The 72089-nt window shown below is 43.2% G+C and overlaps 1 protein-coding gene across 1 annotated transcript; it reads right to left on the bottom strand.

Moving 5' to 3' along the window:
• Positions 1 to 18390: 18390 nt before the first annotated feature.
• Positions 18391 to 68910, bottom strand: SMIM13 (small integral membrane protein 13). The gene is made up of 2 exons (XM_029590661.1): positions 68464 to 68910; positions 18391 to 19840 (listed from the first exon to the last, which is right to left on the bottom strand). Exons 1-2 carry the CDS (start codon positions 68537 to 68539, stop codon positions 19653 to 19655), a joined length of 264 nt encoding a protein of 87 aa, XP_029446521.1. The 5' UTR covers positions 68540 to 68910; the 3' UTR covers positions 18391 to 19652.
• Positions 68911 to 72089: the final 3179 nt, after the last annotated feature.

Raw genomic sequence — 72089 nt, 5'->3', positions numbered from 1 at the left:
TGGCAGTCTTCTGCCCCAGCATTTTTTTTTTATATTTCCCCTTGCGTGACACTTCAAAGTGGATTTCATTCAGGTGCTGTCCTCTGGCATCTCCAGATTATTTCTTACTTGGTGAAATATCCAGCTTGTCATACACAGTGATGAAGTTTCTTGCAGGTTTATAGGCTGTTTTACATTCTGCAGTCTGAAAAGTATAAACTCCACTCACACTCAAAAATATCTTAAGTATAACAATATATATTTAAAAATGTTTTATTAAGCATAATACTGGTGCTGCAAGGGTAATTACTAAGCAAGAGCAAAGATCATAATCTTAAAGCAAAGCCCAAGCACTCTTAAAATGGAAACATTATTTAAAGTCTTCTTACACATCCAAATCAACCAATGTTTTGGTCCACTCTAAGAGCTGTAATCAAGGTGGATCAGATCAAAACATGTATCTAATAAAGCTTTAAATAAATTTTTTTGCATTATAAGAATGCTCAGGCTTTTCTAAATTTACATTTTGATATTCCATACATTAACATGCCTTGTTATTTCAGAGAAGGGATTTTTTAAAGAACCAAAGAAAATGGCTACATGCTAAAAGGGGAGAGTCCCCGTTGCAAGAATGTGTGCAGCTGGCAGGAGTGAATCTCTGTCAAGGAAAGACAGCAGAGTGAAGCTGGTTACACTGGGAACACGGACTATGAGCCTTCATTTGCAGTTACCTGTGGAGTTTCCTTCAGTTTTATATCTTGCCCAACATACAGTTTCCGGAATCCTCAAATCATGGGCCCTGACTCCTGCAAATAGATGTCACTCTTAAACAATGACAACAGAAGAATGTGCGGCAATCAATTAAACTGGACAATAGCACTATAAATGAAGCATAAACAATTTAATAAGTGCACACACCAATAGTGCACAAAATTTAAATACTAAACGTAAATACGTAGTTATACAAAGCCCCTTTAACTCCGCCCTTTATGTACTCTTAAATAATGACCATGACTCCCTCCATCTCTTCCTGCTGCTGGAGCTGTGAATGCATCATTCCCAGCTGACTCGAAAGCAGACAAGCTGACTCAGGGATCAAACAAGGGACCAACCACATGGTGGTACACAGTACGGCCACTTGACCTGGCATACCCCCTCCCCTCCTTTTTTTTAATTCAAAATATACTTTATAGAAAATAGAAATAATGGTACAATTGCAATCAATATCACAGCAGTTACGTTTGCAATTATAAAATGTTTGGTTACATAGTTGTTATGCCTGCAAGATTAAATTTAGACTGTACAATTTTTTATAAATAGCTTATTATAAAAAAAAAAGTTCATGCCCTATGTTCCTGCTCCTCGAGCCTGTCAGGAATGGTATAATCACAGGCCACGTTATGAATCTGTTTGTGACAGCCTAGAGGGACACTGCCTCCTTTTGGAGTAAGAGACAGTTCTTGACAAATACGAGGATTTCCTTCAAGAATCCTGGAGGGCTTCCCAAGTGTTCATCTTTGGAAATAGTTCATGCAACATTGACTGTTAGGTTACATGTTTCTGTTAGGGCCGCCGGCCACGGTCTCCTGCAAATGGATGCCCCCTCCTACCGGCATGGCACAGCATCTACGTGGTCTGGCCTACCTGCTGCGGCGGCCAGCTGCTCTTGTGATGCTCCTTCGGGCTCTCTGTTCACCCAGGCCTCTCCGACTCGCTGCCATCCCCGACGTGGGCCCCACCTCCTCTGAGCCTCTCTAGGCCCACATGCGCCTTCCTGTATAAGATTTAAAGGGACCACAGCAGGAAATTGCCATGGCCCCTCCTCTTTACTCTGCCCAGCTTTTCCCTATTTAAGGCAAGGTCTGGTTCCCAGATCGTGCCTTGGCTTCTGCTCTGGCTCCTGGTTCTGTTTCCTCTTTGGAGGATCGCTCCTTCTGCTCCGGTGGCTTCTGGTTTCTAGAGTTCTGTTCCTGTTCCTGATCCCAGAGTCCTGTTCCTGCCCTACACGCCTTCTTCCTGTTCCAGCCCCATCCTTGGTCTCCTTCGGATGGACTTCTTGGCTTCGGACCTTGGACTGGATATCGACGACTCTTGGCTTCTAACCCTGGAGTGGATATCGACAATGCTTGGCTTCTGACCCTGGACTGGATATCAATGACTCTTGGCTTCTGACTCTGGACTGGATACCGACGACTCTCTTCACAGGGGCTCACCTAAGACCAGCCGGCCCCCGAACCCAAGGGCTCAACCTGCGGGGAACGGGGTTGGTATTGGTGAAGCTCCAGCCGGCCCCTGCGTCAGTCCTGCCTCGCCTTCCGACGGTGGGGACCTGCAGAGGTTCGCCTCTGCAGGTAGCACCAACTCCACCTCGGGCAAGGGGTCCACCAGCCTCATCGTAACAGTTTATTTGGGTTACAATCTCTGAATCCATGGCTTGGCTTTGAGTACATCCTGTGTGAAAGGGCACTCCCAGAACAGGTTAACAGCTACCTCCTTTAAGCTGCAACTCCTCAAATAATGTCTGTACTTCCCAAGTCACCTTACATGTATAAATGCACTTATGCTACCCTTAATTGTCATCCAGGTTAGTCTTCTGTAAGTGATATTCTACCCCGCTATGCAGCTTCTAGTAGACTTCTCATTGTTCTGTAATATCTTTAACACAAATCAACTTATAAACTGTTCTGAGTATCCAAAGGCACAGCAAAATGTGTTGCAGTCCAAATTCTTTCACAAATAGTTGCCATTACCAGTAGCTCTAAAGTGGTATCCAGTTGTAGGGCAGTGAAAACTCCTAATTGTCCAAACCCAGTTTCCTATAGGCTGGAAGGAGAAAGGAATCCCGCGTGGTCCAGTTGTTGCTCCTCATAGTAATTCTGATCCATTTATAGACAAAAAGAAAAGCTCTTAAGTATGATGGCAAGGACTCCTGTCCTCCCCTTCAGGTATTCCATGATCCTGCAACCCTAGATACCACAGATCTGGCCCAGATGCATCACCAATGAAATAACACCTCTCAGCCATTATCTGGGCCATGCTCCATTCCATGTTAAGAGGAAGGTCGGAACACCAATTTATTAAAGTAACATCTTTTTCCCTTTTGTGTGTGTGGGTTTGTGCGATACTGCCAGCTTCTGCTATCTCCTCATATAGGTACGGCACATTCAGACCAATGAGGTCCCATAACCTAATGAAGAAATCAGCCATAAAGCTGTTGCTGCCTGGGATCCTGCCTAGCTTAAAGGATTTGGCATCCTGGTGCACCTCTTTCCCATGTGAAGGGCTTGTCCATAGCTTCTATTCCTGTGGAGTCTAAGCTTGGGGTGATTCCTTCCAGAAAGTTGTCAACCTGGTCTGTCTCCAGCTGCTTGTAGGAGATGAGGTCTTCATAGAAAATTTCTCTTGTGCTTCTTGCAAACTGCATGGGGAAATAAAGCAGCTGCTCAGGAAAGGCTGACAGAGAGCCCCTGTATTTTACTGCATGCTTGCACCGAATGGCGAAACATCTGGGAAGGCGGTGGGGGAACAGAAATATTTTGAGAGGCTCCAATGGTTCCACTTCCCCCTTTCTGCATTTCTCCTCTTTTATATTTTATATTTACACCTGCTTGGAAAGTTAATTACTGTGGTACCGGTGAACTAGCAACAAGTTGCACCACAAGGTGGCACTACCGATTTTCTGTTATTTATACTCTGCATTTTAAACATGGCCTACATATTCTATCCATTACTTTATAGGAACATGCCCAAAAGAAAATGACTGGATTCCCACAAACCTTTAACATGGTCATTTCTTTACATCAAAGCATTAAATATGGTACTACAAATCATATTTAGTACACTGCTTCTTCATACGTTACTTTACAATATACCACTTTAAGGCAGGAAAACCAAACTAAGATCTTGCCTTGCACTATTAATTTGAAATTTCTATATAAGCAAATCATGATAGTAGTAGCTTAGTGGTCAGACTTGTGGGCTATGAACCAAGGAAGCCAGGCTTCAAATCCTACTGCTGCTCCTTGTGACCTTAGGCAAGTTCCTTCACCCTCCATTGCCTCAGGTACAAACTTTTAGGACCCTATACACAAAGCATTTTCCCCATAGACACAGAATGGGAGCACTGAGAGGAGAGGATCACCTTGCTGGTGGCTGAAAGAAATCAGTAAGTTTTACTTGGGAAATTTTCTTTTTTAAAAGTAGTGGGGTTAAGTTAACTATTGGGGAATATTATTTGGTATTTGTGCTTTTAATACTTACAGGCCGATACAGTACCGTGCGCTCTGACAGAGTGCACTGTTAGCCTGCTCTTGGATGTGTGTTTTCCCTTACCCCTTATTCAGTAAGGGGAGGAAAACATGCATCCAACCCGCGGCACCTAATAGCGCCCTCAACATGCAGATGCATGCTCTCGTGCTAAACTTTCAAAAGGGAAACTTTGATAAAATGAGAAAAATTGTTAGAAAAAAACTGAAAGGAGCAGCTACAAAGGTAAAAAGTGTGCAAAAGGCGTGGCCATTGTGAAAAAATACCATCCTTGAAGCACAGTCCAGATGTATTCCACACATTGAGGTACATTTTAAAAAAGAGCGCGCGAGTGTGTACTTTTGTTCGGGCACCAGGCGCGAACACGAGTACGCGGGATTTCAATAGATACACGCGTAGCCACGCGTATCCATTAAAATCCGGGGTCGGCGCGCAGCCTGCCTCCATTCCCTCCGAGGCCGCTCCAAAATCGGAGCGGCCTCGGAGGGAACTTTCCTTCGCCCTCTCCCCTCCTTCCTCTCCCTTCCCCTACCTAACCCCCCCCCCCCCCCCCCCGGCCCTATCTAAACCCCCCTACCTTTGTTGGCAGATTTACACCTGCTTGGACCATCACTCGACCTGGGGGCTGGTCCGGAGGCCTCGACCACTCCCCTGGGCTGGCATCACGCCCCCGACACACCTCCCGTCCCCGCCCCGAAATTAGTGCCGCCCACCCGACACGCCCCCTTTGCCAAGCCCCGGGACTTACGCTCGTCCCTGGGCTTGCGCGCACCGCCGAGCCTATGCAAAATAGGCTCGGTGCGCGCAGGGGGGTTTGTGGTAGGTTTTAGGGGGGTACGCGCGTACCCCTCTGAAAATCTACCCCATTAAGAAAAGTGGAAGGAAGGCAAAACAATTACCAGCATGGTTAAAAGGTGAGGTGAAAGAAGCTATTTTAGCCAAAAGATCTTCATTCAAAAATTGGAAGAAGGATCCAATAGAAGAAAATAGGATAATGCATAAGCGTTGGCAAGTTAAATGTAAGACATTAATAAGACAGGCTAAGAGAGAATTTGAAAAGAAGTTGGCTGTAGAAGCAAACACTCACAGTAAAACCTTTTTAAAATATATCAAAAGCATATTTCCTGTGAGGGAGTCAGTTCGACCTTTAGATGATCAAAGGGTTAAAGGGACATTTAGAGAAGATAAGGCCATCGCGGAAAGATTAAACGATTTCTTTGCTTCGGTGTTTACTGAAGAGGATGTTGGGGAGATACTTGTTTATGATTTAGATGGACTGAACCAAATCATGGTGAACCTAGATGTGGTAGGCCTGATTGACAAACTGAAGAGTAGTAAATCACTTGGACTGGATGGTATACACCCTAGGGTTCTGAAGGAACTCAAAAATTAAATTTCAGACCTATTAGTAAAAATTTGTAACCTATCATTAAAATCATCCATTGTACCTGACGATTGGAGGGTGGATAATATAACCACAATATTTAAAAAGGGCTCCAGGGGCGATCCAGGAAACTACAGACCAGTTAGCCTGAGCTCAGTGCCAGGAAAAATAGTGGAAAGTGTTCTAAATTATCAAAATCAGAGAACATATGGAAAGACATGGTTTAATTGAACAAAGTCTTGCCTCACAAATCTGCTTCACGTTTTTGAAGGAGTTAATAAACATGAGGATAAAGGTGAATTGGTAGATGTAGTGTATTTGGATTTTCAGAAGGCATTTGACAAAGTTCCTCATGAGAGGCTTCTAGGAAAAGTAAAAAGTCATGGGATAGGTGGCGATGTCCTTTCATGGATTACAAACTGGCTAAAAGACAGGAAACACAAAGTAGGATTAAATGGACAATTTTCTCAGTGGAAGGGTGTGGGCAGTGGAGTGCCTCAGGGATCTGTTTTGGGAACCGTAATTTTCAATATATTTATAAATGATCTGGAAAGGAATATGATGAGTGAGGTAATCAAATTTGCAGATGATACAAAATAATTCAGAGTAGTTAAATCACAAGTGGATTGTAATAAATTGCAGGAAGACCTTGTGAGACTGGAAAATTGGGCATTCATATGGCAGATGAAATTTAATATGAATAAGTGCAAGGTGATGCATATAGGGAAAAATAACCCATGCTATAGTTACACTTTCCCTGTTCACTCCGCCCCCCCCCCCCCCCCCCACCTTTCCCTCCCTTCCCCTATCTAATCCACCCCCCCAGCCCTACCTAAATCCCCCCTACCTTTTTTCTTTATTTACACCTGCCTCTGGGCAGGCGTAGGTTGCGCAAGCCCCTGGCATGCGTGTGAGTAGAGGTGCATAATTAAGTTGAAAGATATCCTTCGTAGCCCCAATATAAACCTCTAAATAATTAATCTTATCTTTAGACCATCTAAAGGGGAAATTCTGGCGTAGGTTTGTTACCTGGCAGGCAGGGAGCGTTATATTGAGGATCTCAGATTTGTCCCAGTTTATAGAGAATCCTGAAACAGAGCTAAAGTGGGCAATATCCTTAACTCTCTCTGGTAGAGAGTTCACAGGATTCATAACCGTAAACACTGACAATTTTGAAGAGAACTCCTCAACAGAAATGCCAGTGATGGAAGGGTTGTCACGAACCTTCTGTGCCATTGGTTCTATAAATATAGCAAAAAGGTAGTGGGGACAATGGGCAGCCCTGACGGGGCTGGTCTGCAGAAAACTTTGCGGAGTAGCCCCCATTTACTTTTATGCAGGGCTTAGGGGAGTCGTACAATTTGTGGATCCAGGTTAGAAAAAAATTGGCCAAATCACATTTTTTGAAGGACTTTGAATAAGAAGGGCCAGTGTACTATATTGAAGGCCTTTTCAGCGTTCATAGATACTATGAGGAATGGAAGCTGTGGTTGTTTTGCCCACCATATGGAGTCTAGGATTTTACACACATTATCAAAGGCCATACAGCTGGGGATAAACCCTGCTTGATGTGGATGTATAAGTTGTGCTATAAAACAATTAAGTCTGTTAGCTAATATTTTAGCAAGCAACTTTAAATCTATGTTGAGGAGAGATATGGGACGGTATGATCCATAGATCGTGGGGTCTCTTCCCGGTTTGGCAATTACTGAGATGCCAGCAAGATTGGAATTTGGTAATAATGAACTTCGGAGAGCAATCTATTGAACATTTTAGTCACAGATGGAGTTAATTCATGTACAAAGCACTGAAAAAAGCATGTCGAGAAGCCATTGAGGCCTGGAGATTTGTGTAGCTTAAGCTGTTTGATTAACAGTGTAACTTCCTGTTGAAAGATGTCCTTATCAAGGAATAGTGATTGTGATTCAATCAACCCTGGGAGAGATATATCCTCCAGGAACTGGTCTACAGCCTCTGGTGTGATATTGTCATTAGTCATAATTAATTTGGAATAAAAGTGGAGGAAGCGTTGTCAAATGTCATTGTTAGCCGTCAGTGTGGCTCTGTTTTCATCTTTAATCTTAGTTATACAACTATGTAGATGTTTTGCTTTCAATTTGTTAGCTAAGATCCTACCTGCTTTATTATCCCCTTCAAAGTAAACCTGTTTAACCTGTTCCATGTGATGTGCAATTTTAGCAGCCTCTAATTCTATTAAACGTGATCTGGACTTCTCCATTCGGCGCAGGTTAACATATGAAGGGTGTTTCTTATGGAGTCTTTCTGTTGTGAACCCCGGCCACAGGCGGCCATGGCCGGGTCCCCCCTTACCTGCTGCCCCTCTCCGGTTCTCTCTGCAGCATTCTCAGTGCGGCTCAGGGCCATGGCAGGGCCTTCCCGCGGTGTTCTCCCCACGAGGAAGACGCCGCCGACTTCCTCCTCCAGGCTTCGCCCCTTAGGCGCTCGCGCTCAACAGGTCGGAATTTAAAGGGGCCTTGGCAGGAAACTTCGGCCCGGCCCCTGAAGATGACGTCAGACGCCTGGGCTATTTAAGCCCAGCTTGGATCTCTGTTCCCTGCCTTGGCAACAGGTCGACTCGCTGAGTGTCTAGTTGCTGTTCCTGCGTTCTCCAGTTCCTGTGTTCCTGTTCCAGCTCTGCTCCTGACTCCATGTTCCAGCTCCACTCCTGCCTCCATGTTCCTATCTTGCTCCGCTCCCGAGTTCCTGGTCCTGCTCCTGTTCCCACTTCGGCTTGCTTCCCTGGTTTGACTTTGGCTTGGCTTCTGGTTCTCTCTCTTTCTGCTGCCCGTCCTGACCTTTGGCTCGTCCTTCAACTTCGCTAGTCTTCAGCCTGCCCCAACATCTGGCCTGGATCTCCGTCTTGCACCGCTGCCACCTGCCATGACCTCTGAATCGTCTCCGTCTCTCCTACACTTCTGCCTGCCTTGACCCGGACAGTTCTTTGGATTCTTCATTGGCAGGAGACCCTCGCCTAAGTCCTGCCGGACCCGGCACTCAAGGACTCAACCTGCGGGGAACGAGGGCTGGTATAGGTGAAGGTCCCGCCCGGTCTCCTGGTCCAGTACCACCTTCCAGCTATGAGTCCCGCTGTAGGCCTTCCTCCAGCGGATCCATCCAGCACTCTAGCCGGTCCAAGGGTCCACGTTCATAACACTTTCAGACTGGAGCAGATTACGTAGAATGGTGTTTCTTTCTAGGGAGGCCTGCTTTTTAATATAAGAGGCCCTGGCTAATAATTTTCCCTGCATCACTGCTTTCAGGCAGTCCAAGACAAATATTGGAGAAGTTCCCTCAATATCATTGAATTTCGAATATTCTAGAATATCTGTTCGGCATGTTTCAGCATAAGATTCATCATCAAGTAAGCTGTCATTTAGTCTCCAGAAATGCTGGCCAATGTCATAATTGGGAAAAGTTAGTTCTAGCCAAATTGGGGTGTGGTCAGACCGCGTTATTGATTCAATGGTTACTCTCGTTAGCCTGCTTATAAGCTATCTAAAAACAAAAAATCTAGCCTAGAGTAGGTATTGTGTGGTTTTGAGAAAAATGTATAATTTATAGCTTTGGAATAGTAGAATTCCCAAGTATCAATTAAATTGCAGCGGAATAGAAATCTCTTAAATTGGGCATTGTCCTTTCTGGAGACAGAACCACCACCCGCTGAGTGGTCAAGAGTTGGATTTAAAGTAAGATTGCAATCCCCCACCACAATGAGTTGATCTTCAGCATGTGTCAAAATAAATTCCCCAAGGGAAGAGAAAAATGAACCTTGATGCATATTGGAAGCATAAAGGCTTATCAGCGTATATTTTTCCCCACCAGTAGAAATGATCAATAGCAAGAACCTCCCTCTCAGTGGCAGGTTATCAAACCAAAAGTGAAATCCTTGTTAAAAAGAATCCCATCCCCGGTGTATTTTGCCGATCTTGAACAAGTTACCCAGAATTGGGCGGGGTATAAGTCAGAGTGCATCAAGTGTTCAACTCTTACTTTCAAACGGGTCTCCTGAACCATCGCTATTGCTATATTGGATCTATGAAGGTCAGCTAAATGAAGCTTCCGCTTTTTGGGGGGGAATAAAAACTTTTGACATTTAGTGAAAAAAGTTTAAAGGAAGCCATGGCCTTCCGGAAAAATAATGCACTGACAAGTTGGGATAGAACGTTCAGAAATTATAAAAAATAACAAAAACATCATGCAATTCCTAAGCTCACATGCCCCAGTATTCCATGTTTCCCCTGCTGAGGTAATCAATTTATGGTTGATCGCCTTATTACCTAAAACACCATATCCTAACCCCTCAAACCCCCTCCCCCTCCTCTTTGGGACCTTTTGAAGAATAAGATCCAATCTGGAGCCCAGGAGGAAATGAACATCAATGATTAGTGGACAACCACCTCGCAAGGCTATCCTCCAGCTAGTTCATACACAACTTTCTTGTCCGGGTTGTGTCTTTCACTTTAAGCAAGTCTCTATTTATAAGGAGATACAGAGAATGAAACTGCAATAACTCAAGTGTGAGCAAGATGAAAATCAGGCAAAGTTTCAATGAATAAAGTCAACGGACCCAGAAATCATGTCTTGTCAACATCAGGGGCTGAGGTATCCGAATTTCTACATAGCCTTCTGCCCCCCCTTCCCCACTCTTTGTCACCAGGGTATCTCCTCTTTCTGCTGAGATGAGGGAGGTAATCAACGTTGGGCTTCTTGAACTGTAAAGTTGGCTTCTTTGAGAATCGCAGAAGCCTCTCCCAAAGACTGGGCTTGGTGTGATGTTCTGTTGATTGTGAATCTAATCCCAAAAGGGTGTAGCCATCTGTAGCGGATGTTTTCATTTTGGAGGGCCAATGTTATGGGCCGCATATCTTGTCTTTTCTTGAGGGTAGTTGGCGAGATGTCCACAAAGATTTGTATATCATGACCCTCCAGCTGTATCGCTGTATGTTTCCTGGCTAGGGAGAGGATGCGGTCTTTTAATGCATACCCATGAAAAAATGAGATAATATTGTGTGCCCTGTTCACAAGTTTTGGCTCTAAAGCCCGGTGGGCTCGTTCAATCTTGATACGGTCCAGAGGTAGTGCTGCAGTAGGTTCATCGCCGTTTTACCCATTCAGACTAGCACTGCATATCTGAGTCACAACCACAACGCAGTCAGTGTTCTCCGGTGTATCGGGTACTCCCCTGAAATGCAAATTTACTCTGCAATTCTTGTTTTTGAAATCTTCCAGCTTTGATGCTAATTGGGTTATTTCTGAAAGCATCTCTTTATTATCTTTTTGCAAATTTTGGAGCTTTTCAGCCTGTATCTCTGTTATGGTCTCGCGATGGAATTCATTGCCAGAGGATGTGAAGAAAGATGTTAGTGTAGTTAGGTTTAAAAAAGGTTTAGACATGTTCCTGGAAGAAAAGTCCATAAATCATTATTAAGACAGACTTGGGGAAATCCACTGCTTATCCCTGGGATAAGCAGCTTGGAATCTATCTACCCCAACCAGGTACTTGTGACCTGGATTGGCCACTGTGGAAACAAGATACTGGTCTTGATGGACCTTTGGTCTGACTCAGTATGGCAAATCTTATGTTTGTATGTAATACAGCATTTTAAAATTCTGAGGGGTCTCCGCATAAAGAATCACTTAATTCTAATGTATATAGCAAATGATACATCCTTTCCTCTTCCTATATTGTGCATCCCCTACTGTCTGGTGAAAAGCACTTGTTCACGGTGCTCTCACCAGAAAAGTACTGAAATGAATCTAACAAGTAGGTTTTTTGGGGGGTTTTTTAGTGTAATTTAAAAGATTTCACTATTTATGGTTCCAGTTAATGAATAAAATATGTCCTTTGCTTATTCTGAGCTGTCAAAACAAAAACGGTGAGCTTGCCCTGTCTCTCAAATATAAATGGAAACATGCTGTGATCTTCTTTTGGAACGACGGTATATAGAACACCTAAATAAAATAAATATATACATAAAATTACACTATTGTGAGCCATACTATTTAGTTGTAATGGAACAAATGCTAAACTGAAAACAATGGTTGACCTAGTTAGTGTGTCACAATGCTCTCGGGGACACATCGTACAAGGTACTTCAGCAGCCAGCACATAACCATTTTTTCCTGATGAAATTCTATGGTCACAGGCATAGCCCCTCAAGCCATGCACAATGATTTCTGCACCCTCAGATATTCCCCTGAACAAATCATTTGCTGCCCTCTAAAATTACATTTTCAGGGCACAATCACTTCTATTTTGAACCCTGCAAATTACATATTCTAGGACAGGGGTTCCCGATATTTCAGGGAATGTGGACCCCTTTTCAGCTTCAAAAAAGTTTAACAGACTCCCATACACTTTTCTTTGATTTTTGCACTCCAGAATCATTCATAATACATAAAGCTTTGATCTAAACTGAATACATAGGGAGGGCAATTTCCAAAGGGATTTAAAAATTGCTCTCATAATTGAAGGTTGAGGCCTTGCCACCTTCCAGTCAGCTGCAATGGGATAAAGGAAGCAGGTTCCAAAAAGTTCCAGGTTGGCAACGTGGAGTGCCCTGATGGAAAATCAGCACTGCTACCTGCAGACCTGCAATCTCATCTTCAAAGGGAAACTGCCTGTGAAGTGTCCTTTTGAAAACTCAGGCCTGTGGGTACTTTGTACATGGCTTGAAGCAGGTGCAAAGTATATGCACAAGGATTTCAAAATTAAATCTCTACATGTGCTTTCTTTCCCCCAACCTAACCCTGCTCCTTTTTTCTCTCTGCTGGTAAAACAGAAAAAAAAATGTCTGCATGCTATTCACAGCGTAGCTACTTTTACCCTCAGTGGCAGGGTAATTTTCAAAGGGCCTTATTTCATTGGTTAATAAGTGTTTACCCACATAAAATGTTTTGAAATTTACCTTCCCTGAAAATTGCCCCCTTTTAGTCTGCTTTTCTTTTTTATTTTATTTTCTTTTATGATTCTTACAAACATACAGAAAATGATAATCACTAAATAATTGTGATTTTAGAAAAAGCAAAACAATAGCCTGATTTTTAAAGGGAAAAAGGCTTATGAAATCTTCATCTTTCTTTCTGTGTCTCCCTAAATAACTTTTGTCTTTAATGTCATGTCCACACCTGGCTGTCTCATCCTCCCCTCCTCCATGATCCCTCCATCCCTCCTGGACCATGATGATCCTCTATCCCTCCCTTCTACCTCTGTCCAGTACAATTCCAGGGGATCTTGTCCTCCTCTCCCCTGTAGGCTGCCATCTGCTCTCATTCCCCTTAACCAGGTCAATCATGGATTCCCTTCTCCCTCTTTAATTCTCTTCTTTCTTCTCCCCTCTGTCTTTGCCCTCATAATGTCAACCCCAGTCCCATTTCCTCCCTTTGAGCCATTCTACTCACTTTTTTGGTGCAGCTCTCCTCTCCTCTCTGAGAGGCCGGTGGCATGGCACATGGCAGTAGTGGGCAATGTTTCAGTGTGAACAGCAGCTGCAAAGGTTCTACCAATTGCAATTGGCCCCTCTCTTCCCACATCCTCACAAAATGCAGCGGCAGGGATTGTGATTCTTGAGGGCTGCAATTGGTTCCTCTCTTCCACACATCTACTAAACATGCGACAGTGTGGTTTGAGGCTTCTAATGGATGCAAACAACTCTTTGTCTCTTCTCCCGGTCTGCAGCTGCAGTTTTCGGGGCCCTAATAGACCCCATTCTCACACTCCTAGCCTGTGGCGGCAGCTTAACTCATCACAGGGAGCAACAGCCTGCACATTTTCTCCCTAGCTAAACTTTCTGGCATCCCTTCTGGCCAACCCCCAGGTTGGGAACCACTGCTCTAGGACTCAAAGCAAGTAATGCTGCAACCTGCAACACCCAAAATGATCATTAGAGATTTAGCCCCAACAAAACACATCTACAGCAGTTTCGTTATGTCAGGTTTATTATGATGTGCAGTTGGTTGAAAATAAAAAAACAAAAAACAAAAAACAAAACAGTTAAACATGATCCATACAAACCACAGAAGCATCACATACAGTATCTTCAAAAGGTTATTAACACTGACACAGGCCAAGGGACAAGTCTCGGACATTCCTCATCTGGAGTTTAACAATGGTTCACAGACGCTTCTACAGATCTACTGTAAAAATGCACTGTAGACAGGTCCTATGTCGCACAGTAAATGGATATAGCCCCACTGCAGAATGAAGGATCAGCAACAAATCACCTTCATGTGCAAACTTTAAACATCAAAAAGGCAAAATGCTCGAGTGTCCTCTTAACCAAATTAAGCAACAGTCATATCTGGAAAAAAAAAAAAATCTCTTAAGAGTATTGCTGGCCTTTATTTCCAAAATATTGGTTAAACCATAAATTATAAAAGTATATTTTTTAAACATTTCTAACAGAGAATGTATGACAAGCTACACTCAAACCCTTCGAGGATTACCGCTGGTTTCTTGACCTTTATTTAAAACCATCTCCTCTCAAAACAAATAAAATCTGCTTACTGATAAGTAACAAAAGAATTAAAACGGCTCAGGGTACATTCAGTTAAAATAAAAAGATAAAAAGTAGGTGTTGTTTTTATGAAAAAAATTAAATACCAATTTTAAAAAAAAATGGCTGTAGATGTTCCTAATTTATGTTTATTAAAAATTATTTTTTTTAGCATTTCAACTGGAAACTAATTCCACTATTAATGATGCAATTCCAAACTGCAAAACAAAAGGCAAAGTAATGGTGGCAGAAAGAAATGGGAGGCTGTAGAACCTCCCAGCAATTCCAAGCAAGAACCCACCCGCTTACTGGGCACAGAAACAGGCTTCAAGCATGGCGAGGGAGGGACGGTGGGCCGGCAACTGGACACATCCAGATATTCCTTTTTATGTTCGTATTGCTTTTATTGAATCCGCAGTTCAAACAAGCACACGATTTCAAAATGTTCCAGTCCATTTCAAGCCCTCACTGGTATTTCCTTCAGCGTCCTCCCCTGAAAGAGCGGTGAGGGGATTGAACTGCTAGAATTAAATATCTGGATCAGTTTCTAGCCCATTGGCATTCTGGATCCACAAACTGGTTTTTCTGCTGTTTTGATGGGGTTTAGCCATTCTGTGTGCTGATAGTCGGGCAGCGTGCCAAAGAAACCGGTTTTTTGGGAGGGGGGGAGGGATGGAAGAACTGTTGATAACCGAACAGCTGCTTTCACTTTTCATACTGTGTAAGCGCCAGATCCCACTCACTTTTAGACACAGCCAAGCCCCACTACAGTTTCTGTCAAACATTAGTGAGGGGGAAAAAAAATGTGGATTTTTCCACTTGAGCATTAGAAAATGAATCCTCCTCGTTACGCTCCTGGTTTTAGTGAAAATTGTCATCATGCTATTTCCACACAGGACGGGATGCAATTCTGTCATTTCTAGTTAATAACTACTTAGTAAAAGGTTACTCATAATACTATTCTATCATGGTACTTACAGCTAAAGCAGAGCAGCCCTGAATGTGCAGTATGGCTGATGTCATTATTTTATTTTGGTGGGAGGGAGAAGACGAGTGCTCAGGTCAGCATGAGAAAAAGTTAAAATAAAATCTGCACTCACGGACAGCAGCAATTCAACAGAATGTCTCATTAGGAAAACAAACAACATGCAGAAGTATAATGCAAGGAAGGTGTATTTCGTTGACGTCGCTTACACGCTCCACTTTCCCTGCTCCTATGAAATGACACAACAGGGGCCCTCTCCCACTACTACTGAAATTGAGTAGGTACATTCGGCACCCCAGTACCCCGGTCTTCTACCAAATTTCAGCACACTCTGTCCATGAAGACCGCGCCTGATACAGGTGTAGAGACGGATGGACTGTGCGTTGACAATCGGTGCTTTTGTTTAGTGGGGAAACGTACTTAGAACAAACAAAAGTAAGAAATAATTCTCATCAGAAATTAGAAACTTATTCCCAGAGATGGGTTTTCCCCCTAGCTGTCTAGGCTTCCAAAAGGCCTCATAGCTTTTACACAAGAATGGTTAGGGGGTGCTGACAAAAAAAAACCCAGCAGCACGCTCATCATGATAAACTTCCCTTGCCTGGTGAAGCTAAGTTCTTCACTCGCTCTGGAGAAAATTAATCTTAAAATCTGGAAAAAAAAACAAAACATCAAGAGCCTGAATGAAACTTAGCAAATTAGTTTTACTTTATCAGGTCTTTATGCAAGAACCACCGAGGTCCTGGGTAAAAGACACATATTTTGCAGTGCGTAAGTTGGCTTAGCATTCTGGAAAGCCTGAAGATGAAAAGATTTGTTTTCAAAAGTAACTAAAATAAAATGCTTGTGCAACTTTCCACACTACAGGCTTCTCGAGTGTCTGCATGGTATTTTTTTTTTTTTTTTAAGTGCACAATTTCTGAATCAAAAGAAGAGTTGGCATGCCGAGGGGAAAGGGGGTGTTTTAGAGATATCCATGCACAATGGAAGAGGGTTTGTGTATTTACCTAAATTCACCAAAATTATCTGCAAAGTGAGAAAAAGTGAAAAACAAGCAACATGTACATACCCATCTTTCAGGGACTGAAAAAATATTAAAAGTGCTCATGATATTGAAGAGGTAAAGCAACTTCACCCCCCTTCAAAAATTGCTTTAGGACCTAAACATTCCGTTTGCCCCAGTATTTTGCTACATGCACACTTGTGCATGTAGCATGTTATTTCTCCACTGCATATTTAATGCAGTGGAGAAATAACTTTCCAAATTGCTGCCCACATTGAGATGTGTGTAACAAGGCCATCCACATGCATGTAATCTGTCAGATGGAACATAGGTTTACAGACCTTCACAGAGAGGGGACTCAAAACCAATTAACTGCCTGGAAACCTGGTACTGCTCCACAACTGATTCAGAAAAATGCCATTAAAACGATTCACGTCTAGGTCCATATTCAGATCTGACAAACTGAACGCTAGTGTCTTCTTGCTGAACTGAGCCCCATAATCAGCAAAAGGGAACATATCTTCACTTTGACCCCAATAGGCTTTGTTAAATTAAGTATGCATCTATAATTCTACGCTCTCAAAATAGATTTCAATTCATTGGCCAACCTGTGGATGTGCGATTCTATCTATGCACTTGTGTGGTATTTTTTTACTGCTTCTTGAAACCCACCCTGGGCGTATGCTAAATCAACTGTTATTTTGTGTTTTGTAATGTGCAGTTACAGAGTCCAATACTGTAGAACGATCACAGTTATAAATCCTACACGAAAAGGTCTTCTACTATTATGTAAAATCTGTAAGACCAGGCTCATTAGGCTAAACTATACTTAAGCCTTTAGATGCCTAAATTTTAATCAGACACAACTGCAAGATAAGTATCACTTTAAATGCACAAAAGATATATGAAAAGTATTTGACTAGTCATTATTTGGACCTATGATTACAATTTAGGCATCTAAAGGCTTAAGTATTGTTTAGCCTAATAAGCCGGTTATGATGGTCCTACAGATTTAACATATTAGTAGAAAATCTTTTTTCATGAAGGATTCATTTGTTTTTTGTTTCAATATTTTATTAGTCGATATCTTGTCTTGTACTTAAAAGTCTGAGTGCAGAGTGTATTTTTTCACCATTTTTTGTGCTGCTCATTTCCTGTTCGTAGTTATCACGCACATGGAACAGAAGGTAGTCTTTAGAGCAAAGCACCTTTCTGCAGGTCTGATCTCCTGCAAAAACCGTAAACAAAAGAAAAGTATTATGCACATTTGAATGGTGCTCTGTAATCTTATATAGCTAAAAGGAATTGACAATTAAAAAAATTAAAGACTCTGCACTGAAATCTATGGGGTAGGTTTTAAAAGGGTTACGCTCATAACTCTTTAAAACCCTTTCTGCGTGCGCCGAGCCTATTTTGCATAGGCTTGGCAGCGCGCACAAGCCCCGGGACGCGCGTAAGTCCCAGGGCTTTCCAGGGGGGGGGGTGTTGGGGCTGGCCGAGGCCTCCGAAATGGGTCCCAGGCCGGGGAATTGCGCGCCAGCAGCCTGCTGGCAGATGTAACTTTTAAAACACAGGTGGGGGGGGGGTTTAGATAGGGCCGGGGGGGTAGGTTAGGTAGGGGAAGGTGTGGGGGGAGGGGGGGGGGTGGAAGGAAAGTTCCCTCCGAGGCCGCTACGATTTCGGAGCGGTCTCAGAGGGAACGGGCAGCGCGCGCTGAGCTCGGCGTGCGCAAGTTGCACAAATGTGCACCCCCTTGCGCGCGCCAACCCCGGATTTTATAAGATACGTGCGGATCTTATAAAATCCGGCGTACTTTTGTTTGCACCTGATTTTTAAGAGCTTAAATTCTGAATGACATTGAGGATTTAGTTTTGGACAGCAGGAAAAACTAGTGTGTGTGTGTGTACGCATGTGCGTACTCATGTGTCTACGCATGTGTACATGAGTGTGGTTTTTGTTTTGGCATTGCTTTCCAAAGAGAAATCAGCACTTGAAACTTGCTCTAACACCTTGAAATTTCACCACCTTTCTGCCAGGCCCATGCAAAGTGCATTTAAAAATTTGCTTATAGAAATCTAAGATGTCTCTTTTTTCCATCCTAGGGAAGACAGGGTGATATAGTACATGTGCTGATAAAATTCTGCCCTGTGATACCAAACCATGCTCCAGAAACAAGCCGATAAAACAAAAACAGAGGAAAAGGGTCAGTTGTACTTAAAAACAAACCTCTAGGAATTACATCAGCTCTTTTACAGTGTTTTTCAGTCATTAGTGTCAACTTTTAGAACCTAAAACTGTTATTTTTTTTTTTTTTTTTAACAGACCTTACAGATAAAAAAAACCCCCAAAAAACCCAAATAAATCTTTGACAGTAAGGACAGTAAAATAAATTGAAACTGTTGAAGTTCACAAACAGCTACTTCATAGTGAACGAGCGGCCAGCTAATGTTTCTTTTGCTGGAGTCACTAGCGTTCCTGCAAAGGAGCTCTGTCCACAAGCTCAATGCTGCTAGCTCGAAGGGTTAGCTTCAAGACCTGTATCTGTACAGAACCTGTCTTTGGAGTTAACAACAATAATAAGGCTGAAGGGGACGTCTTCCATCCCAAACCAAACCAGAGAACAGGCCAAACCATTCTTCATAAACATGCAGATGCAGCATTGGCTGTCATGTCATCTTCTGCCGGGTGATACAAAAAAAAAATCCTTTTTAATCCGTTTGAAGCGGTGGTTTTCTGAACAGAGTCATGTACAATTGAACAGGTTTGCTTCGAACTGTAGGAGTGCACTGAGGGTGCGATGTGCACTTAAGAACACAGCTCAGCCACCAGAGAACCCAGAACCCCTAGAAACAAATAATGCAGCTCCAAACTGGAATCTGAACAACTTTCAGTGCAGTGTAAGATCTTTTCTTCAAAATTCACTTTTTCAGGCTCACAGGTTGCCCTCTTCCCACAACTAGCAGTGAGCGAATAGGGAAATGCATATCCATGGGCGAGCAGAGGGAGGAAGCAAAAACAAAGCTGATTAACTTAGATCAGACAAGAGCAAGAGCCTAGCACATTTAGGGAAGCCATTCTGCCCTATCCAGGCAAGCTCATTAAAAACAAGAGATAGGATCTAATAGGCTTCACAGACTATATTTTTATAACCATTATCGAGATTCAAACATTTTAATAAGTGCTGCAAGAATAAAAGTTAGCTACTTCAAGAGAGATTGGGAATAGTTTTATCTTCCAACAGGCTCCAAAGGGCACAAGATGGTGCACATATGATGATGTTGGAGAGCACGCACATCTTCTCTATGCTTATGGTGTGCTTGTTCCTCATTCCTCTCCTTTCTGGTTCTGCACTGTGGATTCACGCCTTCTCTAAGCCTCCGACTATGGAGCATGCATTTAAAAAATCCCAATGTACAAATTCACAACCCATCCTTCCCCTTCCTCCTAGGGCAGCATTTCACTGAAACGAAGAATGCCGGTTCCTGCGGTGCGGGGCTCCTGCTGAGTAATGCCAGGGTTTTAGGTTGCCTCTTCGGCGGGGGCCTTTCGCTGTCGTGCAGATTTGACTCTGGACTTCTGAGGAGTGGAAGGCGCTTCTGGCTCAGCCTCAGACTCGGAAAGCTCATCGTGCAAGGGGCTGGCGTCTCCTACCAGCTCTCTCAGGAACTTGAACTTGGACAAAAACAGCTGCCACACCACATACCAACCTAAAGAGAGGGGGGGAAACAAAACAAGGAGTGCTTGGTTATTCCATTAAGCAGCAACTTGGGTATTCCAAAGTAACACTACCTAGGCAAAATGGCATATTTATTTATTTATGAACTTTTAATATACCGACATTCGTAGAACACATCACGCCGGTTTACAATTAACAAAAAGAAGGAAAATTACATTGAACGGGGAGAGGGGAGCAGGTGAGAAAAGGGGAAGAAGAGGAGGGCAGGGAGCGAGTAAAGAGAAAGGAAGAGATAAAGAGAGAGTGGAGAGAAACCAGAATAACTTTCTAACATCACATCAAACATAATATAACTGGATTAGCGGTACAAATATATATACAAAATGCAAGGTGAGTTCTGAAAGGCAGAAAGGGGCACTGGCTAGGTTTAGTTAGCATCAGGGTAGGCCTGCTTAAAGAGCCATGTCTTGATACCTTTTTTGAAATTATTTAAGGAAGGTTCAAGACGGAGATCAGAGGGAAGGGAGTTCCAGAGGGAAGGGCCAGCAATGGTGAAGGCTCTTTCTCTGGTATGTTCAAAGCTTACTAGCGCTCCTGAAATGAGACTCAATCGTGCTCTTCAAACATTTTTAACAGCACCCCAGCCTCTAGACGTGCTCCCTCTTGGGGATGGGAGTGGGGGGTGGAGAGTAAGAGGTAATCTGTTCCCAGGTGGTACCAATCTAACATGGTTTTTACCAGCACTACATGAATGTTAAAAAACCAAAAAAAAAATACCCAAATGTTTTACAGTATTTGTTTAAATAAAAAAGGGGGAATAGATCAGAGTTCTTTCAAAGATTTTGAATTAAAAACTCTTGGCTGCTGGCCTGGCTGCTTTACTTTTCTGAGTATGTGGAGTCATGGCTGTAGTAGCAACAGACCCTGGAATTCGAACCAGACTGCTGAGGGGTAAAGCTTCTGCATCCTGCCTACTCTGTCACAGAAGTGTGTGGTGTGAACAGCAGCTCCGTTCTCCAAGAATGACTCCCTAGGCTTTTACTATTTAAGTTTCCTGGCCTTCATGCCCCTTAGCAAATGAGCGCATAGATGATTATAGTTCTATCGCCCAACAGTGCCCTGGGTCACTGTAGGCTGAGCAGGAGGCATCCTCAATATCCTCTATACAGATTGTCAGGAAAACCTCACCAAATGTACTGTCTTAATTCTGAAGGGATCTAGACAAGTTGGAGGCAGTCCAGAGAAAGGCTACCAAAACTTTAATTTAATAATTTATACTCCATCTTTACAGCATGACCTGACCAAGGTGGTGTACGTATCAAACAAAACAAACACAATCATCAAACAGATCAAAATATACATAAATAGCAAAAAAAAAAAGTCAACCAAAAAAACAAGGATATAATTATACATACCATCACAATAATTAAAAACTCTGGAATTATGAAAAATAAGAGAAATAAAATCCTCCAAAATGTGCAGATTGCTCACTATGCCAAACAGAATATGTCTTTCTTAGATGCCCTATCCCTCTTTTTTTCTTGAGAAAAAGTTCAACAAATGGAGGGCTATATCTGAGATGAGATTAAGGTAGAGTTTCAGTTAACCACTCTATGATGAAGCTGGCTAAGTTTGGGTGAATTTTCAAAACACAAACTAGTTGGCTAGTTTGTGGTTGAAAATTATCCTAAAAGTAGATGGTTTTCTTACTGTTAGGATCCCAAGTTAGAAGCATAACTATAGAGAAGAGACTAAGGGCCTCATTTTCCAATATCGCATTGGATACCAAAAGGGGTGTACCTTATGCTAATAAGCATGTGTATTGCGAATTGCACTATCAGCTATGCAAAAGGCTGTTGCGCTATTAGCCCAATTTGGGCTACATTGCCAGTATATTGCAGTTCACGATGTCTCCCGACAGGCCTGTTTCAGTATGATGCAGGCTCAGGAGAGAGAGTGAGAGCGAGACTTACCATAGTGCCTTCTCCCTAGACAGGTATTTGTATCCCTATGGGAGGCCCACCTAGTAACTCGAGGTGAGGGTTAAGTATTAGTATAGGGGGTTAGGGGCCACTTTCACAATCAACATGAGACGTACGAACAGAACAGTGGTCTCTTGTGAAGATTTGATGACCTACGGAGTGAGGAAACTCACTCCAAGATGAGATTTGTGCAATGTTCTCTCCACCTAGCTTGATGGGCTCTCTACCTGGGTAACAACAAGCTAGGTGGAGAGAACATTGCACAAATCTCATCTTGGAGTGAGTTTCCTCACTCCGTAGGTCACCAAATCTTCACAAGAGACCACTGTTCTGTTTGTACATCTCACGTTGATTGTGAAAGTGGCCCCTTACCCCCTACACTAATACTTAACCCTCACCTCGAGTTACTAGGTGGGCCTCCCATAGGGATACAAATAACTGTCTAGGGAGGAGGCACTATGGTAAGAGTCTGTCTGTCTGTCTGTCTGTCTGTCTGTCTGTCTGTCTGTCTGTCTGTCTGTCTGTCTGTCTGTCTGTCTGTCTGTCTGTCTGTCTGTCTGTCTCTCTCTCTCTCTCTCTCACAGCATCATACTGAAACAGGCCTGTCAGGAGACATCATGAACCACAATAAACCTGTAACGCAAATGAAAGAGGTATAGTTATTGGCCACGTTAGGAGCCACGCTAACAGTGTGGCTGTTTTGCGGCACACGATAAATCCTCCCTACTTTACATTTACTCCACCCCCTGAATACAAAATTAAAAATTTGCATTCACAAATCATGCTAACAGCAGTTAACGCGATTTGCGGAATTATCACATCCGGTAACTCCTTGGAAAATGAGGCCCTAAGTTTAGGAGCCTATGTATAGATAGGAGGCTAACTCAGGGGCCTAAAGGATCCTAAATTGTCAGCGTTTGCCAGCTCCGACACAGCTACAGTAGTCGAGCTCCAGCTCCAGACTGCTACACCAGCTCAACTGTTTTTTGCCAGGCTTCAGCTCCACAGCCATGGGGGAAAATAATTAAAAAAAATAATAATAATAATAGTGGTACTGTAATAATTTTTTTTTAAACTGATGTTAATGGATAATAAATATTCCAAGGTAATTAGACATTTGAGTGAAAAAAAGATGATATTTAAAAGCTGTTTTATTAAATCTGACTTGATTTATTTATATATCTAACAAATCAGCAACTATGGCATAATGAATAGGGTTGAGGAAGTTATTAATTTCTCTTTTCAACAATTAATTGGCACAGAAACTACATTTGTGATTGCATATTAAAACATACTTCCTAAACAAAATTTCCATTTACATTGTCCCTCATTAAGCTGTTCCACCTCCACCCCCCGATATCTCCGTTCATTGCATGTTCCAGGATATGTTACGATTTATCCCAGAAAAAAAAAAAAGAAAAAAAAGAGGAAAGCATCGGAAAGATTACATTAATAGAAATGTTCTTTCCCAAATAGTTGGAATAAGGTTTGTTCGTTTTACTCTTATGAGATGAATTACATACTGCATTGTGTTATTGTCAGTAAATTTTATCAATACTTTAAGGAAGCAGAAGAATGAAGCAGCTCCAGAACCTCAGCTCCAACTCCAAGCTCTGGAGCCCTGGAATCCTTCTGATTCTAGGTCTTCTCTGGCTCCGGCAATCCTAGCTCCAGCTCCGGAACATGGCTTTAAAAAAAAAAAAAGACCTGCTGTGTTCTGGCTTCAGTCTTGGAGCTGCCTCCCATCTCCGGAGCCCCAGCCCTTCCTAGCTCAGGGTTCGGTAGCTGTCATTGCTAGGCAGCTAAAAATCTTCAACCTGCCCCAGGAAAGCCTCTAGATTCAGCCATTTTTGGGAATGTCAAAATTTAACGCTGTAAGGGAGAAAATTTCCCCCCGCAGGATATAACTGCCCAAGTCCCTTGGCCCCTGATGGATTTAAATATGTACGCCCTAGAAAGGAGAGACATGGGGATAAGATATAGATATTCAAATAGTTTAGTTTAATAACATTTCTAAACCATTACATCAGACATGCCTTCACAACGGCTTACAAATAAAATTTTGAAATCCAATAATTTATAAAATAGGAACAGCTAAAAACCACAAAGAGAAAATAAATAAATTAACTGTTACAATAAAAGTCAAAATAAAACTATTAACATCATAATAATTAAAATAAAATTATAAACTAAATAAAAACTAAATGAAATCCTGGCAGTCTAAAGAAGTCTCATACTCATCGAAAGCACATTTAAATAGCCAAGTCTTCAAATCAGATTTGAATTGCTTTCTCTCTACTGAAAGTCTTAAATATATTGGTAAAGAGTTCCAAACCTTTGAGCCTGCAATAGAAATGGCATGTTCTCTTACATTGCTGAGTCTTGCTGATCTGATTGTTGGAAAGGACAATAGCCCTTTATTTGCAGATCGTAAATCTCTCTGCGGTACATGAATAGCTCAAAAGTATATATAAGGTACAAAATGCAAACTCTTTGCAGAAGAAAGAATGCCCTATGATAAGCAGTCACAAAAAGCAGCATCAGAAAATACTTTTTCAGGGAATGGCCTCACAAGGGAGGTAATAGAGTCAAAACAAAGTGAACTGGGATAAGCATAGAGGCGCTCTAGTTGCAAAAAAGTGAGGGGAAAGCTAGAGATCACTGGGGTCTATGGCATTGCACCAGGACTGAAATTGGGCACCGACAGCCCTAATGCAGGGGCCAACTCTGGTCCTTGAGAGCCACAAACAGGCCAGATTTTCGGGATATCCACAATGAACATGCATGAGATAGATTTGCATGCACTCCCTCCACTATATGCAGATAGATCTCATGCATAATATCCTGAAAACCAGACCTGTATGTGGCTCTCGAGGACCGGAGTTGGCCACCCCTGGCCTAATGGTTCTAGCTGAACCGTCCACTGGTAAAATTAAGCGTCGGCTGTCAAACCCGCTGACAGCCGCCGCTTCTGCCAATAAGGAGGCGCTAGGGACGCGCTAGTGTCCCTAGCACCTCCTTTTACCGCGGGCCCTCATTTGCACAGAGAATCGCGCACCCAGGCCACTCTCGGAGTGCTGGCTCTCCCGCGCATTTTACTGAATCGGCCCTAATGGAAACTTCATGCCTTCTCAAATAATGTCCAAAATCCGATAGTTACGTTTATGAGGTGAACACTGATATCAAAGTATTTTTTCTATCTCATAGCTAAACAACTGTTTACTGTCTGCAGTATTATGCCTATTTACTTTTTTTGTATAATTAGGCTAGGCTTGTGTCTAGCTTTGCTTATGCTTGAGTTCAGGTGCTGACTTGTGGGACTCTAATGGAAATGTGAAGATGGCTGTGTGGAATATGGATGGGTGGTTAGGTTTTTTTTTGTAACCTGCCTTGAATAAGGGTTCCTCCTAGAAAAGAGGGCTCTACATTTTAAATTAAATTAAAATTAATTAATTCTTGGGTCCAACTGTAATTCACTTTCAGTTTTTTCTTGTGATTACTTTTTAGATTCAGAGCAGTTTACTGCAGCTAAAGCACAGGCTTCCTGTCGTCGCTCATGGGTCGATTCTGCAGAAGGGCTAGGAAATTCTGGGACACACTTGCATATTACTGCATAAGGCATGAGCTAAATCTAAAAGAAAATGCAAAACCAAAAAAAAATCATCAACAAAAAAAATGAGGCTTAAAAAGTTTCTCTAAAAAAAGTCATTACTCCAAACCTTTTAATCCAAAGGGATAATTACCTTATTCTTTATTTCCTTCTTTCCATTCTCCATTCCAGTTGAGTCTTTAGTTTAGTCAATCCTTTCTCACACTTCCTTTCCTCTCCCTTATCCCTCCTCTCAAATGACTACTCCAGTCTCTTTTACCTCCCCCTCCAGTTTCTCACGCTCGCCTCCTAACCATTTCACGCTCCCCCCCTTATTCTATTCCCCATCTTCTTCCTCCACCACCCCCCTCCAAGAGGGCACAATTATGATCCGGTACCTGTGTGGCTCAGTAACAACAGGGCCAGGGGAGAGATGATAGTGAGGAGATGGGAGGGAGGAGGTGGTGGTAGCACCAACGATGTCGGCAGGAAGAGGAAGCAGCAGGGGCCAGAATGCCAAGATTCTGCTGCAAAAGGAGTCGCTGATGATCCAAGTGCTGACATCAAAGGCCCAAAAAAGAACCTTTTCAACTTGAAATGTAAACAACCGAAACAAATGATAGAGGCCAATATTCAAATGGGTTTGGCAGGTTAGGTTCAGGACCCAGCTTGGAGAAATCCCGGGTTTTAAATGTCCTACCATGCGCCAAACGCAAAGTTTCAGCCAGGAAAGTTATTTGTGTATGCGAGCACCAGAAGTCTGAGAAACAGGATTGGAGGGTTAGAACGTATCACACTTGTTATTAAAGTTATAGAGATAACAGGCATCTCGGAGACCTGATGGTAAGAGGATAACCGGGGTACACGTTATGACAGAGCAGATCAAACTGGTGGAGGGACGTTAAAGCAGGGCAAAACGTCCTGCAGGAAAGAAACTGCCCTCTGGAATCTCTATGGATAAAACTTCCAAGTGCGACGGGGTGTGCCCGCTTGGCCGGGATGAGGAAACAGACTGCAAAATGCTAACAAAGATTAAATAGGCAACAAAATAATAATGGGAGATATCAATTAAGCCTGTCTTGCTTGGGCAAATGTCACATCAGGAAATGCTAGGGACGTAAAGTTGTTAGATGCCATAAAGGATTGTGTCATGCAGCAGCTGGTCATGGTACTGAGGTGTGGGGTGGGGTGAGGAGAAGAACTTAATCATGTTTACACTACACGCATTCAAGGGGTAGGCATGATTATGTTGCTCCCTTATAGTGTCTGTGTTTATTTTCAGGGTTTTTTTTTATTTACAGGTTTTCTCATTGTCTAGTTAAGTTAAGTGTTATGATTACATATGTTTGCATTGCTCCTTGCCTTGGATAAAGGATAAGGCAAGTATAAATCTTTTTACAAAAATAAATTAAAATAAGCTATTTTAGATTCAATTCTCAGTGGAACACAGGTCATGGTGCAAGGGGTAAAGGTGGTGGATCCACTTGGCAACAGTGATCATAATGCAATTGAATTTGACATAATCATTGGAGGGTGGATACTAAGTAAAACAACTGTGGTAGCAATTAACTTTAAAAAGGGAGAGTAGAATAAAATGAGGAAATTAGTTGGAAAAAAATAAACCAGTGGTTGACAAGGATAAAAGTTTGCATGAGTATAGACACGGTTTAAAAATATCATCAAATCAGACTTGGCCTAACACATGTCAAAAATGTGATTGGATGGAGGAGCCAAGATGGCCGATAGCTAGGTGACCGGCATGAACGCTCGCTCCCTCTTGCTACGGAGAGCTCGATCAGGTCGATGAGAACTGCAACTTGGTAGAGCCCTATCTTTTGAATTACTGAGAAATTTCCTGGTTGGGATGGAAGAGAAAGCCCAGGATAGCGTCTATCGCCGCGACTCCTTCTGGGCTGTCTCCATTGGGCCCGATGGATGTCCACGTCGTCCGCAGTAGCCCTAAATCGGGGAACCAGCCACTGGAGAGAGGGGGAGGGGAATTTGAGCTCCCCTCTCTCCCAGGCTCATTGTCGCCTTTGAGCCCAGTACGAGGAACGCCTCCTGGAAATCCGGCAGCTGCAAGGACATCCCCAGTAGCTGCTGAGATGCCAACGAACCGACGAGTGATGGCAGTGAGCTCAGTGGGGAGTAGCGGGGCGTCTGAGGCGGTTGCAGATCCATTGAACTCCTCAGGACAAGCCAACAGGAGGATTTTGCGAAACGGAGAAGGGGAGAGTCGAGAGAGAGGAGACCGGGAATTACCCCTGCCTGAATTAACAATCCCAGTGCTGCCTCCAGTTCAAAGACCTGAAGAGGTATCTCTTTAACAATATGGGACACTATTGCTGAATTTCGAGGTTCTATAGTTCAGCAGTTGATGCCTATAGTTAATAAATATAATGAACTTGAACAAAAAGTGTCGGTTTTGGGAAATACCACAACGGATATGAATCAACAGATATCTACTATTAGAGTGCAAACAAATTCCATGCAACAGTCTCAACAAATGTTGATTAAAGATAATGCTAATTTAGCATTAAAAGTAGAAAATCTAGAAAATGCCATCAGGAATAAAAATTTAAGAATTATAAATTTTCTTAAGGTGCTATTGACCACTCCGAGGGATGTGTTTAAAAGATACTTGATAGAAATATTGAAAGTACCAGAAAATGCTATTCCCCGAACATCAAAAATATTTTATTTACCACCATATAAAAAGGAGTCGGATGCACAAAGGGAAGGAATGGAGATATTACAATCGGTTGAAGTGCCATCAATGGATTTAACAGCGCTTATTGAAACATCGGATTCTGAAATGGTAGTTCCTGATACATTAATAGTGTCATTGGTTCTTGAACCTGATAGAGACTGGCTACTGAAATTGTTTTTCAGACACAGATTAGAAACGTTTATGCAGTTTAAGATTAATATGTTTCCAAATGTTTCGCGTCAAACGCAAAAAAGACGTAAAGAGTTCTTACTGATGAAGTCTCAAGTGCAACAGATTAGGGGAGCATTTTTTCTTAAATTTCTCTGCAAGTGTTTGGTGAAATACCAAAACAATTCATTTATTTTTTTTTGATCCCCCTCAGTTGTCGATTTCTGATTGGAAAAATCCCATGTGTTAACCCTCCCGACAACCCCTAGCCATAAAATACTCGCAATAAGTACCTTAATAGTATTATAGCTACTGCATCCTAATTGTCATATAGCCTTTCTTCTTAAATTTTGTTGTAATTTTGTTGTAACTTTCTTTGGATTGAGTTCTTGACTCCTCTCACCATTGAGGACTAGAATTGGATGATGATAAATGATAAATGGCATAGAACGACTCTCCTATGATGAGAGGCTATGCAGATTAGGGCACTTCAGCTTTAGATAAGATGACCAAGAAGGAATACAAGTTTATAAAACCATGAGTGCGGTAGAATGGGTAAATAACATTAAAACAGGACATTCCATGAAACCAATGCCAGCAGTCTTAAACCAAATTGTAAAAAGTATTTTTCACTTGGCATACAATCACGTCAGAGGACGTGGTCGAGGCCACTAGCACAGTGGGATCTAAAAGAGGTTTGGATAAGTTCCTGAAGGAAAGGTCTATAAAATATCATTAGCCAGGGTAGATGTGGAAAACCATCACTGTTCCTGGGAGCTCGTTAACAAGAGATAGATCTACTTTTTAAAGTCTCCTGGGTTTTTGTGACCTGGACTGGTCACTGCTGGAGGCAGGATGCTGGGCTTTATGGTCCTTGAGCTGAGATCCAGCATGACATTTATGTTCTTAGCTGGAGAGAGAGAGAGAAAAAAAAAAAAAAAAAGAGGGAAAGGCTGACAGTGTAGTCAAAATTTATCCTGAAATATAGCCAGCTTCACCCCCAAAATAATATAAAAGTATAAATGGATTATATAGATCCCTCTCCCACAGCTCCAAGAATTACCAAAACTGTAGCAGAGCTGGAGCAGTCAGATTCCATTCCCCTCTCTCCCTCCCTGCCAATAAGTAATGGATCAAATGCTGGTCTTCAGTCTGCCAGGACAGCAGTCGGTTGTCCTGGCACTTATTATGCATTTATTCACTTCACTCCACCTCTGATTGGTCCATTCAATGACAGCTATCACGTGTTTTCTCATCCCTGTTTCCTCCTGCTCTTTTGGGCTTGACACGAGCTCCAACTCCCTTCTCTTCTAGCCAACTCCCTTCTCTTCTAGCCAACTCCCTTCTCTTCTAGCCACAGCGCCCTCCACAGCCCAGGAGGAGTCTGGTCATTCGGTGCTGCTGCTGTGCGGTGACTGGGACTCTGAACTCTGCCTCTGGGCAGCCCGAGCAACAGAATCTGGATCTCCCAAACGGTAGTGTGAAGCACTGCTCCCGAAGAACTGGCCCAGCCAAAATTCTATCACAGGTTTCCATTTGCCTTTAAAATATTTCAGCATAGCTAAAAATTAGCAGCTTCTTCAATACGTTATTGCTGCATCACATTATTTGTTGTGCATGTGGTTTTTAAACCTGGTTTATGTGGGCAAAACCCTAAGACAATTGAAAGTCAGGATTACTGAACATCAATCTAGTCTAGCTACGAAACGTTTGACTGCCCCACTTGTCCCTCATTGTCTGACTAAAGAACATGCATTTGATGAGCTCAAAGTATGTGCTATACAACAGATAGTACCACACTGGCGTGGGGGCGATTTAAACAAAAAACTTATGCAAGCAGAACAGAAATGGATAAATGCTTTGCATACACTGCAGCCGCACGGTTTAAATGGAGAACAAGAATGTTTTCCCTTTGATTTCTCAATGACAGCTCAACGTCACTGATGTATCTGTATTCTGATTGGTTGTTGATGCTGATGATCTCTGATTGGCTCATTGCCTCTTTTTAAGTGCCTATCTTGTGTCACAATGGTTGCTGCTTCCGGTCTAGAAGTGAGTTGAGACGAGGACTGTCCAAGATGAAGGTTTGGGTGCTCTCCCATACAAGATAAGTTTGATTATATAATTAAATAACATTGGTATTCAATATTGTTTTTTCCATATAGGATATTGGGTAGTCTGTGACCACAAGAGACCGCTATTTAAAGAAAATGTTTGGCGGGCAAGAATAAGATACGCTCCCAAAGAAGCAGCGCTTAAAAATTTGGCGGGAGCTTCTTGATTGTATTTACGCTCCTGAAGAAGCAGAAGCGAAACATCGGCTGGGTGTCGAGCTAAGAGCTAACTCTTCTTGTCCAGTGGATATTTAAAATGTTTGAAAATAATTAAAAATAGAAAAATCGAATATACAAATAAGTTGAATGAGAAACTCGGAGAACAGAGACTGTGACCGTAAATGATGAAAAGTCCGGACGGCTCCTTTTAAATAATTAGGAGCACTTCGTCAGGCTTGCCGATACGGTCATTTATACAAAAAAAATGTTCTGTCTGAGATGGGATATTTGAGCACATCATATTGTTTGTATGGTTTTTCCCCTAATTTGGTGAGTTTAGTACATTGGAACAACAGGAGCTCCTGTTTATAATTCGGTTACAAATATTTTTAACATCTAGGCTCTAGGGCAGTAGTCCTCAACACACATCCAGCCAGTCAGTTTTTCAGGATATCCACAATGAATATATGCATGGCATATTTGCATACACTGCCTCCACTGCATGCAAATCTATTTCATGCATATTCATTGTAGATATCCTGGAAAGCAGAAAGGCTAGGGGCTACTCCAGGACCAGCTTGAGAAATGCTGTACTAGGATCACTATACATCCATAACCAGTTCTCAAACGTTTGCAAGCTGAGCCCCTTCTAAGTCACCCTTTAAGGCCTGTCTGTTTCTTTTGATTTGTTCTGATCACTGTAGCTATCATTTCATGCCCAAACTCCTGAAGTGAAGCCTTCCACAGAAGTCTGCACACTGTCACCTTTATTTTTTTTTTTTGCTCTGCTCCATATGCTCATGCATCCTTACCATCAAATATGAAAACATATCTAAAGTAATTGCCATCTGCACCGCCCCCCCCCCCCCCCAAAAGAAAAATACATAACTTAGGCAAAGGAAATCTGAAGCAGAGCAAAGCAATACAAATGCCTTTAGCAGTAAACGGAGGACAGAGACCACAATAAAATCAAGGGCAGGAATTGCAAACACAATCCTACCAGTTTGCTATTGCATCATTTGTCCTTGGATGAATACTTTGGCTGCAAACTGCTGGGAATCAGTACATGATAACCTGGTAAGGAGAGAGATAACCTCATTATAAGTATATGACCTGAAAAAATAAAGGTTGGCATTGGCTCTGACCTGTGGACCAGAATCCTTCAAACCCAAAGAACTGAAAACAGAATTTAGTTAGCATAAGGAAAATAATCCCACATCCCCAATCACAACATTTTGGGAAGGAAGAATGAGAAGGAATAAGCAGAGTGTATAACAAGTGAAAGGGCCCTCTCTCAACAAAAGCAAACGCATTCTCTAGCAGAGTGGTTCAGCCCTGTACATCCCCACTAGATGGGCAGTAAATGGTCTTTACCAGCAGAGGGTCTGCTGACATGAAGGGAAAGTTCCAGTTTTCATCTCTTGAGTTCTCTCCCACTAGCAGCACAATGAGAAGCTTCCTAGCATGTGTGCTCCCAACCACAAGCCTGGAGCAGAGTAAAAGCAGGAAGGGAGCATGTTAGTTCAGGGCTCGTCCCCTTTATGCTCTGCAAGATTGATCTACTTGTACTTACTGGCACTCAAACAAATATTCCGATAACCCCGTCGACTCAGCAGCGTAGGAAGTCAGTCAGTGTCACCGTCGCCTACGGAAGGCACTGAGAGGCAAACTGTTCAGCAGAAATGTTAGGCTCACACACTGTGCAGCAACAAAGGCTGCAGTTTGCAGCGCAGACGGGTCTGACAGACTTATTTTCGTACTGAATTCCAGGTCTCATAACAAAGATCACCAAAAAAACAAGAGAGAGTCCACAGACACTAATGTAATGTGAACAAAACAAAATATAGATGGGGACTCAATATACCAAATTCAACAAAATCCGGTCAAACACAAACTTTAAATGCAACAAAACTAAAGTTTTTTTAATAGAAGCAAATAAAAACCAAAAAACATAAACAGTCCAACGTGCACGACACGCCATCAGGCTTGCTGACACCTTTCTTTAGTTTTGTTGCATTTAAAGTTTATGTGATGGACCGGATTTATTTGAATTTGGTATACTGAGTCCTCATAAAGAAAGATGCCAGACTGTAAACCTACTACACAGGCAGCGACCATGGAGTCTTCACTATTCTGCCTTGTCAGTGTGCCTCAAGCCTTGTCTGCAGGGACCACCTCTATGGGAGGGAGGGGTTAAGCGAGGGTAATTCAGTCTTCAGGCCTCTGTGGTCACTGCTTTCTCTGCTGTGTGCGCCAACCATGGTGCTAATCAGGGTCAACCGCGATGTGGCGTTTAGTGACGTGGAAACCTGTCCACTGAAGTGTGACCACGTTTACAAAGGTCAGGATGCTGAATGGTTTTCAGATCACTGCCAAGGAGTCCGATTTGAAGAATCAATCCAGAGATAAAAGGCACGGTTGTCCTTATTCAAATCCACTAGGACAACTAGCCCCCTTCTGACGCAACTGGATTTCCAGTAAGGTGTGGAAAAAAAAACATACTAAAATTATTCTGGGTTCAGAAAGCAAGAGAGACATCTATAGTGTATATTCAGAACCTTTAAAAAGGTGAACACTAAAAAATATATTTATTTTGTTCTATGGCAGCCTACAATGCAGGTATCCCAAATGCAACTTTCAATTTTTCACATTTTTATTTATGCTTGTGTTTTGTTGAACTATGGCTTCCTAATCAGCAGTGATAAACCCTCCTCGGAAGGTCCTAAATTAGTTATTTGTGACTTGCAGCACACCCATCCGTGAACTCGCTGTCAACAACTATAAAACAAGAGTATACTTTACAGTAAAATACCCCAAGTGTCAGGAGATCAGGTGAAGCCTAATCCCCATTCAAAAAGCAGGCAAAAAAAAACCTCAGCACCTATGAGCTCCTATGTGAGCCCACTGGCAAGCCGGAGTCCTAGCGCTCGCTAAGCTTAGGAAGTGGCTCTCTTTAGCACAATCGGGCCGATACAGCAAAAACACGGGAGAGTGGGCGAGCCTGTGCTCTCCTGTGCGCGCGATTCAGTATTTTAATTTATTAAAATTAGGCCCGGCGGTAAAAAGAGGCCCTAGGGACACTACCGCGTCCCTAGGGCCTCTTTTTTGACGGAAGCGGCGTCTGTCAGCAGGTTTGACAGCCGATGCTCAATTTTGCTGGCGTCGGTTCTCGAGCCCGCTGACAGCCACAGGTTCGGAAACTGGACGCCGGCAAAATTGAGCATCCGGTTTTCGACCCGCCAGCCACGGGCCCATTTTAAATTTTTTATTTTTTTTTATTTTTTACTTTTTTAAACTTTCGGGACCTCTGACTTAATATCGCCATGATATTAAAAGAAAAGCACAGAAAAGCAGTTTTTACTGCTTTTCTGTGCACTTTCCCGGTGCCCGGAGAAATTGGTGCCTACCTGCACATTTTGCTTTCTGAATCGCGCAGGAATACCTAATAGGGCCATCAACATGCATTTGCATGTTGCAGGCGCTATTAGGCTCGGTGGGGTTGGACGCACGTTTTGGACGCGCTATTACCCCTTACTGTATAAGGGGTAAAGCTAGTGCATCCAAAACGCGCGTCCAAATGCCGGCTAACAGTGCGCTCCATCGGAGCACACTGTACTGTATCAGCCTGAATGAGAGTACAAAGAAGAGCATCCAGCAGTGAATATGAGAGATGGAGATGGGATCAAACATGCTCTGGCTTACGAGGAAGGTTCATTCCTGTCATGGTATGTGCAAAACCAACCCATTTGGAGACACTGCCCCCCCCGCAGTCTCCCAAATATCAGTCACACACGTGCTACGATAGCTAAACCAGTAAGACTGGAGCTCAAGGGCACTGACCTGCAATGGCACAGCCAGAACGCCTCACACCTCCCGAAAACACACACTGCTCTCAGCCAGAGCGGCTCACGTTTAAAACCATAAATTAAGGAAGCCTAAAATTGTAAAGCAAACCAAAATACATATACATACATACATACATAATTTACAAGCCATCACTTGACACTAAGCCCAGAGATACCAATGTATACCCTGTTTATTGCTTGTTCACTGTTTATTGTCTACTGTTTATTATTATTCATTGTTTATTGTTCTATGTACACCATGTCTATGGTAATTCCAATTCTGGTTATCTGTAAACCGAAGCGATATGTACTAGTACATGATCTTCGGTATATAAAAGCCTTTAAATAAATAAATAAATACCAATTTAACACCCGCGTCTGAATTAAGCAGCACAATAGAAAAGGTTTCGGTTTTGGTTCAATCAACATTTCACAATGCACTGCATGCTGGACTCGTTTTTGTGCCTGACCAAAATTTGTCCAGCCGATTTCTCACTCGCTCCAAATTCATGCCCTTTATCTCTGGAGTCATAACTTTGTGCTTGCACAGTGCTCTGTGTGGAGACAGTAATACACTTTTTTTTTTAACAAATCATCAATTTTTTAATATAAAAATACAGTACTAATATTGAAACTGCTCAAATGTACCAGTGAACATGTGAAACTGAGAAGTGCTAACGCTCGTTATCTGTCACCTGAGGTAAAGAGCTATTTGTGTACGAGTCCCAGTTTCGTACTGTGAGAACTTAACTCTTGTGCCCCAGGCCAGAGATGCTTATTAATATAAAAACTGCACGGGACGCTCTTTCAATTAAATCAGCACTCTTTTTTTTTTGTTGTTTTGGAGGGGAGCAGCAGCAAGTTAAATCTATTCTAGCAGCAGTGATCACTTGCTGTAACAGGTTCCAACAACTGTCAAGCCACTGTATCGATACAGCAAGAGGTAAACCAGTTCCCCATGCCTATCCCACCGCTAGGCGGTTTCTGAATACCCCCAATGAATATGCATGTGGCTACTATGCATCTGCGTGTTTGCTTCCTTTCACAACCTGTTTGGTAGTTGTCACCTTGCCAAGATTTATTTTAGGTGCTCTACATTTGCGTAAAACACGCTTGTCAGGTATTTCTCCGCCCCCTTGCTTCGCCTGTATGGAGGAGACATTTTTCTAGCTTTTACTCTGTATTCTTCACAGGATGCTCATGTACAGTACAGGTCATCCTCCTGATTCCCCTGAAGCACATAATTACAGAAAAAAAACCAGTAAAAGGGAAAATATCTTTCCTACAAGGTGTACAATATTCCTTCCTACTATAATATTTAGAAATCAATAGGTAAACATGTTTAATGCCATCCTACACAAGGAAAAAAAAAATCTGTATTCATGTCTGTATGAAAAAAAGGAAAAAAAATAGGCACGGCCAGACCGATATTCAGTTCAGATTTTTGGAAGAAAACTGGCAGTAGCCAAAAGATCTTCATTCAAAAATTGGAAGAAGGATCCATCAGAAGAAAATAGGATAAAGTACAAGCACTGGTAAGTTAAATGTAAGACATTGACAAGACAGGCTAAGGGAGAATTTGAAAAGAAGTTGGTCGTTGAGGCAAAAACTCACAATGAAAAACTTTTTAAAAATATATCCAAAGCAGAAAGCTTATGAGGGAGTCGGTTGGACTGTTAGATGATCGTGGGGCTAAAGGAGCATTTAGGGATAAAGCCATCGCGGAAAGATTAAACAATTTCTTTGCTTCTGTGTTTACTGAAGAAAATGTTGGAGAGATACCCGTTCTGGAGACGGTTTTCAAGGGTATTGTTTCAGATGAACTGAACCAAATCACGGTGAACCTGGAAAATGTAGTAGGCTAGACTGACAAACTGAAGAGTAGTAAATCACCTGGACCGGATGGTATACACCCCGTGATTCTGAAAGAACTAACAAATGAAATTTCAGACCTGTTTAAATTAATTTCAGACCTATCATTAAAATCATCTGTTGTACCTGAAGACTGGAAGATGGCCATTGTAACCCTGATATTTAAAAAGGGCTCCAGGGGTGATCTGGGAAACTATAGGTAAACAAAAAAAAGTAGATGCCAGAAGTCTTTTCCAAATCTTTATTGTGGTGGAGACGTATTTAAAATACCAGCCCAACTCAGGCTGAGTTTTGCCGTTCTCACAACGGCTGCCTCAGGGGCTATAAATAAATCATGAAGAACAATATAATTATTAAAAACGAAATGAGATAACGACAATATAAAATTAAATGAATTCAAAAAAGTTAAATATGGTGACATATAAATCTGTGCTCACAACAACTCTCTCATGGATAATAAGAGAATCAAGAAGAAAACAACAATGTAAAATAACAAAAATGAACTGAATTGAAAATGGTGGCATTTACATCAAATTAAAAATTTAGGATCAAATATTATTACGGTTAAAATTTACCTATATATCTATAACTTAGATCTAATTCAAAAATTATTTGAAAACATGACTATAAAATTTGAGGTATACGTGTGACTTTTCTTTGTAGTCAAATATTCATTTTCTACAAAAAATGTAATCTGTTTTCATCATTATTACCTTAGATAATCATATGGACTCTGGATAGTTAAAACTGTTGCAATTTTATAGTTCAATGCAATTTGAGGGTGGTCCACAGTGGAACTGTTTCTGTGAAAATACATTCAATATTGTTGCTAGTGGTCTTTCTTTGTGCACATTAAAAAAGTAAATTGAATAAAATACAAAACTAACCTTATTCCTTTAGAGAAAAATCATAGACATGTAGATTCCATACATCTAATGGCGCCTAACATAAAAACGCAAAAGTTGTGGAATGCATTGAACATCTCTTGCTACCATTAAAACATTCAACCAGAAACAGTTCCTCTCTTCCCCAAACCACACACACACAGACACACACACAGACACACTACTGTCTTGCACAAACAGAACTACTCAGATATGCACTGCAGTCTAAACAGCATGAAATATAAAACTGTGGCTTGCTGATGGTGGTATTGGATCTTTTGGTGTCAACATATATGTTTCCTTACATGTACAATCCTTTGGCGATTGATTTATTCATGAATGGATAAAAGTTAAATTCAGAAAGTCCCAATAACTGGAGCAACAGTTACACAGGACTACTCAAGCAAATTTCAGCCTGCTGTTAAATTTGGGCTATTAGTATTTAATATATCTATCCCACCTTCAAAAGCTATGCTTTCTCTCTTAAGATTAAAGAAATAATACTTCCTTTCTAGAGGCTTCAGCTGATGATTCCCACAAGAGCCACTCTGACAGTGGCTTTTGGATTGGGGCAGGATAAAAATCTTCTCCTGCAAAAAATATTTTAAAAATAAAAGTTTTTCTTTTTGTGGTAAATTAGTCCAGGTTTTCCCAGATGTGTGGAGGAATACACAGCTGAGAAGGAAACAATTGCTTATGATGAGGCAGAGAGTGTTGGCCCCAGGGGCCACATCCTTCCTCAAGTTCCCTTGTAAGTGTCTTATTACACTTTAAAAAAATAAATGTGTTTTCATTGAACCTTCCCCTCCTGGAGGTATTCCTTTCTGATAAAGGTGGCGGAGGGATTTGTAATATTTATATTGGATAAATAAGGCTGGGTAATTAGAAAATAAGTCTCCATTTATTCATACAGGGTTATGAATGGTTCCTAATATAATTTCTTTGTGATAAGGCTTCCCAAATAATGTGGACTTAATGATAGAAAAAATAATCATATGTTAGTCCATTCTTTTAAAGTAATTACCTGAATTTAGTGTTATGTTATCCAAAGTTACTTATTTTTTTTTCCATTGTAAAGTGTATGAGAAATTTAATAAAAAAAAAAAAAATTTCAGCCTGCTGACCCAGGGCTGTCTTGGAGGCACCCTCTGATTTATTCAGATTGATTGCAGGATTAAGCACCAGCATCATGAAGCTAATTTGCCACTGCAGAGAGCATTCGTGTGAAGAGCAAAGTAGTTTGTGAGACATCAGAGCACATAAAGATGTGCTTGGATTTAGAAAGAAAATCTTAACTGCTCCCTGCGCCCTCCATCTTCCCATCTCTGGAGGCATGCAGAGAGCAGGCTGCATAACCATATGTTTTTCTGGATGGTTGAGATGCATCACAGATCTTTATCTCTTTTGTGCCTATGGAAATCACTGTGTGCAATCAGTTTAATAGGACCTGCAAAGGAGGAGAGAATTGCCTTTGATCATCATTTTTTTTCATAGCTTTGTGGGAGGGGCACAGTGGTCAAAAACCAGTTAAGATTACACGGACCCTTGTTGCCCTGCTTTCAGGGATCTCCTCGCCTCGATAGAGAAACCAATGAGGTTATTTCACAGCATCTATCGCTCCATTGTCCTTGTTGATTGCTGCTAATTCACTCTTGACCTTCAAGATGACGTATCCCCTCTTGCAGAATGGTGGTGATGCTTGTCGGTCTGTAGCTGCCTGGTTCACTTTGACAAGCCTTCCTATGAATGTAATATTAATTCCATAATCCTTACTTGCACTGAAATTCAGTGTGTCAAAGATCAAACTAGTCCGGTTAGTCAATAATAAAATAATTTTGTGCAAAGTAGAAGAAAAATGAGTTACTTATACTCTCGCAGGACATATCAGAAAAGAGGCAGGTAATGGCACAAATGCTGACCACAAAAACAAAACAAGAGAAAAATATAAACTCAAATATATTTTCAATCTAATCTTTTTGGTTGATACTAAAAAAACAAAACAAAAAAACCTAATAAAACAAAAAGGATGAAAAATTATCTTGCTGCATAAAAATTCAATGAGCTAATCTGGATCAATACAGATTATATATAAATCCAGCAGTTGGGGCGCCTGGCTTTGGTGTTTGTGTGTTTCATCAAAGCTGACTTGTGCACGTGCAGACTCCATCTTTCATCCACATGTCGGGAGACAGCAAGTCGGCGCCATATTGTCCATCACTGCCAGTGGAGCAGGAGCACTTCGGTATTGCTTCTGTCCCCGAAGAGTACAATGGGGCATGGGGGAAGGGAGAGGGGGCCAAACAGAACTGTGATGCTATGTGGGGGTTGGGGCTATGGCAGTGCAGACCTGGGATAGTCCAGGGGGCAAAGCGAGCAAGATCATTTTCTTCTGTCACCTGCACTAGACTCATGTAATATTTATTTATTTAAAAAAATATATAATATAATATGCAAAATGCCAGAAGTAAAGCCCCATACAGTTTGTATTCTTCTATTACAGTTTTTACATTTCATATTTAAACAGAAAAATACCTGTGCATATAGTGGGTACACAGTTACATACACACAAAAAAAATTCAAATATACACTAAGGGCCTTATTTTCCAAACGTATCGCACGCGGTAAGGGACGTTTCGCACGCGAAGTGTCCCTTTTCGCGTGCGATACCAAAATGGGGGTGGAGTCTGCCCCAGAAGAGGAGGAGTCGGGGCGTCACCAGGGCCAACTCCGCGACGACGGCTCGCACAGTGAAAAGGTAAGTGCCTTTTCGCTGCCTATGGTGGCACTATTGGGTGCGAAACCGGCAGCGATCGACCGGGACGGTGCGATCGCTGCCGGCTAGTGCAGGCCCGCCCCCCATTTCGGCCCCCCCGCCCCTCATCTTCTAAAGTATCGCAGGCCTGCGATACTTTAGAAAATGGGGCCCTAAGTCAGCTCTTTTGAGTGTGTTACCATGTGTCCAATATATGCACTTTTAGTTTTCTGTATAATTACTGTTAAGCGTATCTGCATATGTAAAAGAATACTCTCTTTACAGAGCAAAGGAAAAGGGTCCCTTGAAATGCAAAGATCATTGCTTTATTGCAAGTCCCTGGAAATGTCCTGGACCTAACCGAAATTAGACAAAGTTTAGAAATTCATACAGGAAGAGAATGAGAGGAATATCACAGGATCTGTGGCTATGTACTATTCAGCTTACATTTTTGAGGTTTTGGCTTTATTCTCTCAAGTCAGCTTCCTAGCCAGTAGCTAAGACTGAAGGCTTAATTGACAGACCAGTGGTCTTCACTATTTTTCCTGCAGGGGCTACTTTGGATCCAGTAGGGCTGGTGTGGAGCCAAGTTAGGGGAGGAGACCGAGTAGGAAAGGCCGTCCAGTGTCTCAGGTGAGTAATCCCCAGCCCCCCCAATCCCGCTCTCTCAATCTCCACCTCCCCACAGAAGTCCCTTTCTGATGCACAACTAGCTGGTCCCTTTTACAATGGCATCACCTCTCTCTCTTCCCCTTGGTTCCCCTCCTTCCCTGCCCAGTAGCCTCCTCTTCCCTTCCCTGCCCCCCAAATCTCTCTCTCTCTCACACACACACACACACTTCTCCCTGTAATCCCCGTTATGAACTAGTGAGTCTCACATGAAACTACGGTATTGTATTTAATATTTGATTTTAGTACTTATTATTTTACCTTTTATGTATCTATTTATTTAATGCCTAACAATTTTTATTATCTTATTCTTATAGCTGGATTTAACTAATTCCTTTGTTAGTGAGTTTTGTTTTACAGTTCATGATTTTCTAATGTTGTGACGACACGTTCCAAACAACGTTATATAAAAGTCTATAAATAAATACATAAAATGCTCTCCGAGTGACCCTGGTCTGCATACCTCTGACTTAGGTCCATAACTTGATAATTTCTCTTGACTGATAGGAGTACCTTCCCCATCCTTGCATCACAATGGACTCTGAGGTGGATCAGCTGCTGTGACTGTTCCAAGTGGCTTTTGCCCTATCTTAATCTCTCCAATGTCTATATAACTCTGGCCGTTACCTTGCGCCCCTACTGCACCAAGTCGGCCCTTATTAACCAGTTGTCCAGATATGGCTGAACACTTGTTCCCTCCCTGCACAGGGAGGCTGTGACCACTACCATTACTTTGGTAAATGTCCTGGGGGCTGTTGCTAGGCCGAATGATAAGGCCTTGAACTGGTAATAAGAATATAAGAAGTTGTTATACTGGGTCAGACCGAGGGTCCATCAAGCCCAGCATCCTGTTTCCAACAGTGGCAAGTACCCAAAACACTAAGTAGATCCCATGCTACTAATGCCAGTAATAAGCAATGGTCTCCTAATATTGTGAAATGCAAATACTGCTGATGCCATTTCATTATTGATGTGTGAAGGTAGGCCTTGGAGAAATCTATAGTCAATACAAATTCTCCTTTTTTTTTTTTTACTGCCATAATCACTGTTTTCAATGTTTCCATATAGAATTGGGGTACCAGAAGAGACTGGTTTACCGCTTTTAGGTCTAGCATCAATCGAAAAGATTCCTGTTTCTTTGGAATAACAAAGTATATTCAGTACCTGCCTTTTCCCGTTTTGGGACTGGCACTATTGCCTGTAATCTGTTTACTGTTGACTGTACTGCTTTACAAGGGGACTGAATTAATTCTTCTTTTACTGGGGCTTTCAATTCCAGTACATAGCCCTAACAGATCACCTCTATGGCCCAATGGTCCACTTGTAACTCGGGCCCATTCCTTGTAATATTGTTGCAGATGCGCTACTACTCGTGGGATCGAGGAATGGCCCTAGGCACCGTCACTGGGCACCTCTGCTTGTTGTGGTTCCCTTGCTGTCCTTATTTGTAATGCCTCTCTTGTTACCTCGAATGGGTTGCACAGAGACTAGTGGGCTAACTGCCTACCTGGCCTATACTGCCTATACTCCTTCAACCAGTTGGAGCACTAGATGATCGAGGGGTTAAAGGGGCACTTAGAGAAGATAAGGCCATCACAGAAAGATTAAATGATTTCTTTGCTTCGGTGTTTACTGAAGAGGATGTTGGGGAGGTACCCGTAATGGAGAAGGTTTTCATGGGTAATGATTCAGATGGACTGAATCAAATCACGGTGAACCTAGAAGATGTGGTAGACCTGATAGACAAACTGAAGAGTAGTATATCACCTGGACCGGATGGTATACACCCCAGAGTTCTGAAGGAACTAAAAATGAAATTTCAGACCTATTAGTAAAAATGTGTAACCTATCATTAAAATCATCCATTGTACCTGAAGACTGGAGGATAGCAAATGTAACCCCAATATTTAAAAAGGGCTCCAGGGGCGATCCGGGAAACTACAGACCGGTTAGCCTGACTTCAGTGCCAGGAAAAATAGTGGAAAGTGTTCTAAACATCAAAATCACAGAACATATAGAAAGACATGGTTTAATGGAACAAAGTCAGCATGGCTTTACCCAGGGCAAGTCTTGCCTCACAAATCTGCTTCACTTTTTTGAAGGAGTTAATAAACATGTGGATAAAGGTGAACCGGTAGATGTAGTATACTTGGATTTTCAGAAGGCATCTGACAAAGTTCCTCGGGAGAGGCTTCTAGAAAAAGTAAAAAGTCATGGGATAGGTGGCGATGTCCTTTTGTGGATTGCAAACTGGCTAAAAGACAGGAAACAGAGTAGGATTAAATGGACAATTTTCTCAGTGGAAGGGAGTGGACAGTGGAGTGCCTCAGGGATCTGTATTGGGACCCTTACTTTTCAATATATTTATAAATGATCTGGAAAGAAATATGACAAGTGAGATAATCAAATTTGCAGATGACACAAAATTGTTCAGAGTAGTTAAATCACAAGCAGATTGTGATCAATTGAAGGAAGACCTTGTGAGACTGGAAAATTGGGCATCCAAATGGCAGATGAAATTTAATGTGAATATGTGCAAGGTGATGCATATAGGAAAAATAACCCATGCTATAATTACACAATATTGGGTTCCATATTAGGTGCTACAACCCAAGAAAGAGATCTAGGCGTCATAGTGGAGAACACATTGAAATCGTTGGTTCAGTGTGCTGCGGCAGTCAAAAAAGCAAACAGAATGTTGGGAATTATTAGAAAGGGAATGGTGAATAAAACGGAAAATATCGTAATGCCTCTGTATCGCTCCATGGTGAGACCGCACCTTGAATCCTGTGTACAATTCTGGTCGCCACATCTCAAAAAAGATATAATTGCGATGGAGAAGGTACAGAGAAGGGCTACCAAAATGATAAGGGGAATGGAACAGCTCCCCTATGAGGAAAGACTAAAGAGGTTAGGACTTTTCAGCTTGGAGAAGAGACGACTGAGGGGGGATATGATAGAGGTGTTTAAAATCATGAGAAGTCTAGAACGGGTAGATGTGAATCGGTTATTTACTCTTTTGGATAATAGAAAGACTAGGGGGCACTCCATGAAGTTAGCATGGGGAACATTTAAAACTAATCGGAGAAAGTTCTTTTTTATTCAACGCACAATTAAACTCTGGAATTTGTTGCCAGAGGATGTGGTTAGTGCAGTTAGTGTAGCTGTGTTTAAAAAAGGATTGGATAAGTTCTTGGAGGAGAAGTCCATTACCTGCTATTAAGTTCACTTAGAGAATAGCCACTGCCATTAGCAATGGTAACATGGAATAGACTTAGTTTTTGGGTACTTGCCAGGTTCTTATGGCCTGGATTGGCCACTGTTGGAAACAGGATGCTGGGCTTGATGGACCCTTGGTCTGACCCAGTATGGCATTTTCTTATGTTCTTAACCTAGTCCTAAGGGAGGTTCCTTTAAAACTAGTCTTGCCCTGTACTCTGGCACTGCCAAATTTTCCTTGCTGCTTTCTCTTAGCTTTAATTTTACAAAAAGCTTTATGCATAACCATAACAAATTCAGGAAGTAAAGTCTTGCTCTTTGCCTTCTGACCCCAGTGCTTCTAGTGCCTGATGTGCCTCACCCAGCAACAAGTCTGAGGCAGCTAAAGAGTGCCTAAGCGATTTCCCTGTCCCCTGGAACCGCCTTGGAAGGTTCCCCGGAGCTTGGTGGTAGCTTCCTTAACCACAGGCCCTGCCCTCTCTGTTGGTGCGTTTGACTCCTCAGCATCCCCGTGCCAACATAAGGAGACGACCACAGTGGCAATGCTGAGAGCTCCACACCCTCCCCATGTCCTCCCGCATCCCATAACTGTACAAAAAAAAAAAAAAAAGTGCTGGGGGATTGCTCCTAGAGTTGCTGCTTCTTTAGGCTGAGTCACTGCTGTGGGGCGTGGACTCCACACTACTAGCGTGGCTCTCTTTTCCTTCTCAGCTTTCTCTCTTTTTATTTTCCACGTTTCTTAAAGGGGTAGACTCACCACTTCACTGTGTTAGGGAAATAAAGGGGCCTCAAGCCATGATTGCCCTGGAGAGGCAGGGGGTTACTGACCGTCATCCCACAAACTCAACCCTCTGCTTGGCCAAGGTCTTCCTGGGGAAAGCAGCCTAAGCTACAATTAGTAGGGGTGTGCATTCGTATTGAACATAATGTAAAACGCTACTTTTTTTTTTTTTTTAACTTAAAAAAGTGATGAGACATAAACGATCGGATTTCCAACTTATTCAACATAGCTATGTTGAATAAGTTGGAAATCGCGATTGTTGATCCAAAATAAAAATTTAAACCCCTCACCTTCCTTAATCCCCCCCCCCCCAAGACTTACCACAACTCCCTGGTGATCCAGCGAGGAGTGAGGACGCCATTTCTGAAAGCCTTTCTGAGGAGCACGTGACGTCGGCGCCACGTCGGAGTGACGCGGCGTCACGTGATTCCCCGCGGGTTCGCTTCCGGGATCCTCGTTCGGCCCAAAAGGAACTTTTGGCCAGCTTGGGGGTGTCAGGAGGCCCCCCCAAGCTGGCCAAAAGTTCCTTTTGGGCCGAACGAGCGTTCCGGCGCGAACCCGCGGGAATCACGTGACGCCGCGTCACTCCGACGTGACGCCGACGTCACGTGCTCCTTGCAAAGTTGGTCAGAAATGGCGTCCTGACCCCGCTGGACCACCAGGGAGTTGTGGTAAGTCTTGGGGGGGGGGGGGGGATTAAGGAGGGTGAGGGGTTTAAATTTTTATTTGCACGTATGGACATAGACTCAACTCATTGAATTCTGTTTATGTCCATATTGACCGCAAATGGGACCCCCTTTGGACATATGAACTTAAACTTTTGCTCTGCACATCCCTAACAATTAGATCTTACCTGCTAATTTTCTTTCCTCTTCAACCTACCAGACCAGTCTTCACGGTGGGATGCACCACAGCTGTACTCATCCTGAGTGAGAAAGTCCAGGGCTGCTTCCAGGACTTCTGTAGCAAATTTTGTTTTCTCTCTTTCATGGGGATGCAGCCTGTAATGCTTTGTAAATGTGTACACTGAGGCCCACATAGCTGCTCTGCAAATGTTGATAGGTGCTACCGATCTAAATCCTGCCCAAGAAGACCCTTGTGCCCTTGTTAAGAAGGCTCTTAGATCTTGTGGCACCTCTTTACCATTCACTATGTACGCTGAGGCAATGGCCTCATGATCCATCTTGAGACAGAGGTTTTAGATGCTGACTCTCCTTTTCTTTAACCTGAATAGAGAACAAAAAGCCATCCAAGCTCCTAAAATTGTTTGTGGCTTTTAAATAATTTAAGAGTATTCTTCTGACATCCAGACATTCAAAAGGGAGAGGTCCTTCATTTTATCAACGTATTCCGCCTTTCTGAATCCCAATAGGAAAAGTGATTGGTTGAGGTGGAATTCCGTCTCCACCTTGGGAAGAAAGGACGGGATTGGCCTAATCATTACCTTTTCTCTTGAAAAGGCTAGAAATGGTTGCCAGCATGGATAGGGCTTGGAGCTCTGATATTCTCCTTGTTGAGCATATTGCCATCAAGAAGTACTATCTTCCGAGTCAAATCCCTTTACTGGATCTTACTGAGATGCTCCTAAGGGGCCTTAGCTAATGCCCTTAAGACTAACCAAGTCCCATGCCAGTATTACAGATTTATATGGATGCAGTAGGTGTTTCTCTCCCCTAGGAAACAAACTACATCCAGGAGCGATGCAATGGATGAGCCGTTAACCTGTCCTCTGTAGCACGTGATTGCTGCCACTTGCTCAGCAATCTTCTTGCCAGGCCCTTATCTAGGCCATCCTGTAGGAACTGCAGTATCACTGCTGTATCCACCCTTCTTGGGCGCATGCCTCTTTGAGCATACCAATGCTCAAAGAGCCTCCAGACTGTAGTATAGGTTAGTGACATAGATCTCTTTCTTGGTCTAAGACTTGAAATCACCTGTGCAGCATATCCTCTCCTCTTGAATATGTCTCTCTCAATAGCCATGCCATAAGAGAGAATTGAGCTGGATTTCCCATCTTGACTGGTCCTTGCTTCAGGAGACTTGGTACTGGACTGAACCTAATTGGTTTGTCTGCCCTTGATTTTATCAGCTCTTTGTACCATGGCCACCTTGGCGCCACTAGGACCACCTGCCCCCCAACAATTTTGTTTAGGATTAAACCTATCATGGACCAGGGGAGGGGATGACATAAAGCAATGGATCTCTGGGTCATTTCTGGGCTAATGCAGCGATTCCCTTGGACTCACATTCTCTTCGCTTGCTGGAAAAGTTGGCTGCCTTGATATTTCTTCTTTTGGCCATCAGGTTCCACTTGTGGTGTCCCCAGTGAGCTGTTATTTGCTGAAATGACTTTTCTGACATTTCACATTCTCCTAGGATATAGTAACATAGTAATGACAGCAGAAAGACCAAATGGTCCACCAGTCCGCCCAGCAAACATCTTATGGTATTAACTACCGCACTGTGCAAGTTATCCCCCATGTTTCTCTTAAGGGTAGTAACTGCCACACTGTGCAAGTTGCTCCCAAGCCTTATGTTAAGGGAGTAATATTAAACGTCAAAGCCAAGCAAATGTCAAATCCATAAAGTTACTGATAGCAACACTTTTACAGGGTGAGCAGCCTTCTTGATAATTCTTACAATGCTGCAGCTTGAACGTGCTTTTTGGACTTTGCCATAGAAGCAGTCCTGCACTTTTTTCTTAATGTCTGCACATCATTATCCTGGACTATAAAAGTCAGGGTCCAATGTTGGTGGTCGTCTAAATCCAATTCCCCTATGTTCTCCCCCACCATTGAAGCGGAGAGTGATGCTGAAGTTGTGTCAAAATCATGTAAGCTAATTGGTTAAAGGTAATGATTGCTGCTATGCCATGCTGGTTACCCCCCATGCACTCTTTTCTTAATTTCTTTAGGGAACCACAATGTTTATCCCATGCCTTTTTGAATTAGTTTATGGTTTTCATCTTCACCACCTCTTCCAGAAGAGCATTTCAGGAAGCCACCACTCTCTCTGTAAAGAAATATTTCCTGACATTGGTTCCGAGTCATCCCCCCCCCCCCCCCGAAGTTTTTTATCATGATCCCTAGTTCTACTGTTTATTTTCCTCCAGAAAAGATTTGAGGAACATGCATCATTAAAACCATTCGGATATCTGAAGGCCCAATCTTTGTCAATTTAGGAAGTCTGCTTGCGTATTATCTGCACCTGCTATTTGGGTGGCTGAAATATCTTAAAGATGCTCTTTCACACGTGCCATTATCTGGGCTACTTAGTCGCTACATGTGAACTCCTGGTTCCACCCTGCCTGTTGATATAAACTACTTGTGGCATTGTCCAGGAGAATTCTGACTGGTTTTCCTTCCAACTTTGCTCTTAAGTGACTTAGGGCTGGCTGGACCACCTTGGTCTCTAACCTGTTTTTGGAGAATTCTCTCTGTGACCAGAATTCCTGTGTCACCTGTCCATCTCAATGTGCCCCCCAGCCACTGTTGCTGATGTCCATTGTCAGTAAAACCCATTGTGTGGTTTCTAAACTGGAGCCTTTGCTTTGGTTGCCCCTCACTTGCCACCATTGGAGGCTTTGCTTTACTTGGAATAGGAGCAGCAGTCTCCACTTGAAATCCTGGTTCTGTGGGGCCCCGCTGGCTTGCAGGTATGCCAGCAGTGGTCTCATATATGCTGTTACCCAAGGCACCACTTCAACAGCTGCTGCCACAGACTCTAGCATTTGCAGGTAGGTTTTTGCTCTGGCCTCTTTGGTGAATAGTAGAATCTCTACTTGCTGCTGCAACTTGACCCTACTCTCTTCCAGCTGGGATACCAGCTCCTAGATACTTGAATATCTGGATTGTGCATAAGTGATTTTTGAATTTGTTTACTATCAATCCTAGCTTCCCTAGTTGTTGCATAACTCTTTTGTTGTGAGGATTCCCTCCTGCTGTGTGTCTGCTCTTATTAGCCAGTTGTCCACATAGGGATAAACCCTGATCCCTTCCCTCCGTAAGGAGGCTATCACCACCAGCACCTTCATGAAGGTTACTGGTGCCACCATCAGCCCGAAGGGCAGTGTCTAGAACTGATAATACTGCCCCAAGACTACAAAACACAAGAACATCTGGAAGCTTTCTTAAATTGGCATATGCAAGTAGACTTCCATCAAGTTCAGAGAAGAAGAGACTTGCCTTTTCTTACCACGGCTTTGACCACCCCCCCAAGGATTTCATTCTGAAATGTGGAATTCTTAAGAGCCTGGTTTATCTTTTTAAGGTCCAATACTGGACAGTATAAACCGTCCTTTTTCAGGACTATGAAATATATACTGTATGTCCCTCTTCCTCTCTCTTGGCTGAGAACTGGAACAACTGCCCAGATATCAAACAGTCTGGCCACCGAGGCTTAAACTGCCTGTCTTTTTGCCTTGCTGTATGGCAACAAGATAAACTCTTTGTTTATGGTGTCCTTTAGCTCCGGGTAATAGCTCTCACTTATGACACCAAGGACCCACTGGTCTCTTTTCACTCTAGTCCAATCATAATAAAACCCCTTCAGCCTGCCTCCGATCTGTGGCAGTACCGAGTGGGTCCCATGTATGATCATTCCACTGTATACCCCATATCTCGGGCCACTACCGTTCGTCAGCATATCTCTTCTACCTATCCTGAACTACAGGGTACTGTACCACTACTCAAGATCCTCTACTTGGTTCCTGTAACTTCAGACCTCTGCTACTTCATCTACTGACCAGCTATCCTCGGCTTATCCCGTGCTGCGGGTCACTACTGGACCTTCACATCTACAGTACTACCCTGAGTATTTCCTGCTCAAGAACTGTCTCATTGCATTTCCCGTTCCTCGGGTTATGGATTATCTTTTCTCCCTAATAAAAGCACCTTACAATTGTGTCCTACGTCGCTGAGACCACACCCACTGATGGTGAGGCCCACAGGGCTCCTCCCTGTGGGTGGAGACATCGCTTATCTCTGTCCAGGGTTCACTATTTCCAACAAAGTCATAACACTTCCGTGGCTCCCTTCACAATATAACTGCAATTACCTCAAAACAATATGCTACAGTGGGGATGCACCTCATCAAGCACGTGAGGCACTTCCTCCCCCTCTCCTTATCGCCTTGGCATACCTTCTGTGGAGGATTTCGAGAGCTTCAGGCTGGGTCTCCAGTATTAGGCTTCTGATGCCTACTTATCACCGCTACTCGTACTAACTTCCTGCTCCGATTCCTTCTCTTTTTTTTTTTTTTTTTTGTCGGGAAAGGGGAGGGAAAACGGAGCCTAGGAGGGCCACCGTCCCAGGGAGGATCCCTGATCCAGCCCTGGCATCCTGGGAAAATTGGCCTCTGCCAATTCTTCCTACTAAACCAGCTCCACCTACCATCTGCTGAAGGTAGAGAACTACTGACTCATAATCCAGTGGGAGCACTGAGGAGAAGAGCATCACCTTGCTGGTGGCTGGAAAGAATCAGTAAGTACTGCTTGGAGAAATTTTTAAAACTTAAAAGTATTGGAGAGAAGTAAACTATTGGGGTATATTATTTAGTGTCTTCATGTGTTTTTGTTTTAAATAGGTAGTCAGAAAGGCAGGCAACAAACAGAAGTCTGTGTGTTTGTATTTCCCAACCCTGCCACCCACACCTAGCTCATCCTTTAATTTATAGGCAGGTATCACTTTCACACTTAAAAAAAAAAAATCTGCCCTTTAACAAACTCACAAATTCCCAACACCTTATCAAGAGTTTGATCATTCCCTTGTAGGTCACTACCACATATGTAGTGACTACACTAATACATTTAAAGGACCCTAATTATACGCATTCCTGCTCCCACAGCAAACCTAAAGCTTAATTAGGAACTGAACATACTTAAGATGAAGGCAGCAGTCCAGCAGCAAGAGGGGGCTTCTCAGTCTTTTGCATCGAATGTCACATGTATGATTTTTTTACCCACCGATGAGAAATTGTACATGTGCATGCGATGCAAAGAGCTCCTGGCTCTCAGAGAACGAATCCGATCTCTGGAGGCTAGAGTGACAGACCTGGAGGAGCTAAGGCAGACAGAGAGATATATAGATGAGAACTTCAGGGACATAGTAGCCAAGTCACAACTCTAATCTGGCAGCCCTGGGACTGCCTTGGAGGAGGAAGGCATCATGATTGGAGAATATCAACCTGGTGCAACAGGAAATGATCCTCTAGCAAGGACCTTCTCTCCAGGTGGTGCACTGTCCTGTCGCACCAAGGATGTCTCCCCCAGGGTTACTGCTCAGGAGGGAAGGATTAGGTTGGCTGACATAGCTGGTGATTCGATTATTAGGAATGTAGACAGCTAGATGGCTGGTGGGCATGAGGATCGTCTGGTAACACCCCTACTTGGTGAGAACGTGGCGGACCTCACGCGTCACCTAGATAGGATTTTAGACAGAGCTGGGAAGGAGCCGGCTATTGTGGTATACGTGGGCACCGACATAGGAAAATGTGGGAGGGAGGGTCTGGAAACCAAATGTAGGCTCTTAGGTAGAAAGCTAAAATCCAGAACCTCCAGGGTAGCATTCTCTGAAATTCTCCCTGTTCCATGCGCAAGTCCCCAGAGACAGGCAATGTGTGGATGAGACGATGGTGCAAGGAAGAGTAATTCAGTTTTGTAGGGAACTGGGAAACCTTTTGGGGAAGGGGGATTCTTTTCCGAAAGGATGGGCTCCATCTTAATCAGGGTGTAACCAGGCTGTTGGTGCTAACTTTTAAAAAGGAGATAGAGAAGCTTTTAAACTAGAACAAAGGGGAAAGCCGACAGTTGGTCAGCAGAGCATGGTTCGGAGGAGGTATCTTCAAAGGATACTAATGAAGCTTTAGAGTTAGGGCATCCCAACAGAGTGATTCCGATAATAAGAATAGTCGACCAAGTGCCTATAATAAAAAAAAACTCACCTGAGCTAAAAGATTCCAATTTATCCCTGTCAATTGCAAAGCAGAATGTAAATACAAACAAAAAGAACACACTTTGAAATATTTGTATGCTAATGCCAGAAGTCTAAGAAGCAAGATGAGAGAATTAGAGTGTATAGCAGTGAATGAGGACATAGACTTAAAGTGGCATCTCAGAGACATGGTGGAAAGAGGATAACTAATGGGATATTGCTATACCGGGGTACAAATTATATCATAATGACAGAGAGGGGCATCTTGGTGACGGGGTGGTGCTTTATGTCCAGGATGGCATAGACTCCAAAAGGATAAAGATCTGCATGAGACTAAATGCACAATCAAATCTTTAGGGGTAAACCTCCTGTGTGTTGGAGAAGAGTATAGCGATAGGAGTATACTACCGTCCACCATGCCAAAAGGTGAAATGGACAGTGAAATGCTAAGAGAAATTAGGGAAGCTAACCAAACTGGTAGTGCAGTAATAATGGGAGATTTCAATTACCCAATATTGACTGGGTAAGTGAAACATCAGGGCATGCTAGAGAAAGAAAGATCCTGGGTGGAATAAATGACAGTTTTATGGAGCAACTGGTTCAGGAACCAACGAGAAATTTTACATCTAATTCTCAGTGATGCGCAGGATTTGGTGAGAGAGGTAACAGTAGTGGGACCGCTTGGCAATAGTGATCATAATATGATCAAATTTGAATTAATGACTGGAAGGGGTACAGTAAGTAAATCCATGGCCTAGTGCTAAAATTTTAAAAATGGAAATTTTGATAAAATGAGAAAAATAGAAAAAAACTGAAAGGTGCAGCTACAAAGGTTAAGAATGTGCAACAGGCGTGGACATTGTTAAAAAATACCATCCTAGAAGAACAGTCCAGATATACTCCACGCATTAAGAAAGGTGGAAGGAAGGCAAAACAAATTTCTGGTATGGTTAAAAGGTGATGTGAAAGAGGCTATTTTAGCCAAAAGATCTTAATTCAAAAATTGGAAGAAGGATCCATCTGAAGAAAATAGGATAAAGCATAAGCATTGGCAAGTTAAATGTAAGACATTGATAAGACAGGCTAAGAGAGATTTTAAAAAGAAGTTGGCCATAGAGACAAAAACTCACAAGAAACACTTTTTAAAATATATCCAAAGCAGAAAGCCTGCGAGGGAGTCGGTTGGACTGTTGGATGATCAAGGGGTTAAATGGGCACTTAGAGAAGATAAGGCCATCATGGAAATATTAAATGATTTCTTTACTTCAGTGTTTACTGAAGAGGATGTTGGAGAGAAACCCGTTCCGGAGAAGGTTTTCATGGGTGATGATTCAGATGAACTGAACCAAATCACGGTAAACCTGGAAGATGTGGTAGGCCTGACTGACAAACTGAAGGGTAGTAAATCACCTGGACCGGATGGTATACACCCCAGGGTTCTGAAAGAACTGAAAAATGAAATTTCAGACCTATTTCAATTAATTTGTAACCTATCATTAAAATCATCCGATGTACCTGAAGACTGGAAGATGGCGGATATAATCCAATATTTAAAAAGGGCTCCAGGGGTGAACCGGGAAACTACAGACCGGTCAGCCTGACTTCAGTGCCCGGAAAAATTGTGGAAACTGTTAAAGAATAAAATCATAAAACATTTAGACAGACATGGTTTGATGGGACACAGCCAACATGGATTTACCCAAGGGAAGGCTTGCCTCACAAATCTCCTACATTTGTTTTTGAAGGAGTGAATAAACATGTGGACAAAGGTGAACCGATAGATGTGGTGTATTTGGATTTTCAGAAGGCGTTCAATAATGTCCCGCATGAGAGGCTTCTAATAAAACTAAAACGTCATGGGATAGGAGATATGTCCTTTTGTGGATTGCAAGCTGGTTAAAAGACAGGAAACAGAGAGTAGGATTAAATAGCCAGTTTTCACAGTGGAAAAAGGTAAACAGTAGAGTGCCTCAGGGATCTATAATTGGACCGGTGCTTTTTAATATAGTTATGAATGATCTGGAAATGGGTACGATGAGTGAGGTGATCAAATTTGTGGAGGACACAAAATTATGTGGAGTAGTTAAATCTCAAGCAGATTGTGATAAATTGCAGGATGACCTTGCAAGACTGGAAGATTGGGCTTCCAAGTGGCAGATGAAATTTAACGTGGACAAGTATAAAATGATGCATATAGGGAAAAATAATCCTTGCTGTAGTTACACAATGTTAGGTTCTGTTTTAGGAGTTACCAACCAGCAAAGAGATCTGGGCATCATAAGAACATAAGAAATTGCCATGCTGGGTCAGACCAAGGGTCCATCAAGCCCAGCATCCTGTTTTCAACAGAGGCCAAACCAGGCCATAAGAACCTGGCAATTACCAAAACACTAAGAAGATCCCATGCTACTGATGCAATTAATTGCAGTGGCTATTCCCTAAGTAAACTTGATTAATAGCCATTAATGAACTTCTCCTCCAAGAACTTATCCAAACCTTTTTTGAACCCAGCTACACTAACTGCACTAACCACAACCTCTGGCAACAAATTCCAGAGCTTTATTGTGCGTTGAGTGAAAAACAGTGGATAATACATTGAAATTGTTGGCTCAGTGTGCTGTGGCAATCAAAAAAGCAAACAGAATGATAGGAATTATTAGGAAGGGAATGGCAAATAAAACGGAGGATGCCATAATACCTCTGTATCGCTCCATGGTGAGACCGCACCTTGAATACTATGTGCAATTTTGGTCACTGCATCTCAAAAAGGATATAGCTGTACTGGAGAAAGTGCAGAGAAGGGCGACCAAAATGAAAAGGGGCATGGAACAGCTGCCCTATAAGGAAAGGCTAAAGAAATTAGGACTGTTCAGTTTGGAGAAAAGATGACTGAGGGGGGGATATGATAGAAGTCTACAAAATCATGGAAGGACTTGAACAAGTTAATGTAAATCGGTTAGTAACTCTCTCAGATAATAGAAGAATCAAGGGACACATCATGAAGTTAGCAAGTAGCTCTTTTAAAACAAATCAAAGTAAATTCTTTTTCACTCAGTGCATAGTTAACCTCTGGAATTCATTGCCAGAGGATGTGATTACAGCAGTTAGTGTAACGGGGTTTAAAAAAAGGTTTGGATAAGTTCCTACAGGAGAAATCCATAAACTGCTATTACCGTAATTAAATAGCAATAGTAGCTTGTGATTTATCTAATAATTTGGGTACTTGCCAGGTACTTGTGACCTGGATTGGCCACTGTTGGAATCAGGATACTGGGCTTGATGAACCCTTGGTCTGACTCAGTATGGCATATCTTATGTTCTTAAGATGCCTTCTCTGCTGAGCTAGCCTATACAGGATGGAACCTCAGGGAAGAGATCTGGAACTCTGCCTGCATCTACTGGTAGAGGGAAGAAACCCACTGTGAAGACTGGTCTGGCAGGCGAAGAGGAAGAAATTATTGCCCCAGTAGTCTACTCCTTTCACCTTACTGCTTTACCAGCTTCTTCTACCATCTATTGGAGGCAGAAAACTACTGATGCCTTACCTGCTGCACTAGAGTAATAGGGAGGGATGCCTTCAGCTGCTGGTAGGGGTCACAAACCCCACTTGTCTGGACTTGTCTGGCAGGACGATGAGGAAGTGCAGCATTATTTATTTATTTAAATTCTTTTCTATACTGTTTAGTAATGCACCATCACAATGGTTTACATAGAGGCACATATATTTAGTTTGGTTACAAAAAGTATCTATGAAAGTGCCATTACAGTGTCGGTACATGTTTATATAATATAAGGTATAAGATAGGTGACATGGATCTAGTCCGTTTATACGATTAATAGGGTAATCATGTTTATATAATATAAGATATGTGACATGGATATGGTCCATTTATATGATTAATAGGGTAATCATACAAGAGTTGTGCTTAAACCAGAGTTCTCTAACATTATCTTTTGAGTATAAAAATAAAAGAAGTGAGACCATGCATCTAGGTAACCTTATTCTGTGTTTCTTATTCTCCGTTCTCATTGTAAAATGTTTTCCTAAATAGCCATGTTTTTAAACTTTTTTTGAAGAGTTTTGGATCACTCTGTAATCTTGTCTCTAGTGGCAGTGTGTTCCATAATGTTGGACCAGCCAAGGATACTGCTCTCTCTCTAACTTGTGTTAGCTTCGCTGTCTTTACCGAGGGGATGGTTAGTAGAGCTTTATTGGCTGATCTCAGATTTCTCTGGGGTACGTGTAAGCGTAGCACTGTGTTTAACCATTCAGCTTTTTCTTCATTGATTAGTTTGTGATTTATGCATAGTGTTTTATATTGCACTCTCTGCTCTATTGGTAACCAGTGTAGTTCAGCCAGTGTTTGAGTGATGTGGTCTCTTTTGCTCTTGCCATTAGTCACTGCAGGTACAGAAGCAGAAGTTGCATTGCTGCAGATTCTTGCCTGCAGGGAGCCCGTAACATCTCTGCATTAGTTCACATGCACTGAGGTCTTCTACACATTTTTAGGAGCTGAAAGTGGAAAGCACGCAAGAAAGGAGGGAGTCGATGCTTATTATCAGCAGCAGCAGTATGCTGAGAAAACCGCCTACTCGGCAATATTGAATTATCATCTCCAGGTGGCTGTCGACCAACTGGGGGGGCCACAGTAGGTGCCCACAGGAGCCACACCTTGAAGAACTTGTGTTAATTCAACCCCTCTGTTTCATTTTTAAAGCATTAAACAGCTTAAATGTTCATAACTTCTTTAAACTCAGCACCAATAAAATTTGTTTTTTTTATTTGAATTGTGCGTTGAAAGAAAACAACGACAGACATCAAATAACTCGCACAAAGGGACTCTGAAAATTGTCCACCCTATGTTTGGGTAGGAGTAGTGGAACTACACATGTAACTTTTACCCATATTTAGCTGAGTTGTTCCTGGGGTGGAAATGGGGCAGGGAATGCAAGTACCACGTATAGTTTTGCATTTTCAAAAAATGAAATGCAATGTTTTGCCTAGATAATGCAGGTGCCAACCTCTGTGATTACTTTTTCCTGCAGCCGGAATCAAATGCTCCTTTCCTAGCTGATGTCAATTTCCTTCCTTTATCGAAGGAATAACTAAACAAGCATCAAATGCAGACCTGTGGGGCAAGTGGAAATGTGTCTAATAAGACCAACCGTAAATAACCTGTCCCCAACCCCAGAGCGCATTGAAAGCTAGCCGCAAACATTTCAACATCACCTTGCAACAAACTGGTGACCAGAACAGCTGTTTCAGCACAGGAGAAATATGGTCTTGATATTTGTATGGGACCAACAACCACACTGCGGTATTTTGAGAGTTGTTGTTTATAGATGGGTTTCTTTGGAAGTCCCAGATAAAGACTATTACAATAGTCTAATCTGGAAACAAATACACCCTTATCTTCCTGTCAGACCAATCTACATGAATGAGTTATATTCCTCTGGCCAGCAGATGGAGGCAGAGATCTGGTGCCGCCTTAGCTCCTCAGTATTTTTCTCTGCCAGGTGTTGCAGCTACACAGAGCAAACATGGAAAAGTGGCTTCAGGGCGACGGTCTTCCTAAGGTCGCTTTCCCTAGAATAGCCAGGGCCGGAAGGGTCCCCACCTGGGACAACAGTCCTCATAGAGCTGATTTTCCCTTCCCCAGAGCAACCAGGAGGGGACTCGTGGAGTTTATTCACTGAAAAAGTAGGGCAGCACTGATGGCTGCTTCTCCTTCCCCTCCCCCCATGGAACCTACTCTGTGGAGTTTGAGTTCCAGTTCCCAGGAGCAAGCACGGGAGGGGAGTTCCCAGTGGCAGGAGCGGATGATGTTCCCAGGGTGATAGGCCTCACATGGCTCTGTTTTCCCTGCTGGAGTGGAGGACAGGGTCAGTTATGGCACTGTTTCCCTGATAAGGCAGGAGCCGAAGAGGGATAAAGAAAACACTGCAGGTTAAGTCTACACAAATCCTGTTGCTGCTCCTGTGACCGGGTGTAAGGCACTTCACCTTCTATTAGCATGATGAATGCACTGTACTATAAGCAAGGATGGGTGAGCTTCCCAGATCATGCTTCCTGGGTTCAGATCCCAGTAGCGTCTATCTTCTCACCTCATAACAAAGACTCACATATTTTGTGTAAAAAAAAAAACCTGGAAAAAAAAAAGTGGCTCATTGCAGGGTCTGAAGCCACTGATTAGCAAAGCTGTGAGAAGCTCCTTGAAGAGTGCATCACGGCAACAGCAGCCAAGTCCAATTAGGGGTGGAGCAGGTGAATAGCAATCCTAATTATTGGGTTGTGCAGCAGGGGCAGGGGTTACTACCTGCCTTGCACTCCTGAACAGGTAACTGGTAGCCTTGGCTACAATTGATTTTTGGGAACCTGGCTTGCCTTCAAGTCCAGTGCCAGCCCCCTCGAAAGGGTCCCGCTGGGTAGGGAGACATCTGAGATTCAACAGAAAGAGCTAATCTCCAAATCCCTGGAAGGTCCAAATACCTGGTTTGACCAGGCTTAACAGTTTCATTGATGCTAACAGTAAATATGTGGAGATATGTATATAATCTGCAAAGGCTGTAAGTATGTATTTTCAGGCAATCATTAAACATTCTGCATCTCCCTATTCCCTCCCACACTCTGTTGGAGAAGTGCCATTGGGAGGGCGACAGGCCCTACAGCTTGGAGCTGGCGGATATCAGGAACAAGGGAGCACGGAAGGAGGCAATTGAGGGAGCTGCTGGTGGAAATTAGCAGTTTATCCCCCTTTCTGATGGGAGACTTCCTAAAAGGGCTGGTAAGATCATTATTTCAAGCAGAGCCGTAGCCAGGCAATGTGGCACCTATGGCCAAGTGAAAAACTGTTCCCTCACCCATTACGCAACACATGACACCATGAGTTGGGAGACTCTGTTAAATGTTTGTACAGCAAAGCCCACGGCCAGTGCAAGGGTATTAGGTGCCCTCCACCCCATCACACACAATCAAAATGTATGCATTTATTATAACATTTTACATGAAAAAGGACGTTCAAGGCACAGTCTTCTGAGGTAAAAATATCACAATATTTATGTGGTGCCAACCAGAAAACCCTGCAAAAAAGCAAGAGGCACTTGGAACGCATATGGTATTAGGCTCTACTAATATGTGTCTTGGGCATGGGCCTGACCCTCAGAGAACCACGAGAAAACAGAATTACAGTGCAATAAACTTTCTATATCAACACAATACTAACTACCAGCAACAGCAATAACTCTGCTTATGAAAGTTAACACTGCCTAACACCAGGCCTAAAACACCAATACACCCCCTATTAGGAAAACAGAACCAGCCAAGCTGCTATAGATCCCTACATACAAACTACACACTATTGGAATACCTCACTTCAGTCACACATGCAAAGCACAGACAGATCCTCAAATACAGAATAAAGAGACCATAAAATAGAAATAGAAATGTACAGACAAAAACTGAACAGGAAACCACAACAAGCCAAAGTCTATATGAACTGCAACAATGGAAAAACAGAAGCATTACCACCCCTCATAAAACAATGAAATTAGTAAAACCATACCAATAAAAAGAATAATTTGAAACTAATGAATAGAATAGCATTCAAATTAAAAACTCACATTCAAATTTTCCAAACATCAATAAAATATTTCAAATAACCCATCAAATAACACCCATTACAACTAATAAGGATTTTAAAAAAGTCCCTGTTAGCCATATCTAGAACTTTTGATTTCTAGAAGCCCTAAAATTGTCATGGATTAGCAGGCAGAGAGGAAGCGAGGTCAGTCTCCCACACACATACTTTCTCTGTCTCCCTCACACACACATACACTCATGCATGCTCTCTAACTCTCATACACAAACATTCACTCTCTCCCACACAGTCTTGCTCTCCTTCCGCCCACTCCCTAGCGCTCTTGGTCCCAATCCCCTCTCCCCCAACGCCCCAGCAGTTGTGATCCCCTCTCCTCTCTCAGACACCCCACTTCCCAGCAGTCTTGTTCCCCAGCCTCCCTACTAGTCTTGTTACCCTCCCACACCTTCTCACCCAAAATCCCCTCACTCACCGCAGGTGGCCAGTGCATGATTTCCTTAACTCTGCTCACCCCCACAGTGATACCGCAATCCCATCACCCACCCTCCCTGCTCCTGAAGAATGGAAGGATCGGGCCTTACAGCACAGGCTGCTTCCTGCTTCCCAGATGCCAGTGCCTGAATGACATCATCAGGTACCGACAGCCGAAGAGGAAGAAGCAGCCTGCACTGCAAGGCCCGATCCTTCTATTCTTCAGGAGCAGGGAGGGTGAGTGTGGGGATTGTGGTAGCGTTTATGAAATCATGCGCCGTCCCACTGCCAACAATGAGGCTTCTCCTGTTGTTGGCGGCCTCCCATTCTGATGCCTATGAATGGAAAAGCAGCACAGCTCCACCTGAATCATCAACGTACCCGGCGGGCCGCGCTGCTTTTCCACTTACTGAAGCCCCCACATGACAGCGGCACTATAGCGCCTTTTGGTAGCGGCACCTATGACCATGGCCATATTGGCCATAGGCACGCTACGGCTCTAATTTCAAGAGCTGTAAAATTAATGTTGGCTATGAAATATGGCAATCCACTTTGAGTGTAGGTTGGTAATTGTGTAAAAAAAAGTGTGCACAAATTATGAGGAACCTTGCTTCAGCAAGGTGATTGTGGGTTTTTTTTTTCCTGACTTTACTTGTCTCTGTCTAACCAGCTACTAATCTTGTTCCCACAGGGAGAAAGTTCCCCAGGTTGAGAAACTGGAGTCAATAAACGAGTGTTGCCTTCAGCTAAGAAGACCATGGCTGGCAGAGAAGGGTGGAATATTCATGAATGCCCAGGCCAGATAGGAGACTCCCTTAACCTGTCTTTCCCCTCTTATTCTCTCCCCAGGCAACTATGGCAGAGGATCTTGTGTCTCAAACCTCCTGTGTTGGGTCCAACATCCCTCAAGGAAGGCGAGAGTGAACTTTCCCCCACGGGTGTTGCTCAATAGAGAGGGGGAGGTTTGGAACCTCCTTACACAAGGATCCGGATGGCGAGTCTGACAAAGAAGAGGTAAATGGGGGGCATTCCCCGTATCAGGGGCTCCCATCTATCCCAGTTAGTGGGGACCTCCCTCACTGGGAGACCATTGCTGGAACAGGGTTTTCCATGGTAAAGAACATCCTAGGGATTGATCCTAAGTAGATGGGCCCTTATCGGGTGCTCCCTCTGCTCCCCCCCACCAACCAAATCCTAGGTAGGGAGAAGAGGGCTGGTCCGGAAGTATGGTTTTTTCTCTCTCTCTCGCTCTCTTTCTCAGAAAGTAGGACATGACATGAGATGGGGCGGGCATTCGTCGCCCTTAGCTAGTAAGGACTCTCAGGCTCCAGTATCTTCAATCACAGAAGCTCAGGGAGCCTCCCCTCTGGGTGAGGAGGAATTCCAGTACCAGGGGAGCCCTATGGCCAAATGTGGTTCAGATGCCCACTCCTGGAGCTCTCAAGGCAGCTGGGACTCCCGATACCTGAGGGACAAGCAGAGAAGCCTTCCAATACCTGGAGGAAAAATAGTTCCTCCTTTAAGAGCCTTAGACTATTTATTTAAAAGCACTTATATATATATTACTTACCTGCAAAATTCAATGCTGAGCAGTGTACAAAGCAGGGCTCCGTTACAAGCAGGGATAAGTGAAGCCCTAAGCTTTCAGGTGAGGATCTCAAGAGTAACGAGTCCTTCCCAAGTGCTGGTTATAGAAGTCCACACTATTACATCTAGGAGACAGTGGACAGAAACTCCCCTTCAGAGTGTTTGTGAAACCGCAGGTATGAATAGGACTAACCTGGCAGAAGCAGGAATAGCAACACTAGGGGAGAACTAAGGTGGTCGAGTCCAAGCAAACGACAACCGTGAGCCATCCAGAGTTTCCCTGATGGACGTAAAAGCCCAAAAAATATTGTCGGCTAGCTCAAAACGAGCAGCCTAGGAAGTAAGAGCTAAGATACCAGCTTAATAGCTAGGAGCAAACCAAGATAACAGGAAGCTCTCACATACCCTGGTAAGTCGGTCAGATTGTGTCCATGAGGATGTTTCCCCTATAAGGCTGAGCAACCACTTACATGATAAACAAGATCATCATACATAAGAAGTCAAGAACTGACAGACTGGAGTCCTGGAAGGGTAAGATGGGGCCTTTTGCCCTACTAAGGGTCAAGTAAGGGGCTTCTAGAAGTGTTCCTCTTGGTTTGACTCCAATAAGCTCATAGATGAATAAATCACCAGGCTTAGAAGGAAAAGCAGAAATTAGGGGGTTCAAATAGCCTGGGCGGTTCATAGCTGACTTCCAGTTTTTGAAGGATGGATCAGTCAGAAGCCCACACATTCCCTGGGTTAGGCCAGAAGGTGCAAACATGGGTGTCTTTTTTTTTCACCTTAGGAAAATAAGTCTTTCCTACAAGAGCCATGTCTGTTCTTTCATGGCCGAGGCTGTGAAGAGCAGCAGCTACACAAGGTGGTTAATTAACACCAGGCATTATGGACACTTTTGCAAATGTAGCAAGCCTAAGGGCTCTGGAGCTTTTGCAAGATCGCCCTTATTTATTTTTTATTTTATTTATTTGCTTTTATATACCGACATTCGTTGGGGTACATCACATCGGTTCACATTGTAACAGGATAATAGCATGACGGAAGTCATACCATTTTTACACTGTAACATTAAAACATGCGTAGGAACAGTTTAACAATGAAACCTTATGAGAAGGAAGGTTCATAAAGGTGCAGAGGGGTAGCCTAGTAGCTAGTGCAGCAGGCTACAGATCATGGTCCAGATCACGGCCACTCCCTATGACCTTGAACAAGTCATTTTTTCATTCTCTTTTTTCTTCCCCCGGTGTGGAAGTCCCCTCCGTGGCCTCAGGTACAAACTTGAATTATGGGTCCTCCAGAGATAGGGAGGTGCCTACAGTACCTGGAGGTAGGCCACTTGAAGTGCGGAAAAGCAGAAGAAAAAAATAGGACAGTGTCAGGCTCTGCTTGTCCACAAGGGACTTAGGAACGACGGCTACCTCAGCTTAAGTTCTTCTGAGAAGTCAGTATCACAGATTCCCTCAACTTGAAAAGAAAACTCAACACGTAGGGAGGGATCAGCCATCTCCTCCCTTTTTTCTCAGTCATAATAGGATAGCAGCTTAGAGACTGGTCAGAGAATCCATCTCCACGGGGGCCTTAGGTAGTACTAAAGGAATGCTCTCCTGCTCTCGGGAAATCAAGAAATTTCATTACTAGACATTATGAAAATTGAAATTCAAGATCAGACGTGAGGGCTTTGATCACTAGATGGACATGGTAATTTAAGGTGACATTAGCAAGTCACAGATGAATTTGAGAGGGCAGCCAGACTTTGGGTCAGCCACAGGGACCCAGAGAGTGGCCTCTAAGTCAGCGATTGCACAGTGCTTTATGTAAGCAATCACGGCAGCATACATATTGAAAGCAATGCCTCTAGGGCCCAAGGTGCACTTAGCGAAGGCCCAGGCATCATCAGGGGCAGTGTATACATGAGTGGGCCAGTGGAAACCTGCAGACGGCTGCAAAGGCAGCTCTGCATACATTTACAGACAGTTGAGGCTAAACCTTCACAGGAAGACACGGCATTTACCATAAGAGTCCTGGATGCAGGTTTAAGTTGTTCCCACCCTGGCATGGATATGCTTAGGTACATACCATTCATGAAGACTGGTCTGGCAGGACAATAAGGAAGGTTCAATTAGATCTTGCCTGCTAATTGGCTTTCCTTTAGTTCTGACAGAGAAGTCTACAGCCCCACCCCAGGAAGAGAACGGTAGTTCAAAAAAAAAAAAAAAAAAAGTATAGATACCTGTGAGTGTATATATATGTATATGTGTACTTACATGAATAGACAAATATATGGAAACAGATATAGAGATTAGCAAAAATGGGCTTTGGTTTTTTTTTGTTCTCGATTATCTTTCTTTGAGTTCCAGAGGCTTCTTATCCTCAAGGGAAAAAAGTCCCAAATATTTGCCTGTCCACACAGAAAGCAGCAATCCTAATTGTGAACGTGGAGTAGGAATTCTTCCTCCCGGGCTAATGACTTGGGGGTCGAACGATGGTGATGGTATCAAGTTTTGGTTTACAATTATGATGTGGGAAACCAAAACTAAGAGTTGCCTTTGGGTGTTTTTAGCTAAGGCAGCACCAGACCCTTATATGGGGAGTGACATCAGCGTTGAGCTTTTGATGTCTGCCTCCATCTGCTGGCCAGAGGACATGACCCATTTGTGCAGACTGATCTGTCAGGACTAAAGGTAAGCCAATTAGCGGGTAAGATCTAATTGAACCTTGAATCACAATTGCCAGATTATTCTTAAGGACCAGAGTTGCTCAGGTTAATGAAAAAAAAAAAATATCAGTTGCCCTGATGTTTATAAGACTATTGGATGTATATAGTGCTAAATAATGGTGCTAAATATTTAGAAATAAGCCTCTACCCCAAAGTGTTGCAGCAATGAGAGAAAGTAACTTGCCCAAAGTCACAAGGAGTGCCAGCAGGAGGAAGTAAGATTTGAACCCTCCTTTGCAGCCCATTACTCTAGCCATCAGTCAACTCCTCCTCCTCCAGGGAAAGTGCAGGTAGAACCAAGGCCCAAAGTCTAAGGCTTCCTTACATAATGACAAAAATTGCCTGTGTGTGGACTGAGTAACTGGCAAAGGCGAAGATATATTTAAGGTCAAGTCCCAATCCAGCTGTAATACAAAGGATACAATCCAAATCACCTTGGTAACCTCTTCTGAAGGAGCCTCCTGAAGCTGACTCTATGGAGACTCTTCTTACATCCTCCAACATTTACCAAATGGTATATAACCACAGCCCCCAGTTTCTTGTAGCACATGTTCTGATATTCTGTGGCATATTTGCATTGGAAGCCGTTTGCATATTTAATGACTTTGCGTAATAAAAATTAAGCAGTTTTCCAGCATGCTTTGTACAATTTGTTTTGGGAAATTTATGAGCGAGAGATCTCAGGTTTAATGTGGGGGAGGAGAGGAAGAGATTTCTGGGTGGGAGAGAAGAGAGGAAGGGAGGACAGGGGGTTGAAAAGAAGCGAGGGAGGGAGATAAGCAGATGAAAGGACAGATGCATAAGGAATAGGGAACTGGAAATGAGGAGAGAAGAGAAAAGAAAAGGAAGGGAGGAGAGAAGGCAGGAAGATCAGGCATGGGGAAGAGGAGGCGCAGGATATCCTGGGAATTTAAGGGATCTGAAGAAGGGAGCGATAGGTGTCCCTCCCCTGGCTCTGGCCCTGCTCCATCTCACATCCTTACCCAGTTTCTCCCCATCCCCATTTTCCTCTCTTATCCCCCCCCCCCCCAAGTGCTAATATTCACAAACATACCCTCCCTTCAACTTGTTCCACACTCAGGCTCCCTCCCTCTTCCAAACTCCCCCACAAGCCCTCTTTAGTCTACCCATTCACACTCCCCCTCCTACACTGAACAGGCCAAGTCTTCCTCCTCTGCCCCCAGCAACCCAACTAGCTCTTTGAGCCATGCAGGATATTTGCAATGCCAAATGGTTCAGAATGGCTGCTGGGCTCCAGGTGCAAGAGGAGGAGGAGGAGGAGAAGAAGGATGCAGCCACAGCTATTGCTACTCACTTCCTCCTGCTACCTGATCAGCACAGGGAGAGGCAGAATTGGCTGGTGAGGGGCAAGGGAGATGTGAACACATGCACTGGCCAGTCGCCACTTTCCTGCCACAATTCCGTGGCCTTTCCCACAGCAGTGTGGGAGGCCAGGAGTCCTGAAGCTTCTTTAGGGGGTTTCACGTTATCTTGGGAGGTGCTTTTTAAAACATACCCAGGAGAAAACACTGTTCACGATTTTGCAAAAAGTCAAGAATCTTAAAATGTTATTGTCTGTTAAGGGTTGTCTAGACTTTACACCTGACAATGTAGGGGCACATTCATCTTTAATTATGGAAGCATTTACTCCCTGCATGATAGAAATGTTTTCCTTAAATTCACCAATTTTTTTTTTTAAGAGTGACAGGAAAGTAATAAACCACGAGCGTGCAATTTTGATCTATGATCTTCACTGGGCACAAAAAAAAGCGCATCTGTATGTCCGGGAGCGGTGGAGATCCAGGTCGCCACTTTCGCCTCCAGGGTGCTTCTCCTGGAGGCGAAATACTCTGGAGGCCGCATACTCTGAGAAGCCCCTCAAGAAGCGATCGCACTGAGAACAGGTCCAGAACTGGATGCGCATATGGGGGACATCCCCGAACCTCAAGGTAAGACCAAGTCATCTCAGTACTCACTGTGGTAGATGCCACCTCTGGGGTTCCATCGTGCTGTAACCCCCCTCCCCCTCCTCATGCAACATCCTCTCTGGGCTTCTCCATTCTGCCAATGCCGTTTCCTCCTCTTCAACCAGGCCAACCCGGGACATTCCTTTACAGGCTTACACAGAAGCAGCACTGGCAGCCTCCACGCAAACAGGAGCAGGGGGGAGGGCAGTTACAAGTTAGGGCCCGGGTTGAGTGGAAACATTAGGATCCAGCAGAGAAGAACAAACTTCTGCCAAAAATTCCACCAGGGAAGAGGCGGCTTGAACCAGGAAGCACAAGGTACACAACGGGAAAATCAACCTCAGGCCTGAATGTGTCTGAGCATTCACATGCTGGAGTTCGGCAGGCTAAACCCGAGGTCTTCCCTTACTGTCATCATTTTTGTAAAGTATAAGAGGAATATAAATTCTTCTGGCAATAGAGGTCAAAGTTGCAGGTGTGCCGCAGCCGATGCCATCTTGGCCATTCCCCTCACCTTTAACCAATTTTAACATTCGTGCTGAAGAAAATGCTTGGCTGCGATTTAACATCATCAAGCATTCATTTTCACAAGCAGCGTCAGACTGGGATTCACGCAACTCATCTCAGTGCAAATAAGAGAAAAATTCTAGAAACCACTCCTGGCCAGCCACTTATTATAAAAAAATACAATGACATTTTGTAAACATACAGTTCATATGCAAATATATAGCTTTATACCCTTTACTCTTTCAGACTAGTAGTTCTTCCTGGAAACAACAATCCCACTAATGCACCGAATAGGATTCCATGCAAATATAATTACAGGGTTCAGCAGTTGTTTTTAAGAATGGTCAACAGCAATGCCTGCCCTACAAAGGTTCACAGATTCTGCATTGACAGCTCAGACACATTCAGGCGTCTTTCTATTTGGTTTCCCCATCCTGTTCATTTGCACATTCACGGCTCTTTTTTGTGGGAATCAAAACCTCTGATATTCTGCATATACTAGCATCTGTACCTATGTACTTTGCAGAGGAAAGCAAAAGTTAGTTGCATAAAAATGAGGTAATACATATTTGAAAATATATCTCTAAAAATATCATAATTTACCTTTTATAATTTGATTTCAAGCCCTAAACTAGATTATGACTTATGAGGAGAGGATGAAGGACCTGAATACGTATACCCTGGAGGAGAGGACGTGCAGGGGAGATAAGATACAGACCTTCAGATACCTTAGAGGTTTAATGATGCAGAATAGACAAACCTTCTCCATTGGAAAGAAATCAGTAGAACTAAGGGTCACAACTGAAACTCCAGGGAGGACGATTCAGAACCACCGTCAGGAATTATTTCTTCCCGGAGAGGGTGGTGGATGCCTGGAATGCCCTTCCGGAGGAGATGGTGAAGACAAAAACGGTGAAGGATTTCAAAGGGGTATGCGCTAAACACTGTGGATCCCTAAAGGCTAGAGTATGGAAATGAGTAAAAGAGTGCATGGGAGTAACTTGCTGGTGTGGCAGTTACTACCCTTAACCAAGAAGTCTTCAGACTGTTGATGCAACTCATTATTGCTCTCTGCTTCAACAGCAAGGGGAAAGGGGGAATTAGTTTCAGGCAACAACCAATAAGGACATGAATTTTACGGTCTGGGAAAATAAATAAGCATGGGGGTAACTTGCTGATGCAGCTGTTACTAGCCTTAACCAATAAGCCTGATACTTGTGATGTAACTCCAACATTGCTCTCTGCTTCCAACGGCAAGAGATAACAAGGAATTGAACTCGGACAGCAACCAAAGGCCCTTACTTTAACAGTTTGGGAAACTGAGTATGAGGGTAACTTTTAAGACACAGCAGTTGCCATCCCCTGATGATACCTTTATTGAGGAGACCTGTATGGTGCAGCTGATGCTACCATATGCTTGCTGGGCAGACTAGATGGACCATTTGGTCCTTTCCTGCTATCATTTCTATGTTTCTATTTTAAAGTTACCTCCTTCCTAATTCTGATTTTAGACCCTGCCTTTTGCAGAGATGAAGCATCTCAAAGGACTTATATACTATGGGACATATGTTGAGTACATCTGGCCCTAATTTGTAATTTCTTTTAACTGATGTTAGTGCAGTGATTGCAGTAAAATCCTCTAAGCCTGGTCCCCCGAGAGTATCTGGAAACATGGGATTGCTATCAATAACACTTCTCCAGGGAGGAAATCTAAGCTCCCTGCTTCCCTTCCTATCTCTCTCACCAGCAGAAGTAAATGAGGAGGAAATAACAGCACAGTGAAAGAAGTAAAACGCAGTCTTGCTGTAAAAATACCTTAGCTAATCCCTCTGATAAACCTTCCCCAGAAAATATCACAATTGCAGAGGCTGGGGTAGCCATACGGCTCCATTCTGGCAGCGCAGGATGATCCAGTCCCAGTTTTGTTTTGATTTTTCACTCCTCTGCACGCACGGACTAGCAGTCCTGCCTTTATTAGGAAAATTAGAATTACAGGTCCGGCAGCGAGTGGATAAAAATCCAAGCTTGAGGACAGCTGCCCCTGCCAGAACGAAGCGAACTGGTCATTTAGAGATGTAAAAACAAAAAAATACTTAAGACATAAAAGGAAGTCGGTTGTTAGGCGCAACACTCACCGCACAGCATGAAAAGCAGGACGCAGAGCAGCGTGGCCACGATCACCAGCAGCGTGAGCCCCAGACTCTGCCACATCCTGACCCGATTCAGCGCCCGCACATCCCCGGCGGCAGGGAATACTCTCTCTCTCTCACCCGATCCCTCCTCCAAGTAAAAACGGAATCAATAATAATACAAAAATTGCAGACGGTGGAAAAAAGCAGTGCAGTGCAGAGAAAGGACGACAGCAGCAGCACTAGTTAAGCCAGTCCCCTTGCCCAGGTGACGGCAGCAGCTCCCTCTCAGCTATCTCCCGGCACCGGCGAGCAGCAGCGCACATGCGCAGAGCACCGGCACCGCCTGCGCAGCAGTGACAGCAGCAGCAGCAGCGCCTGCCCCGAGAAGGGCAGAGGCAGCCGCGAGCCGGCGCCACAAAGTGCGCATGAGCGGGAGCACGCCAGGCGGGATTCTGGGAGTTCGTGGCTCTTCCTGGTCCAGGCAGCTGCCCTGCTGGGTGGGAGGAAATGTTTTTTTCAGAAGGTCTAAGGCGAGGGGGTTAGGCAGAGTGGTGCCGAAGTCTAAATCTGTTTTATCGGAGTGTTGTGCAGGTGCCAAATAAATTGAATTGGTACGAGTTTAAAATTCGAAAATGTATTAGCTGTGCATTTGGTAGACTGCTGATAGTCTTTAGGGACCAGAGCTGTAAAATATTTTAGTTGCTCGCGTATCTATGAGCCCTCGCCCCCCTCTCCCAAAGAAGGGAGGGATAAAGTGAACTACAGCAGAGAAAACAGAGAGGACAATGCAGCTATATTACATGAGCTACCAACCCAGGAAACCCAGAATGAGATGTTTGCCAGACCTTAGAGCTGTGAAGGCGCTTAAATGACTATTGAATAGATAAGAACATAAGAAATTGCCATGCTGGGTCAGACCAAGGGTCCATCAAGCCCAGCATCCTGTTTCCAACAGAGGCCAAACCAGGCCACAAGAACCTGGCAATTACCCAAACACTAAGAGACTCAGGTTGGGAAATTTGCAAGTCACAGCCCCTTGGACTACTGTTGGTAACTTGCAGTGAAATATCACATTAAATCATACAGAAGTATGAATGGAAAAGTCCTACATTGGAGAATTCTCAATGAGGGAGGGATTTATGAGAAAAAATGTAGTGAAAAAACAGTCCTAGGCAACAAACAGATTCTCACTTGACTAACAAGAGGAGTCAGACTCTTGGGTACCCAATTCTCAGCTAATAGAAAAAAAAACAAACCCAAACAAACCAGGTAGGATGACTTGGGGAATAGAGTCCAGTGTTGCAAATTGACCCCCCTCATTTATCAAAATGCGATAAGGTGTTTTTGCATGCGATAATGTGTTAGTGCATGTAAAGAGGGTTGTACTGCAGATTGCAATGCTAATTTTAAAAAGAATGAGTTGGGGGAGGTCTAATGTAAAGTAGGTGCTGCTATTGCTGTTTGCAATACATTTTGGCTATTATTGCAGCCCATTAACACTGAAAATAACTACACCTTTTTTATTTACACTAAGGACTGATCGCTTGCCATATCGCGAACCGCGCTATTTATTGTGGCGTATACCGCGTGCGATAAAAACTCAAAACAGCTACCCAACCTTTCTGGACCAATAAAAATGCCTGTTTTTAGTAAGTGAACCTTCATGAAACCATTTGCTCGCTGCCAGGTGTATATATACAGGGCCACTTCATGCGTCGCCAGTCCGGTCGCAGACCACAGCATGTGGAAGCAGGACAACCTGAACAACAGGCCAGGCCACATCCAAGATATCACAGGGAGTTACCAGGGAGTTACAGGCCCTGCTGGAGTGCAGGGCCACAGGCCTCGTCAGGGCAGGCCACATGCCAGGGCCCAGGCGAGGATAAATAGAGACTGTATATTTCCCCCACGTACATCCTTGGAGGCCATGCCTGAGGACTTAGTGGTGAGCAGGTATCATCTCAGCTCTCAGGCAATACATAAGTTATATGAAGACATGTGAGTTGATCTGGATCCTGCAACCTCAAGGTCCCATGCCATCCCTGGCATAACCAAGCTGTTGGCTGCACTCCATTTCACTGCCAGTGGCTCCTTCCGAACCACAGTAGGAGTTGTGGGAGGAATGTCTCGAAGCCCATTTTCACGCTATCTGGATCAGGTCATTGAAGCTGTCATGGCCCGCATTCATCGCTACATATACTTTCCTTGCAACAGGCAGGACTTGATGGACTTGAAGAGAGTTTTTTATGCCTTTGCACACTTCCCCAATGTTATTGGAGCTATTGACTGCACACATGTGGCCATCATTTCACCACGTGAAGGGGAGGCAGCATACCGCAACAGAAAGCTATTCCACTCCCTCAATGTGCAAATGGTCTGTGATGCTGGAATGCACATTCTGGACGTGGTGGCCAGGTACCCGGGCAGAGCGCATGATTCCTTTATACTAAGTCAATCGGTCCTGTTTGACAATTTTGAGGCTGGCCTGTACGGTGATGCTTGGCTTGTAGGTAACAGACTTTTTCTTTTATCGATTCCATGTCATGCATTGTTGATGTGTGTAATATCACCCAAAAGTGGGGGGTCATAGTTGTGGGGTTGCCATGGCCATGTTTAGTGTATCAACCCAGTATACATGGCTTGTCAAGGTTCCTAAGCAAGTTATAAGGTTAATGTATGCTGTTTGAACACCCTTGTTCACTGTCCTGCTGAAGTTCTGTGGGAAAAGGAGTCAGTAATGTAGTGAAATATGAAGCTGTATCTAGCTGCCTAGTACATTGTAGCTATATGTTCCTGTTCCAATTATTCCCTGTGGTGCCATTAAAATGCCTGCACACTGCCTGCACACTGCTGCCACACTACCTGTATATGTGATGATATACCGAGACATCATGCACATTGGCAGCTACTGTAAATGTGTACCCTTCCACTCCTGTACTCCAAGTATTGTGCCCTTCATGTTGCTGTCCTCTGCTATTGCCTCTCTAGGCTATTTTGCCAGAACCTGCCAGATAGCACAGCCTGCAATGGACAATCACCAGATAGCACACATCTGCAATGGACAATCACCATAACAACATAAGCTACGGTCAATCCTTTCACTGCAGGTCTCACAGCTGTAATGTTTGTCTTTACAGTTGGCTGGCAGCTACACCGCTGTACCCTTTACTAGATTTGAAGGGGCAGTTAGGCCACCCTTGCCAGATGCACATCCAATGCTGTACTTATGAACATATCAGATGGTTAGCGCAATAGGTGACAACTCCTAACTATACTGCTGTCAGGGAACACTAATTACCATTTAGGGCTCAGCAATGTTGCAGGCTATCTTACACTGTCTTACTGGATGTTGTGGGTAGGCAGTCACATGTGGCTATAACATAGCAAACGGTAATGTGTTTCTTATGTCATTGGTGCAGGAGATTTAGGTTATGGTTGCTGGCCATGGCTTCTCACCCGCATACACATGCCTAACACGCCTGCAGAGATGAGATACAACAAGGCTTTATGTGCTACCCGCACAGTCATTGAACGCACCTTTGGCCTTCTTAGAAGCCGCTTTCGCTGTTTGGACAAGACGGGGGGAGCTTTAATGTAAGCTCCAGACAAAGCTGCCAGGATTATCCTAC

Source organism: Rhinatrema bivittatum, chromosome 2, assembly GCF_901001135.1.
Source record: "Rhinatrema bivittatum chromosome 2, aRhiBiv1.1, whole genome shotgun sequence".
In the NCBI taxonomy this organism is placed as follows: Eukaryota; Metazoa; Chordata; class Amphibia; order Gymnophiona; family Rhinatrematidae; genus Rhinatrema; species Rhinatrema bivittatum.
Note: the sequence above shows the minus strand (reverse complement) of the source record. Positions and strands in the feature narration are given on the sequence as shown.

Coding starts and splice junctions, on each gene's coding strand:
- SMIM13 (XM_029590661.1), bottom strand. CDS start 68,539: ATGTGGCAGAGTCTGGGGCTCACGCTGCTGGTGATCGTGGCCACGCTG. Junction 19,841..68,463: donor CCTGCTTTTCATGCTGTGCG/GTGAGTGTTGCG, acceptor CCCTCTCTTTAG/GTTGGTATGTGGTGTGGCAG.